The sequence below is a fragment of the Mustela nivalis genome (genome assembly GCF_964662115.1).
Source record: "Mustela nivalis genome assembly, chromosome: 8".
NCBI lineage: Eukaryota > Metazoa > Chordata > Mammalia > Carnivora > Mustelidae > Mustela > Mustela nivalis.
In genome coordinates this window covers 132,999,422-133,067,640 of record NC_139027.1, presented here as the reverse complement: position 1 = coordinate 133,067,640, position 68,219 = coordinate 132,999,422, and the positions used below count along the sequence as shown (strand labels likewise).

Here is a 68,219-nt window from a genome sequence, read left to right as displayed (position 1 = left end):
GCAGATGTTCTTGGCATGTGCCGGGCTCTGACCTGGACACTGGGGCACACAGCAGTCAACAAACAGACAAGGACTTAACCCTGGTGGAGTTGACCTCCCAAGGAGACAATAAACATAAATAAATGCACATGTACATTCAGATGGTGATTTGTGAAGAAAATAAAAAATAATGTATCATATTGGAAAAGCAGGGTGGGGTAGGTTTGGCAGGGTGGTCAGGGAGGGTCTCTCCAAGGAGGGACATTTAACCTGAAACCTGTGGGAGAAGATGGAGCCAGCTGGGGGAAGAGGCCGGCAGACTGGATGGCAAGTGCAAAGGCCCTGAGGCAGAAACAAGTTTGAGGTTTTTAAAAGACAGTGGGCCGGACTGGAGTGAATATTGGGAAAGTGGAAGATAGGGTTGGAAAATTAGGGACTTATTACCTGGAGCCTCAAGGCTGAGGAAGTTGGGAGACACTAGACATTTTAGACAAATGAGTATCTTGTTCATTTATCCACTGAAAAGACGTTATAAGCCACCTCCCATGTGCTAGGCACTGAGATTCAGTAGTGAACATAAAGACATTACAATCAGTATCTGGTCTGGGCTAGTTTCTGCAATACTAGCCAAAAAAGGGGGGGAGACAGAGATGATAAAATACTCTTTAGAGTGATCATAAAGCTTTTTTAAAAAGGTGACCCATAACTTAATTTTCCTTAAGGTTTGCCCACCACTAGACTTGATTTGTTACTGTCCAAGGGGATCACAAAAGGAAGGGGAATCAGAGTTCATAAGTAACAGAAAATAAGTAAAAATAGCTAAAGAAATTTGATTAACTCCTATAACTGAAAAGCTGAGAGGAGGTGGTTGTGTCTTAAGGTTCGGCAAGACTCAGGGGTCATTTGTGAGAATGGGGTGGGCACTGCAGACAAGTGTGCATGAGGGCTGGGCAGGGGAAAATACTATCCACTGAACGCTTATCACACGCCCGACTCCACGGGGCTCCGTGCATTGAACCTGAGAGGTGAACACAATTTGCACAGGTGGACACTGAGACACTGGGGTCATGGAACAGGCCAAGGTCACACAGCTGATAGGTGGCAGGGCTGGGACCAGAGCCTTAATTTGCCCTCGGGCCCTTCTACTTTAACACCGGCCTATAGCCCCAGCGGAGGGATGGAGGTGAGGTGGCAGGTGGCGAGTGAGAAATGTGTGCCTGGCAAGAAAATAGCTACAGGCAGGACGGGAAAAAGCAGCTGACACTGAGGACTGGGATGCCCTGGGGACCTGAGGCCCAGAGAGCAGCTGCTGCTCACATCAGCTGATTAAAGAGGAACCAGAAATCCAGATTTTTTTTAAAAGGCTGGCTCCATTTTTTAAACAGATGGTAGGCAAAATAAAACAGGTGTACGGGCCGACTTCTGCCCTCAGCTTCCCAGCCGGTGCGGAGAGGGCCCGCTTTTCGGTGGATTTGTGCTGCTACCTGGTGGTGGAGTGGGGCAGGTAGCAAGCAGTGCGGTATTTCCAGCTGGGCTGGGAAGGTCATGCAACTCCCCTCTGTGCTGGCTTCTTGCTAAAGAGGGTCTGGGCAGGGCTCCTATCTCCAACTTTAACTCCACCCCCTTGATAAACCTAAAAATCTCAAGCTACCCTCTAAACTTTTTTTAAGGATTTTATTTATTTGAGAGAAAGGGTGAGCAGGTGGAGGGGCAGAGGGAGAGAGAATCTCAAGCAGATTCTGCACTGAGCGCAGAGCCCAACAGTGGGGCTCGATCTCATGACTCTGAAATCATGTCCTGAGCCAAAAAAAAAAAAAAAAAAAGAGTTGGGACGCTAAACCGACTGAGCGGCCCAGGCACCCCAAATATTTTTTAATAGGTAATGCCTGCATAAGATACAGAGTAAGAATCAATACAGAAGGATCTAGAGCAGGGGTCGGCTGATAGCTCCAGGGACCCAGATCTGGTCCACCTGTCATTCTATGGCCCCATAAGCATTTTTTTAAGTGGTTGGAGGGGAAGGGGGGTTTAAAAAAAAAAAAAAAAGAGTATCCCCTAACACATAGTTTAAATTTCAGTGTGTGGTCAAGTTTCCCCGGAATATAGCTTCACCCATTCATTTGCATATTATCTAATACAGAGGCAAAGTTGAGAGACAAATGGCTGTCAAAGCCTAAAATACTATCTGGCCCTTTACAAATCATCATCATCATCATCTAGAGTGAAGAGTAAATTGCTCCCAGTCGAGTTCTCCACACCCTCAGTTTCCCTCCCCAGAGGCCATTATTGCAACAAGACCCTTGAGAGTCCCTGGGACAGGCAGGGAGGCACGCCCCGCCCCTGCTTTCACATGATAGGTAGAATATTACACACACAGTTCCACACTTGCCTTTTTTTTTTTAAGATTTTATTTATTTATTTGACAGAAATCACAAGTAGATGGAGAGGCAGGCAGAGAGAGAGAGGAAGGGAAGCAGGCTCCCTGCTGAGCAGAAAGCCTGATGCGGGACTCGATCCCAGGACCCTGAGATCATGACCTGAGCCAAAGGCAGCAGCTTAACCCACTGAGCCACCCAGGTGCCCCCACACTTGCCTTTTTTTTATACTGTGTTGTGGAGATCGTGTTCTATCGATTGCTTCCTTCCTCTTTTTGACAGCTGTGTAGCATTCCAACTTCAGAATGGACTCTCCTGTTTTAACTCATCTTCTGTTGGACACTGAAGTTGTTTTCAATCTTGGATAATACGAACTGCAGGGGAGAAACTAAGTCTTTGCTGACGAGGGACCGGAGACCTGAGGGGTCAGGTCCTAGGAACCAAACTGTTGGGCCCAGGATGTCTGTGTTCCATTTGGATAGCTCATAGGTTAAACTGCCTTCCAGTTGTCCATCTAAACTCACAACTTTGGAGAGTGCCAGGTTCCCCACACCCTTGCCAGCACAGTGTGTTATCAAGTGTTTTGTCCTTTGCCAATCTGATAGGTGGTTTTAATTTGCATTTCTCTTACTCTATTTCACTGAATCTAAGATATCATTGATTGTAAGATGCATCCTGATTCCAGAGATGTTTGAATGCAAAAATGTGCATCTTAGAATCACTGAAATGCAATGGGTTAAGTAAGATCAAGTATCTTACCTCATGTCCTTACTCTGTACATGTCCTTTTCCTATTTTGCTTGGGAAGCAGGGTAGTAGTGGTTAAGAGCTTAGGGTTCAAACCCCGGCTCTGCCGCTTATAAGATTGTGACCTTGGCCAAGTTACTAAACCTCTCTGTGTCTCTGTTTCCTCATCTATAAGTAGTAATGATGGTACTGAATGCATAGGGTAGTTGTGAAGATTAAATTAATTAATATATGCAAAACCCTATGTTCCTGGAACATAGTATGTGTTTGCTATGATTAACATCTTTTTTTTTTTTAAGATTTTATTTATTTATTTATTTATTTGCCAGAGAGAGATCACAAGTAGGCAGAGAGGCAGGCACAGAGAGAGGGGGAAGCAGGCTCCCTGCCAAGCAGAGAGCCCAATTCAGGACTGGATCCCAGGACCCTGGGATCATGACCTGAGCCAAAGGCAGAGGCTTAACCCACTGAGCCATCCAGGCACCCCAATTAACATCTTTCTTTTGGAGTGTTTATGTTTTTTTCACCATGAGTTGCAAGGGCTCTTGATAATTTAGGGAAACTCAGCCTTTGGTTCCACCCACCCTGCCATCCCAGACCTCTGGTTCTTATTTATTTTTCCCTGATCACAAAAGTAACAGATGATATAAAATTCAGACAGTACAAAATAAAGTGTATAGGAAGAAAGTCAATAGAAACAATTCAGATGTCCATAAAGAGAGGAATAAATGGGTTGCACAATGACCCCCTACCCTACCCACTCCCATCCCTTTTGGGCTGTAGACTTCAGCAACTCCATCAAATGTTAGATAAAACATCTTAATGCTATACTTCAGACACAGTCCAGAGGGACATAATTCCATATGTGTGCCATGAAATGCCATTAGCAAATGTGTCTCCCACATCCCATCAACCACAGACACCCTCCCCAGGCATCTGACTCTCCATCTTCTGGATGCCCATGACCTTTCTTCCTCTGTCAACAATTTGTCCCCTTTACTTTCTGTAGTTTGTATTATAAATGCTATAGCAGGACGTTGGGGGTTTTTCTTACCTATAAATTGGAAATATAAACATAAAATGTATACAATGTTACTGACAAGCTTGCTACTCAAAGTGTGATCTGTGCATTCCCTAGGTACATGTTAGAAATCTCAGCACAAACCTCGCCCCCAAACACACAATCAGAATCTGCATTTTAACAAGATTACTAGTGATCTGTGTGCACAGTCGAGTTTGAGGACTATTGCTCTAAAAAAAATAATACTGTTGGTTTTATAAAAAACGTATTGCATTTTTTTTTACACATTTTGAATGTACTACTTATGTGTTTCACATCACAGAGATTCCCAAACTGCCCAGATGTTTTCCCACCTTGTTGAGAAGAGTCTTTGAATGAACACTGTGGACAGTCTGCGTCTGTGACTCTTCACTGGGCACTGTGCCAGCTATTAGGTATGCTTTTGACTGTAGGTAACAAAAACCCACCTCTAAGAGCAGCTGAAGCAATAAAGACTTATCTCATGTCTTAAGAAACCTGTAAGTTGGGGTGCTTAGCTGGGTCAATAGAAGAGCAATTGACTCTTTTGGTCTCCTGGTTTTGAGTCTGAACCTCATGTTGGGGGGAAGGGGAGGGAAGGGAAGGGAAGGTGGAAGGGAAAAAGGGAAGGGAAGAGACAAAAGAAAAGAAAGGAAGGAAGGAAGACAGAAACTGTAGGGAAACAGCCGCAGGATTCCTTCAGCAGCTCAACCACATCATGGGTGGTCCTACCTCCTGACATCTTTCTGTGGACACCTACAGTCTAAGTATAAGTTTTCTGGCTCAGGACTGCCACAGCTCCAACCATCACAGCCTCCTTCGTAAAGAAGAATGGGGACCAAAAAAGCTTTCTTCTCAGATATTCTCAGGGGAGGGAAACTTTCCAAACACGGCCCCTCTTCAACTCATTGACTAGAAAGAACTAGGTGACAGGCACACCCCTGGACCAATCCCTGGCAAAAAGAAATGGCCGTGCCAGGGACTGGCTCGGATTCACACCTGGAACTGGCCCTTGGGCCTCCTGGACAAAACCAGCTGCCATGCGCACGCGGTCAACAGCGTGCAACTCTCCCCCTCTCCGGACTCCCCGCCTCCAGTCTTGCTGCTGCCCAATCACTCTTCTCCAGGCAGCCGGGCTGCACTTTGTAAAAATGCAAACCCACCCACGCTTTGCTCAAAACCTCCCAGGCTCCACAGAGGAAAGGGCAGGTGTCCCGGGGTTAAGAGAACTGAATTTACTCCTTCCTTGTTATGTAACCCTGAAAAAGCATTCTCACATTCCCGAGCCTCAATTTCCTCATCTGACAAATAGAGATGACAAAAGCTAACTTTGCAGGGGTCACCAAAGATTAAATCATAAGAAATAAATAAGAAGAAAAATAGTAGCTAATACTCAGCGCTCATTCTGTCAAGGCCTTTTGCAAATTCTTTAGTTCCATTAACCATTTCAATCTTCCCAACAATCCAATAAATCAGACTTTTGGCCGCACCAGATGAAGCTACCGGCTCCAGCGCAAGGCGGAGATGGGGCCCAGACACTGGAGGAATCTGGCTCAGGAGACAGGCTGTGACTTCCCAGAGAGGGGTGGAGCCTCTCCGAGGGAGCGTTGGCGCGGAGGACCACAACTCCCGGTAGGCTCCGCGACGCAACCGAACTACAATACCCAGCATGCCCCCGGCCGTCGGGCTTACCGTGTTCCTCCAGCGAGGTCCTCCGCACGGAATTTTCTCTACTGTCAATTTTGCTTGCCAGAAATTCCCTACGAGAACCAAGGAATCTATCGAGTAAACGTTTACGAGCATCGTGGATAAGTGGCTTGCCTTTTCATCCTTACTCCTCCTGTTAGCTCCGAGTCTGTTTACTCATCTCTACAATGGGGATATCCCTAGAATTTGCTGCATCCAGTTGTGAGGATTAAAAACTGGATATGAGGGTTTGGTAAATATCAGCTGTTTCTAGTGTCCTTCCTCCCTCTATGCTAAAGGGTTTTACCAAAGCGTTTTTATCTCTCCAGCAACCCTTTGAGGTGGCTACTATCACTCGTCTTTTCAGGAGGGGGTACAGATGCCAAGAGAGATTCAAATCTCTTGCCTGAAGTCACACAGCAAAAGGAAGGGTGAAAGAGCCCTGGAATCCAGAAAATTTCACTCCAGAGGTGAGTCTTACTTTAGGAGTCCAAATGCTTCCCAGTTGTCACCCTATGCTTTACAACGACCCAAATTCCAGGGCAAATATTTTCTGTGTTTTTCAAAGATAAACTTGAATTGTGTGATTCACACACAGATTACCAATGATTCCCTGGTGCCAGTGCTGGGAAGGAGACACATGTGGCACTTGGAGAGTCAATTATAACTAAATTGGATCTGGAGAAATCAGGGAAAGCTTCCCAGAGGGGGTGATGCTGGATCTGAGAACTGAAGAGTGGGAATAGCAGGCAAAAGCCCTGAGGAGGGAGAGGGCATACTGCAGAGGATTTGAAAAGGGTCAGCAAAGGAGAGGTACAGGCAAGTCCCAGAGGTACAGGCTATGCCAAGGACAGGGGAAGGAGGCACTCAGGGTGCAAATTTTAGGAAAGTATTCACTTGCAGAACTGAGGCACAGAACTGAGACCTAAGAATAAGTTTCCTTAAATGAGGCTTAAGTGAAAGCCCTAGCTATCTTAGCGGCCTCACTGGTCATGGCCCTAGGTCCATAGCCTTTGGTTAGGGTGGCTATCCACCCTAGAGTGGTTTGCCCTGAAGAGTCCCCTTGTTCTGGCAAGATTATACTAGGTCTCCTTTCAATCTGATCATTGTCTTTGTTGGATGTTAATTCTATGGCCATGCAACTTGGAGAGTCTGTATTTTATCGAAAGGAAATGGGGAGCCACTGAAAGATTTGACTCAAGGCTGTTTTGAGCAAATTTTGGCTGCCATAGAGAGAAAGGACCATGGGGGCAAGAATAAAGGCTGCTGGGATCGCCCAAGTAGGAGACAAGAGCAGCCTACCCTAAGTGGGAGAAATAGATCGAGCTGAGAAATGCTTAGGAGGCGCTACTGTCAGAACAAGGTGATGCACTGGGTGTGCTCGATGAGGGCTTCCCATTTCCTTTTTCCTCTGCACTCAAAGTCCCCATCCTTCCTCTGCCTGTGTTCCACTGTGTGACCTGGAGGTAGTCCCTTCACCTCTCTCAGCTTGTTTCTACATCCGAATCAGCTGTATCAGGGCTTCTTAGACCATTTATGATAAAGGAGCAGTCCCTTCTTGGATTTAACATATATTTGCAAATATGTGTCTGTAAGACCTTTGCACATGCTGGTCCCACTACCTCCTAATCGTGCAGTCTCTCTTGAAATGGGACCACTTTAGGAGGCCCTCCCTGACCACCCCGTTGCCCCTTCCCTGGTTTACTCTCTATCTTATCACAGTCATATTCTTTCCTACTTCTTTGTTAACTAGCTCTCTATCTCCAACTATAATGTAAGCCCGTAAGAGCAGACTTCGTCGATGTATATATATCCATCCCCAGGACCTAGCACAGTATGTGGCATACAGTAGGTCTTAGTATTTCTTTGGATGAACAAATGGATTGATGAATGAATGAATGAATGAATGAATGAATGCTTTCCCTGGCATCTTAATGCCCTAGAACAAACCTCTGGCTCGGAAGCATCTGGAGTGGGTTCAAATTCTGACTCAGCCATTTAAAAGCTAAGGTTAGATAAATCGCTGAATCTCGCCCCCCCATCTCAGTTTCATTTTTCACATTAATCCCTACCTGGTAGAGATACTGTGAGGATCCAACTAGATAGGAAAATGGCCGAAACGAAACAGGAGATATTTTTTTAATGTTTCTTTTCTTCTGTGTCTTTCACAACCGCGTCCTCCCAAGTCTGATCACCCCTGCCTTTCTCATCAAGCATCCCAGCCTGGAGGGACGTGAAGATTGCTGGGCCCTTCCGCACGCAAATCATGTTTCCTTCCTCTGAAAAAGCAGGGAAAAAAAAAAACCTTCCCGGCAACGGGTCGCGGGGTCCGCGGAGCGGGCGTCAGCGGCCGCAAGTGCGCACGCGTGCGCGCCTGCGTATAAGGGCCAGGGGACGGGTGGGGGGGTGAAGAAGGGGCCGGCCTTCGAGCGACAGCGACGCAAGATGGCAGCCACCACGGGCTCGGGTGAGCTGGGGAGCCGGGCCGGCTGGCCAAGGGGGCGCGGGCCTGGGCCAGGGACCAAGGACCCTCAAAGGTCCTTGCAGCGGGACCAGGGCTTCTGCGCTGCCTCTGTCTGCTTGGCTCCGCGGTGGCGACCCGGACGGCCTGAGTGGGGAGGAGGAGCAGGCGGTGGCCGGAAGCACGGGCGGGGGCCGGAGGGTCCTGTGGGCGGCGCGGCGGGGCCCACAGGCTCCCCCGGGCGACGTGAGGGCCCGGTTGAGAGGAAGGACTGGGCCCCAAGGCACTACTGAGGGACCGGAGCTAGCGAGAAGCGAGTCTAGAGGCACTCCTGGGGATACCGAGGCTGGCGGCTCGGGGGAGTTCAAGTGGTCTCTTTGGGGGATGAGAAGGGTCCCCAAAACGCATGAGAGTCCTTTACTGGATGCTAGAGGTCCGAGCCAGGGGGGAGCCTCAGGATGTCCGTTTGGCGGGGACTTCAGAGAACCCCTTAGGATGGATGGAGAAGAAAACAGGATCTCAAGGGGTAACCGAGGATCCTCCATTGGTTAAGGGGACGGCTTCAGCGTTAGTTTGGGGGATGGGGTTAGCTGAAGAAATCTCTATGCTGATTGGAAAGGGGGCGTCTTGGGTGGCTGTTTTTGGGGAAGAGGGATTAAGGGCATCTCTGCAGGATAAGTGAGAAGGGAAAAAAACGTTCTCTTAGATTCCAAGAGGAAATGACCTCGTCATTATCAGGCTTTTATTTGAATAAACATGTTGGGTTTTAGGAGGCAAGCTCTGAGTGGAGTAGTAGTGGAAGCTTTCGATATTAGGTGAAGAACAGGTGAGCTAGGAGCCCTGAAGGGGTCTGTCTGGAGCGGGAGGGTCAACTGATAGAAGCTCCCAGGAAGTGAGTGAGAGTGGGAAAAAGTCCTGTTTCAGAGATTTTTCTTTTACAGGAGAAAAATCTCCTCTGTTGGATGAAGGAAGCATAGCCTAAAGTGTCTGTTTTAAGGAGATTGTCAATCCCTAGCATTCCTTTGGATGTTGGTAAAAGATATGTGGGTTCAGCTCAGAAGATCCACCTCGAGTGGATGGGCATGGGGAGAGGAACAAATGAAATGAGAACTCTGGATGACTTTGGGGCAGGAAGGGTGAGCAAACCCCCATCTCCAGGATGCGGAAGAGGGAATAAGGGAGCTATACTTTGGGAGAGGGAAGTTCTTCCAGTCCCTTGGAGGTTAAGGGAAGCAGCATTTTTGTTTGAAACTTGATTCCCTTACTGCACTCCTAAGATGGGCCAGAGGATCAAATCCTGAAGGGTCTGTTTCAAGAGTTAATACTCCACAAATGGGCATCAGGGGATAAACTTAGATGGCCTTCTTGAGGGAGCTGGGGTAAAGATGGGCTGGGGGAGATCCCCTGGAGGGGCCGATAAGGCAAGAGAGATTCTGGAAGTGCAAGTTTTGGGGAAAGACTGAGTGTCCTCCTTAAGGCGAGGAGGCTGAACCCTCAGGTACCTTGCAGTGATGTTGGCCATGGAGGTCCTCACAGATAGGGTGACGATGGGTGACCGCTGATGAAGGAAGCAAACAGGGCCACCAGCCTAGGTGCTGAAATCCTCTGGCTGGTTAAGGCCACAGCATCAGCACTGTTAGGAGAGGCTTGGTGACCTAAAGGGAACAGAGTGAAGGGAGTCCCATCTTTCCAGGATGTTGCTCCCGCCTTATCCCAAGGAGCCAGCCCACGTTGGTGGTATAGTGGTGAGCATAGCTGCCTTCCAAGGAGCCAGCCCTGTCTGTTAGAGTGGCAGTAGAATTGGCTGTAGGGGATCAGACTAAAGTGACCTGTCACAAGCAGTGGGGTCCCCAATGAGGGATAGAGGAGACCACATATCCTTTTCCTAGATTTTGGTTTTAGCCAGAATAGTGCTGAGTCAATTCATGTTTTAAGATACTGACCCAGAGGAGAGAGGCTGAGTCAGGCCAGACTGCTGTGGGAAACTTCTCACCATAATAGCACCCCTGCCAGGTTGCTGTGAAGTGGGGGTACAGTGTGCCTGTGGCAGCCAGCATTATGGTCATATTGCAACTCAGCCCTGTTTGCAGTCACTTGAGATTGGCTGCCTACAATCTGTTGTAACAGCTACTTAATTCTAACTTCTTGAAGCCCTGCCAATGGATGAGTGCTTCATAAATGCTAATGTGGTCAGATAAAACACCATCAGCTGCTGTCTTGTGTCAAGAGCACTTGACGTGGTTTAGATAACATAGAACCGGCTTTAAGGCGCTCTCTAAATAGGGGGCTTCCAGAAAGTCCTTTGTTTATTCAACAGATATTTATTGAGGGCCTGTTTTGTCCCATGGTAAATAGTGGACAAGATGGACATAGCCCCTGTCCTTGAGGAGCTTATATTCAAGTCAGTAAGAAAGCCATTAAAGGACTAAATCATTAAGCCAATTTCAGATAGAAACTAGTGCTATGAAGAAATTTGTGTGATGTGATAAAGAGTGTGTGGAGTGATGATCAGGGAAGGCTTCTCTGAGTAGACGGCATTTGAACTGGTGTCAGTGATGGAAGGAGCCAAACTTGCAGTGTGTATCGTAGGCAGGGGAGGTAGGGACAGTGAGTGCAAAGGCCTTGTGGCAGGACCAAGCTCGGTGTGTTGAAAGAACAGATTAAAGTCCTTACTGTGCACGAGAGGCTTGTTAAGGAGATGAGGTGGGGAGATATGGCTTTGGATTTTATTAAGTGTGAAGGGAAGCCATCAAGTTCGCTGTTATGAAGTAGGCATTCTAAATATTTATTGAATGAATGAGTCTGAAAAATGACAGGGAAATGACAAGGTGCCTGGCTGGCTCAGTTGGTAGAGCCTGCCACACTCAAACTAAGGATTGTGAGTGTGAGCCCTGTGTTGGGCATGAAGCCTACTTTAAAAAAAGAGAGAGAGAAAGAGGGGAGTGAGAGGGTCTGACCTGTGCCCCTGTGTAGTAAAGGAGTGCAGAGTGCCTAGAGTGGCAGCAGAAGGGCCTTAATTGGGTTAAATGGAAATGAATATTCAAGCCTCTGCTTTCTAACCCTGAGAAGTCTTTCAGGTTGGTCAGGGACCCTGAAGTCTTTAGTCAGGTTTAGAACAAACCACTTTCTTAATCTGTGCCCCTAGTTGCCAGGAAATAGCTCTGAAGTCTGAATTCCTGTAAAGGGTTGGCCTTCCTTGTTGTTGGGGGTTTTTGTTGTTGTTGTTGTTTTTAAATGGTCACTACTTTCAACACTTGGGTACGACACCTTGCCACCTCCCTTGGTTCTGCAGTGCATGAACTCTGCATAGATCCCTAGAGAGTGGACTGTGAGAAGCCCACGAGAATCCATCAGGATGCTGGTGCTGTGATGGGTAACTTCCTCCCGCCTTGGCCAGGATTGCAGGACCTCAAGCCCTTGGTTGCCAGGCCCTTCCCCTCTCCCAGCACCCCACAGGCTTCCCTGACAGTTGCCAGAGACCTGAGTGCCAGAAGAAGCAGCCCTGGCTGGGCCTGACTTTAAATTTGCATTCACTGGAGTGGCCTCGTGTCCACATTCGGCAGGTGCGAATTGACCGCAGTGGAGGTTCAGCCGTTTTCCATTCCATTCAAGGGTGTTCCCGAGAGCTAGAGACCGGTGATGAGAACCTATAGTCTGGGAAGTTGGTCTTGTTCCTGTGTGTCTCCCCATGTGAGTGTCTTGTGCTGATTGTAGCCACCTGCCTTGTGTACAACGCAGGAGCTCCGTGCCGGAGAGCTGCCTCCTGCTCAGTGCTCAGCTAGAGCCGCGGGCTCCAGGGACGGAGTCGGACCATACCACCTGTTGCCCTCTTCCGGGGTTCCTGAGGTTCATTTTGATGATTTTGATTTTCCCCTTCGTGGTAGCTTTCAAACCATGCTTTTCACTCCACCGCATTCTCTTTCTCCCACCCTTGTCTCTCACCTGAATTGTAGCCACAGTACTTTGATAAAAGTGGAATACAAAATGTAAAGTCAGGAATGCTCTGTTTGATTCTGAAAGGCCCCAGTGAAGTACAGAGCAGTGTATTTGGTGAAGTAAACACTGAAGTTTCCCGGTAATTTCACTGACCTGTTACGTCATCTCGTCCAACTCCCCACAACCCAGTGAGCTAACCAGAGTCAGTTTTGTCCCCACAGTATTACTGAGGGAGATGGGTGGCTGAGTGGCGGCACTCGGACGAGAGCCCAGGGGGGCTGTCTCCAGCTCCCTCCAGCCTGCTCCAGCGCCTTAGGAAAGAACTGGAAAGGCATGGATTTGGGGGATCGGTTCTTTGTAGGTATTGCAGTGTTTAATCTTGGTGAGAGAAAGGGCTTTAATGAGAGGGGTCTGCCAGCTATCACAGGGACCCTTTTTATAGCAGCCCTGGCCACTGTTTGTCTCATTCTGGGTAACCTGCTGTCCAGTGATAGTGAAGTCCATTTTTAAGGAAGTCAGTACTCGCTAGGCTTGGGGCCCCTCCTGTCATTGACGGAGTAGGGCCTTATCTTCATTTACGTGCAAGCTGCAAGCTCGTCAGACTTTTTTTTTTTTTTAAGAGGGTGGAGAAGGGCAGAGAGAGAAAGAATCCTAAGCAGCCTCCACGCCCAGCACAGAGCCTGATGTGGGCCTCATCTCACATCCCGGAGATCACTATCTGAGCTGAAATCAGGAGTTGGAAACCCACCTGACTGGGCCACCCAGGCACCCCCAGACTTGTTTTTAAAGTGTACTTCTAGGGCCTGCTATGCGCTAGTCAGTGTATTCGACTCAATTCAGCGATCCCGCCCCTCACAGCAGTGCTTGGAGACAGGTACCTGCCGTGAAGGTGAGAAACTGGAGGTAGGGTGCAGCACAGTTCTGCCCCAGGGCATGTGCTCTCGGCCACATCATCATCCTTCCAGCCCCCACTGCCTTCTCTCCAGCCAGGCATCTCACCTTCCTTCAGCCTCTGGCAGGTCCGTCGACATTTCCGACTTGGCCAATTAGTTCTTTCACAGGTGGATAGTCGGCGCTTAGATAGGGTCATTTCCTCATCCTCACATCCATCCATCACAAGTCCGGTAGGTAAAACCCAACAAAAGTTGCTAAATCCTCCTTTGCATCTCCACTAGTTTCATTCCTGAAACTAGACCAGAACCATCTCTCTGAAAGACCGCAGAAGCCAGCTTCCAGTCTTACCCTTTTCCAGTTCGTTCTCTAGAGGAAGCACAATGATGTTTTGCAGACTGAAAACAGAAACTGCCCCCCCCCCCCCCCCCACTGCAGAAAGCCCTCAGAATCAAATCTCCTTGCACTTTGAATCAGATCATTCTCTTCTCTTGGGGCCCTGAAGGCCCTCTGGGGCCCGCTCCCTGACCTCACGTGGTATCTCGCACACCTCTGCTCCTGCTCTAACCCCTTTGGGAATGATCTGCCTGCCGTTCTTCAGGTCTCTGCTCTGCAGAAGGGACATCCCTGACCATTCCATTCAATATAGTCTTCTCAGTCATTATCACATCTCTTTTCTGTTCTCTTCTAAAGCACTCGCCTTATCTGAAGCTTTCTTATTTGCTCTCTTGCGTATTTTCTGTGCTTTTCCACAAGGGCGGGATTTTTTCCTGTTCTCCACTACTGTGTCGTAGCACCCAGCACAGTCCCTGACCTGCTCTGTAAATATGTTGACTTTTGCAATGAGTTAATCCAAGGTCTCACCTTGATGTAGCCAAATATATAAATTTGACATATTTGGAGAAACAATGTATCTGATAAGGCAGAAGCAAGAGTGACTCTTCAGCCTTTCCATAAGGAAAGCTCTTGTCCTGACTAGTTGGTATTTCTAGAGGGACTTTAGCTAGACTTAACTCTGTCCTCTTCTTCCCTAACTGTCCTATACCAGTTCCCACATTTTATTCTTTGCTTCTGCCCCTGTCAGAGAAAATCTGGTCCTTGTCCTTGGTCACCCTAGTATCTGAGAAACCCAACATCTCACATTTTGTCACCAGCTCTTTGTTGTCCCATCGTCTGGGCTGTAGAGACAGATTGCCACTCTTCCCCTAGATCAGCAGCTCCTAAGCTAGTGTCTGAATCTCTAGGATTGCTTGCTCAGTCACTGGGTTTCACCCTTAGGGTTCCAGGGTCTGTAGTTCTGTAGTGTGTTGTGGTGTTCTGGGATGGGGCATGTGAATTTACATTTCTAGTAAGTTCTCAGGGGATGTGTAGGCTGCAAGTGTGGGGACCATACTTGGAGGATGATTGCTGTAGAGGAGAGAACAATTCTGCTTCTCTGGGCAGGCACTAACTATGCAGCCAGACTGCCTTTGGCAGTTGCTCCGGAATAAAAGTTACCTGCCCCTGACTTTATGGCTACTTTTCAGAAACGTTGAAGCTGATGTATCACCTCCAGGCCTCCTTATTTTCCAAAACAGGAGTAGCACCAGACTCCTGGTTCACAGTCTTCCTTAAAAGGGCAACCAGACCAGTTTTAACTGGCAACTTTCTTTTCAGGAGAAAACCTGTGAGGCTCAGCCGGGCCAGGGTTTTCCAGGATGGGGTGCTATGGGAGCTGCTGCTTTGTGGCTGTGACTTTCCCAAAAGGTGTTGTAAAGGGCTTCACATCCATTTTGTACCACAAATACTTTACTGTGTTGCTGTGTCTCCAATGACTGCATTAAATGTTTTACTATGACATGGTGTAAAACCCTATCAAATATTCATGCTTTTTCACCTGGTTGTCACATTTTCTTTGCAATATCCTGCAGCTGCTGACTTTTCAGCTTATACTTAGCCAGGAGAATAACTGGCTGACTCTTTGCTGACACAGATCCAGGAAAAATCTGGAAAGAATTCTGAAGTTACACAGGATGAATATTTTCTTTAAAAAAAATCATGGACTACTGGGATATCTTAGCACCTTGGTGAAGTTATCTTAACATTTCCATCGTTAAATTTTTAATAGTTTACCAAGATTAACAGGAGTTCATTTCTGCATCCTCTGTATTGTCCCTTGAAGCTTCTTCTCTAGCTGCCTTTGGTGTAAGATTCACACACAAATATTGAGGTTGATTCAGTGGATTAAAGTGCCATAGGAACTAAACATACAAGGAGTATTCTTAAGTTTTTCTGACCTACTACGCCTCTGTTCTTTGGCATGTGTGGATTTAATTTTTAAGTATATTTATGGAGATATTTTGTTAAAATTAATGTATCATCATTTTAAGCTTATACTCTCCATTCAGGATGGGATGAAGTCCTAACTTGTAATTGATACGAGGTCTATAGGATTTCTGAACCCCAGTAATACATATTTTTTTAAAGATTTTGTTTTAAGTAATGCTGCACCCTATGTGAGGCTCTTATTTGTCACCCCAAGGTTAAGAGTCACACAGTCCTCCTACTGAGCCAGCGCCAGGCACCCCGGAGCTCCACCAGTATTTGGATTTGTGTCCCTAGATAGCCCCTGAAGTTCTAGCACTAAGGTTGTCAGACCATGTAGAGTTAAATGCACTTGCTTTGTAGAAAATACTGATGTATTAACTTTGTATACAGTTTCTAAACAGTGTAGAATATCCTTTCATATATATTTTATGAAACAAAGGTCATCTTGTAGTGAAGAATCCTTTGGCTTGTGTGATTTGGGTAAAAAAAACAAAAACACAGTTTTCCGTCATTTTAAAAAATGTAGATTTCCCTACAAGTCTCTATCATACTTGACTAAAAAATAAACTTAGTTATTAATTTTTAATGATTTAAAAATAAAAGACATTAGGTTTCTCAGTTACATGGTATCAGTGTTCAGTGTTTTGGCCACAGTAGACCTTGTTAGAGTTTACAATAGGAAAGGAAAAGCTAGTGCTGTGTCTCCTGACAGGAAACATTTATTGAGCACCATTGTATACCAGGTAACACACCAGATTCTGGGGAGGCAGGACTGAATGAGTCACAGCTCTAGCTCAAGAAGCTCTGAGAGTGAGTCAGACAATAAAAATGAAAGAAAATAAAATGTAAAGAAAAAAGAAAAGGTCCAGCACAGACATTGCATGATGGTAAATGGATGTGGGGGAGGAGCGCTCCAAGAAGACCTTTGCCTGGCTTCTAAATTAAGATTTCTGCTTCTTCCCAAGATCATTCAGAATTCAGTGTATAACTTTCCTTCGGCTATTTAATCCATACTTATAATCTTTCTAACATAATGGCTTTCTTTTAATAGTGCTATGAATGTTTCCATGCTGTATTTTCAGAAATAAACCAGAGTTAGAATTCTGTGACATGGAGCGTTATTCATTCCGAAATAAGATCCCTCGCTGACCCCCAGCCACCCCTTCATTCAGTCGGCAAGCACTTGAGCACAGAGGCTGGCAAAGCGCTCCTTGCGGGGCTGAAGGTTTGGCAGTGAACAGAAGAGACGGAGTTTCACTTTCATGGAGCTTATTTATGTTCAGATGAGAGAGACAGTAGACAAGTAATAATTAGAGATGAACGTATTAAAAATGTCAAGTGGTAGCCAGTGCGGTGAAGAAAAGCAAAGCAAGATAAGGGAATGGGAAGTCCAGCCTTAGTGAGGAGTAAGAGAACCACCTCACCGGCCATCCAGAGAATCCCAGGGGAGGCAGAAAGTGAAGTTGCCAGTTCGTGTGGGAACTGAACGAAGGTGGGTATGGCCAAAGGAGGACAAGGAGCAAGGGAGCGGGTGGCAGGAAAGGCTGGAGACACGGGTGGTGCTCCAGTATGTGCTGGGTCGGCCAGTGGAGGGCTGGGTGAGTGACAGGAGCAAACTTACTTTAAAAAGCTCACCGCGGAGACAAGACTGTAGGTATAGGCCAATAGGCTGGGCACCAGTTAGGACGCTGAGGGGGCACGGACTACAGGGACCACAGTGGACATGGCAAAGATGACCAGATTTGGAATATATTTGGAAATGGACTGAGTATGGGGGGTGAGGGAAAGATTTCTCATCTTGACCCCAGGGTACTTGACCAGAGCAATCCGGTACATGTTTGTGCCATATATACTGAGATAGAGGAGTGGGTGGTTTGGGGAGATTTTTTTTTTTTTTTTGGAAGGAATACAAGGTTCTGTTTGGAAGTGTTTTAGGTTGTAGGCATCTAACCTTCCTTCGTGTGGGTGAAATAGCCTGGGGATGGGGGAATGGAAGAGAAAGAGGCCAGGCAGTCAGTATGTGGAGGTTGGAGAGGTGAGCCGAAGGAGTCAGTGAGATAGAGAATCTGAGGCTCAGGGAAGCCCCTGAAATCGCCACTGGAGCGCTAAGAAGTGGGAATTGGGGCTGAAAATCTGCCCCAGGTTTTGCTAGAGGGTCCCCTTGTGCCCCTGACCAGAGCAGTTTTGGCAAGTGACTAGACAGAAAGGATGATTAGGACAGGTGCAGGTAAGGTGCAGAACGGCAGACGAGAAAAAACCCTTGGAGGTTTTTTGCTAAGAAGGAACAAAGAAGTGAGATGGTAGCTGGGGAGAGTCTGGGATTGGGCGAGGGGTTGGGGGTTTGATTTTATGACGGATGATGCAATGGGCTAATGAAAGGGATGCGATAGAAAAGTTACTCTGCCGGGAATTCCACACAGCGCTTTATGGGTTTTATCTCGTCAGTTCTTCTTGCCACCCATAGCGTCAGGGAGCGATGGCATCCCTGCTTCCCTGAGCCTCGAGGTAGCTGCTAGAGTCACACAGCTAGATTGCCAGGAGACTGTGGAGCGGAAACTTGATTCCCAGGTCTTGCTCTTAATCCTTTGTGGAGAGATTATAGAATTTTCTCTAGCATGCACGCTGATTGTTTTGTGTGGGAGATAACTTAGCCGTTGCTCTGACGAGAGTTTAAAAATTGGAGTGATAACAGGGCACCTGGCTGGCTCAGCCAGTACAGCGCGCAGCTCGTGATCTTGGGTTTGCGAGTTCAAGCCTTAACATTGGGTGTAGAGATTATTTAAAAATAGAATCTTTCAAAATATATAATAGAATGCTAGACCAGGTGGGTATCCTCATGATTGTGTGTTTGTGACATGTAAAGATCATTATTCCATACAAGGAAGCATGGGTGACCTTGTGCTGTTTCGGGGGGGGGGGGGGCAGAGTGAGAGAGAGAGAGGGAATCTTAAGCAGGCTCCACGAGAGTCAGACACTTAACTGATGGAGCCACTCAGGCACCTCTGTGCTTATTTTTTTATAAAATGGAGTTTGCATACCTTTTTATCCTCTCCCCCTACCTCCAATTTAGGATTTTTCAACAAATACTCACGGTAAGCCTGCTCTGTACAGGCCAGCAGTTTTTTTTTTCTCACATTGTAAGAATGGGAACCACTGCCACAGTCATGCAAATTGATATGTGCTGCCTTAAGTCTCCTTAACATTCCTTTGGGGGGGGGGTGGACAGAGAGCAGGAATGTGTACAAGCAGAGGGAATCTCAGGCAGAGGGAGAGGGAGAAGCAGGTTCCCCACAGAGCAGGGACCCTGACGTGGGGCTCAATCCCAGGATCCTGGGATCATGACCTGAGCCGAAGGCAGATACTTAACCAACTAAGCCAGGCGCCCCTCTTAATGTTCCTTCAGTTTCCCACCGCCTGGCACCTTGATAAGATGTTCTGCCATAATACTTGCTCTAAGCAGATGCTTCTGGCTGTGCATCCTGAGACGTCCCTGGTTGCATACTCCTAAGCTGGCCTCTCCTCCTTCCCTGCCCACCCTGGGCATTACGCAGGATATTCACCTTATCTCTTGGCCTACTTGGAGCATAGAGACCCTGGCGATAAAGTCTGGTCCCTCTTGGTAGCAAGGCCCCACCTCCAGCTTTCATCAAATTCAGAGGGGTCTTGGACCCTCTCATTGCCTTGTGATAGGCTGTGTTTCTGTCATCCAGTTCTAATACTGTTCTGTTTTATTGAGCTTTGTATGTGTATACCTTTTTGGCATGTGTATTTTGTTTTCATAGTGAGACTTTATACTTTATCGAGCTCTGAGACTTCTGTTTTTATTTCTTTCATAGCCCCTCGAAGGTCTAGCATGGTATTGGATAAGTGTTGGGTATTCTTGCACAGAAAGAAGTTGTAAACGATTATGTTACCGACAAATTTATAGGAAAATTTTGACAAGCAGGTAAAAAGCCTAGCAAACTTTTTTTTTCTTTTAAAGATTTTATTTATTTATTTGAGAGAGAGAGAACAAGCGGAGGGGAGAGGGAGAAGTCATCTCCCTACTGAGCAGGGAGCCTGAATTAGGACTCAGTCCCAGGATCCTGGGATCACAACCTGAGCCAAAGGCAGACGCTTAACTGACTAGCCGCCCAGGTGGTCACCCCTTCTAGCAAACGTTATTTGCAGGCCTGAAACGTGTGGATTTTTTTGCTTAGAAGTGTGGAGTGAGCTCGGTTTTACACACATTAAACATGGTTAACCCCAGAATGGTGCCTTACCAAATAGAGTTCAGTAAACCACTTAACTAGGTGTTCATTAGCCACTCCTGTGTAAATATCAGAAAAAACTGAATGAACTGCTCCATAATTTTATAATCCCTGATTTCTGCTAGCTGTTCTTATTCTTCAAAACTGCTTTTAGTCAGTTTTTGAGTGAAAATAAAAGTTTATGTCTTAGTAAAAATGAATTCAGAGTGACAGTTCCCTTTTAAAGCTGTTGAGTTTGTGGACTTAAATTCTTCAGTATTTAGCTAAATAAAGGTGAACAGAGTACTTAGCCACTCCATGCCAGATTAGCATAGTGTTTATCAATCTTACCCTTCTGACAAAAAAGTTTTTAAGAACTCTCTGAGCTAAATCTAGGATGTTAGGGATCAAAGAGATTCTTGAGAACAATTAGGTGTCCCCACACATAGTGATGGTTCATAAGCAGAACTTGACCCACAAATACTTGGTCAGACCAGAGGAGTGACTGTCGCCTTTATTTATTTATTTATTTATTTATTTAGATTTTGTTTATTTATTTGACACAGAGAGAGAGAGATCACAAGCAGGCAGGGGGGGTGGGGGGAGCAGGCTCCCCACCAAACAGAGAGCCTGATGCGGGGCTCGATCCCAGGACCCCGAGATCATGACCTGAGCCGAAGGCAGAGGCTTAGCCCACTGAGCCACCCAGGCACCCCTGACTGTCCCCTTTGAATAGGACATATATTCTCCAGCTTACCTCGGTTCTTAACACTCCCTATTTTAAGCCAGACATTAAAGAAAATTTGTAAAGCTATCCTACTCTTCTCACTAATTTTCTTTTGTTCTTTGGAAACTAGTTATCTCGTAAGATAGGTTATTTATCTGAACACATGATGATTTGTTGTAGTTAGTTTTATTTTTTTTTAATATTTATTTCTTTTTATTTTTTTAAGATTTTATTTATTTATTTGACACAAAGAGAAAGATCCTAAGTAGGCAGAGAGGCAGACAGAGAGAGAAGGAAACGGGCTCCCTGCTGAGCAGAGAGCCCAATGCAGGGCTCGATCCCAGAACCCTGAGACCATGACCTGAGCTGAAGGCAGAGGCTTAACCCCCTGAGCCACCCAAAACTTGAGAACTGCTGTTCAAATGGAATGAATGCTTATTGTAATTAATCAGTATATTGTTCAATTATTCCAATATTTATATGTATGTTCCAACTCCCACTTGGAATGTTTTTGGACAACCTAATAGATAATTAGCCATTCCAGAGTTTTTTGATTTTTTTCAACTTTTTTTTTCTTTAAGTAGGCTCCATGCCCAGCATGGGGCCCAACACTGGACTTGAACTCATGACCCTGAGATCAGACCTGAGCTGAGATCAAGTTGGATGCTTAACCACCCACGCACCCCTTAAACTTTTTCTGAATCCTCTTTTATAACTTGAATCAAATTTAATGATCCTGTAATGTCAGTACTGCGAGAACTGCATTTCTCTGTCCTGTGTGGTGCTCTGCAGTTGTTCCAGATGCGAACCCAAGATAAGTGGAACCCTTTATTTCATTGGTTCAGTTGTGTACATGGGCTTTAACTGAATGTCTGATCCGGTAGAAATGACTGTTGGAAGTACAGAATTAAATAATAGAATATTTTTTCCCTATTTCACAAGTAGAAATCAAACCTCAGAAGAATATAACTTGAATTTACTATTTGAAACTAATACAATGAGCTTGTGATCTTTGGATTAGGAATCCCTTATCAGATCTGCTTGTTAATGAAGAGGTAATATTTCCAGCCTCAACATTTTACTTAAGTTTACAAGAGAGGTAGTCTTATCAGGAATAGTTAATCCAGCCTGATTTAGATAACTGACACAAGAAGGCACATTTTTCATCTTTCCAAAAAGAGCAGCTTGAAATAGAAGTCACACACATAGCTTCTGTTCCGAGGCTCAGCTGTGGTAACTGTTGCACTTTGCCATTATGCATTTGTCTTGAACAGGCTTTAAAAATATTAAAAAATACGGACTACTTACTTAAAACTAGTCACTTAAAAAACCATTAAGTCAGATTCCTATTCATATGAATGAGGGCCTGAGAAGGTAAGGGAGCTTGATAGGTATCTGGAGGAAGCGTGTTCCAGGCAGAGGGAACAGTCATTGTGAAAGCCCAGACATAGGACCTTGTTTGAGTGTAGTTGGCATATTTCCTAAGTGTTTTGTTTTGCACGTAATGAGATCGTGGTAAAAGAAATCAGAAAATACAGAAAAGGTAGGGGACGGGGATTAAAGAGTACACTTATCATGATGAAAAAAATAAAATGATTTTAAAAAGAAAACACAGGAAAGAGGTTGGAATCACCCATTATCCTTGCACCTAGAGATAACCACTGTTACCTTCTCCGTCTCTAACCTTTTCAGCTTTGTTAAGCTGCTTAAAATGTCACCTAGCATCTGCCTTAGTTTCCTAGGGCTGCCGTAACAGTACCACACACTGGGTGGCTTACACAACAGGAATATGTGCTCATGGCTCTGGAGGCTAGAAGTCCAAGCTCAAGGTGTCAACAGGTTTATTTCTTCTGAGGCCTCTTCCTTCGCTTGCCTCCTCCTGTGTCCTCACACTCTGTCTCCGTGCACTCTTGCTTCCATTGTTTCTTTGAATCTCCTCTTATAAGGACACCAGTCAGATTGGATTAGGGCTCATCCTAATGGACTCATTTTAGTTTTCATTTATGTGTGTGTATTGTTTTGTTTTGTTTTAGAAAGTATACGCATGGGGTTGGGGTTGGGGGGGTTGGTCAGAGGGAGAGAGAATCCCAAACAAGCTCCCTACCCAGGGAGCCCGACATAGGAGGAGCCCGACATAGCGCTGGATCCCAGGACCCCAAGATCATGACCCAAGCCAAAATTAAGAGTCAGACAGTCAACCAACTGAGCCACTCAGGAGCCCCTTTTGTTTATATATTTTTAAGAGATTTTAAAAATACCTATATGTGTGTGTGTGTGTGTTTAAGTAAACTGCGCCTCCTACATGGAGCTCAAAATCACAACCCCAAGATCAAGAGTCACATACTCTACCTTCTGAGCCAACCAGGTGCCCCCAGTGGTCTCATTTTAACTTAATCACATCTTTAAAGGCCTTATTTCCAAATACTGTCACATTCTGAGGTGATAGCAGTTAGGGCTTCAGCATATGAATGGGCAGGGACACAATTCACCTGTTAGACCATCTGACATTTATCAGTCTTCCTCTCCAGATGATGGTGTCCCTTCGGTACTCAGGTACTCATTTTGTTAGCGCAGGCTTATACATTAACCAGTGGTAATAGCCGTAGCTCCACACAGTGATGCCCCTCCCTGCTCCGCTGCCCAGGCAAATTACTTAGAATTAGTAAAGATTCAGAGTTAACTCTCTGGACGAAAGACATTGTATTTTCTGGTGTTTTGCTTATAACATCATAAACATCCTTTAGTTTCGTGTTTGCTGAGGAATGCAAGCCAGTATAGCCGAATCATCCAGTTGACTATTTAGATTAAAAATGCCAGTGCTTTACAGATGAGCCATTCAAGTATGCTTTCCAGTTTATTCTGTTTCCTTTAAAGTACTGTGCGTGTCACTTACTCTTACCTTCAGTCAGCCGACTCGTTTGCTTACATTTATGCTAAAAGGAAATTTTTTATCATACCATCATTGTACATGGGAAGTTAGTATAATATTACTTGGCCTTAAATTATTTTCCCATCCAATTACTAACCAGGCCCAACCCTGCTTAGCTTCCGAGATCAGACAAGATCAGGCGCGTTCAGCGTGGAATGGCCATAGATACCTTAAATTATTCTTAAAAATGAATACAGAGGGGCACGTGGGTGGCTCAGCGGGTTAAAGCCTCTGCCTTCGGCTCAGGTCATGATCCCAGAGTCCTGGGATCAAGCCCCACATGGGGTTCTCTGCTCAGCAGGGAGCCTGCTTCCCTTCCTTTCTGTTCCTGCCTCTCTGCCTACTTGTCTGTGTCTGTCAAATAAATAAATAAAATCTTAAAAAAAAAAAAAAAGGCTCTGCCTTCAGCTCAGGTCATGATCCCAGGGTCTTGGGATCGAGCCCCTCATTGGGCTCCCTGCTCAGCAGGAAACCTACCTCTCTGTCTCCCACTCCCCCTGCTTGTGTTCCCTTTGTCACTTGTCTCTTTTTGTCAAATAATTAAAATCTTTTAAAAAAAAAAAATGAATGCGGAACTGTCAAGTGAAGTGTTCAGTTCTGGCCACCGAGATCCTCTCCTGTAACTACCATTGGCAGCTCCGCCTTCCACTTGCTCGGACACAAGCCGGGAAGCCGGAGTGGTAGACTGCTCGGCTTTCGTGCTTCTCAGGCAGTCTGGCCGCAAGTCTTAGCACTGTGTACCTCCCGAATAGCTGGAATTGCACTACTTCTCACCACCTTCACCAGCCCAAGCCAGTATGTTCTTTTGCCAGGATTTTTACAGGAGGCCGAAGCTCCCTTCGCCTCACTCTGTGCACAGCAGTCAGAGAGATCCTATTTTTAAAAAGCAAGTCAGATCCCACCACTCCTCTGTTCGGAACCCCGCTGTCTTCGCAGATCAGTAATTGGAGTCTTTACCCATCCCCTGCTCCTCCCTCTCACTGTCCCGCTGCTAGCTGAATTGGGCTCTTGCTGTTCTGTGACATTCCAGTCAAGGTCTTACCTGCGGGTCTGAGCGCTTGCTCTTTCTTCATTGGAAGCCTCTCCGCTCAGCTCTCGTAGGTCGTGCACCTTCACGCAGGTTAGGGACAGGACCTCAGGACACCTGGTCGCAGTAAGGCTTTCCTTGATCTCCCCCGTTTAAAGATGGAGCTCCTCCCCCTACTGCTCCCTGCTCCAGAACGCCACCAGCTGTCCTCGTCTCTGATCTGTATTTCTGTTCTGTGATTATCTGTCCCCGCTAGCATGTCAGCTCCACTGGGGACAGGCATTTTTGTTTTTTCACTGCTTAGTCCCCGTTGCCTAGAAAAGTGCCCGACACAGAGCAGGTGCTCCGGTATTTACTCCAGTTGAACGAATAATAGAGGCGCCCCACCTTAGGAAACACTCATAGATCCTGGGAACCACCTCCTAGTCTGCAGTCCCTCCAGTGAGTTTTCCTCCACGGCTCCGTGTTAAGTGCTGCTCACCTCAGGGTGTCTGGCCAGTCGGAGGCTCAGCATTCAAGGCAAAAGAGAGCGTATAATTTGTCTGAATTTGAGTTTTTTTCCCCCAGAGGTTATAGGTCAAATGCCGGGGAGGCAGGTGGAAGAGGGGACAGAGGGGCAGGCAGGCCTGGCTGGGAGAACGTTCCTGGGAGGGTTGCTCGGAGCCCAAGCACAAGAAGAGAGTTGCTCTCCCTGCCCTTCCACAGCCTCGTCCCCTGTTTGTCCCCAGTGCCTCGGTTCTCTTCTGGAAAACACCCAGAAATGGCTCAAGCCTTAATCTGAACTCAGGTATAGTAGCTTAAACCTGTGAGATGTGTTTGTGTGATTTCTTCCACGAGCTACTTGCCAGGCTTTGGAATTTTTGGAAACAAGTAAATCAGAGAACCAGCTGCTCTCTTTGGGCTTTTTCATAAGAGAGAAACTACAGCTTGAAAATTTTACCCTTGGCGCCTTCAGTTGACTCTTAGCTGATCAAGAGAATACTGTTTTTATTTCATGTGGCTGTCGCGGCTGGTTGTTCCTCCTGAGGTAGTTTGAACGTCTTTCCAACAAATGCACATACCCTTAGCCTCAAAAACGTGTAATAAGAACGAAACAAGAGCAGGAGCCTTTTCTCTTCTGAGGCAGTTGCTACTCATGATAACCAGTGTTGGTGGTTTTCATCTGTTCTGGACCCAAATTGATCAACATATTGACACAAACTTTTTTTTTTTTTAAGATTTTATTTATTTATTTGACAGACAGAGAGCACAAGAAGGCAGAGAAGCAGGCAGAGAGAGAGAGAGAGGAGGAAGCAGGCTCCCTGCTGAGCAGAGAGCCTGATGTGGGGCTCGATCCCAGGACCCTGGACTCATGACCTGAGCCGAAGGCAGAGGCTTTAACCCACTGAGCCACCCAGGCGCCCCTTGACACAAACTCTTGATGAAGTTTATCAAAGCTGCGGGACCTGGGGGGGAGGGGGCATGGTCTTTCTAGGCTTGGTTTAGTGGTCACTTCACCTTAAACAAAACCACGACCCTTCCTCATGGGCACGCTGCTCGGTCCCAGAAGCTCTGTAAGCAAGTTTAAGAGACGACAACTCTCAGCCAGTTTTTTTTTTGCATGTCAGCATCTCTATATCCACATAGTAATAACGAGCAGCGAGACCTAGGCTTACAGGTTCCCCTGGAGTTGCTAGTATCTTGAATTTCTTTCCATTTATTTTAGGAGTAAAAGTCCCTCGCAATTTTCGACTGTTGGAAGAACTGGAAGAAGGCCAGAAAGGAGTGGGAGATGGCACAGTTAGCTGGGGTCTAGAAGATGACGAAGACATGACACTTACAAGATGGACAGGGATGATAATTGGGCCTCCAAGAGTAAGCGTCGAGCTACGGCTATAAATGTCAATGTCTTAAATTCACTGTGCCTCCTTTTAAGAAATATTAGCCTTAATCACGGAAAAAACTCGGTATATTTTCTGAAATGTGGCTATTCTGTTTTGACCAGTTTCAGTTTATATATTTGAACCTCCTCTGATGCTGTTTAATCCTTCTACATGGTAAGCAAAAACCTGTTCAGACTCCTAGTGTGAATTTCCATGGCAGTGGAGGCAGGGAGCTGCGAGGTCATTGTACCCTCACGTGCACTTCAGAAGAAATTCGTGGGCTTATCAAATAACAGGTTTCAGATACAGGCAGCGTTCCGAAGACCGTGTCCAAACGAACTTCGGAAAGCCTTCACGGCTATGGATTTCATTCACAGTTTCCCGGTCTGCCACACGCCCATGTCCTAATTCATCAGGCTGTTCAGCAAAGGCTTTTTGCCTGCCTGGTTGGCCCTGGTCTCCTGCAGGCACCGTGAGATCCAGAGGCCTTTGCATGGAAGACAGAGACAACGGGGAGGAGAAAATTGACCTCTCTTTTAGAGCTTCATGATCTGTGAGGGTTCCCAGACTTCATAAGTGCTAGCTAGCTTTTTAGTGTATGTAGTAAAACCCCCAAGAAAAGTCATTGAATTCTCACAAGAACCTATTGTTCGAGAACCTGTTGTTAGTAGCATTAGTATTACTATTGTGTTGTCACATCCCATTTTACAGGTGAGGAAACAGACTCAGAGAAGTCAAGTCACTTGCCCAAAGTCACATACCTGATAATTCCCAAAGGGGTTCAGACTCCCTACCCTGTGCTCTTAACTTTATGCTACATTATCTCTTTTCTGTTTAGATTTTGAGTTTTCGTTTGTTCCCTTATAGAATTACCTAGAATGTTAAGTAGTAATATGAGGTAGGAGTAAGGAAATGGATTCCCATAATATGACACTTGTTTCAGACTATGGGAGATTCTGCCTGAATGTAGCAGGACCTTTCCTGTGTGTGCTTGTGCTTAAAGATGATGGCGGCCATGCACTCTTTTCACTGTGCGCACAGGCCCTGCACCAGCTCCGGGGGCAGTAGACAAGTGGGATGTGGCGCCGTCTGAAACAAGGAGGAAGGTCATGCTCATTAACTGTTAGGAAAATCTATTGTTCATCATGGACCGTCCTAAACACTCACGGTGAATGACTGGCTTTGCTGTTTAATGTTACTTCTTGAATCATCTTTGACCCTGTGGTTTTATTTTCTGGGTTTAAAAAAAAATCCAATTTACTATTTTAATTTATTTTTTTATCTTAAAAAAAAAATCTCTGAAAACCAGGATTTCTGGATCTATTAAATACTGGGGAAAACTCGATCTAGAAAGCGTGTTTCTTCATGGAGATCGTTTCTTGCCATCTCTGAAAGCCCGCTGTTTGCTGATGGCTTCCTTCACTGCCATTCTTCTCTGCCTAAGAGCGGGTTAGGCGGCTTGAGGAGAACCCTCTTCCCTCGACTCCCCCTCGCACCTGGAAATGACACAGCGTGAGTTAGTTGTTCAGGAGATATGTTCATTAGCAGATCGATGCTCAGGCTCTAACAAATTAAGAACGAAGCAGTGTACAACATTGCGAATACTAAATACTACTGAACCATATGCTTAAACAAATGAACCACCAAACTCCATTGAAAATGTTCTGTTCTACCTACAACACCTTGGATTATCCTGAGTTTCATTTTAACTCTTTCCGCAGGGCTCTCCCTTTTAGTGAGTGGCCATGGTATGCAAGGGGCTCTCCATACATTCTGTATATTTACATGTATGTGCATGTATACACACACATACATGTATGTATTGTATTTTATATGTGTGTGTGTGTAGTAGCTTCACCGAGATGGAATTCACATATCGTAGAATTTACTTACTGTAGAATGTACTTACGAAGTTACTGTTCAGTGGATTTTGTTATATTCAGAACTGTGCAACTGTCACTAATTTCAGAACATTTTCACTACCTCAGAGAGAAACCTCCTTCCCCATTGGCAGTCACTCCCAGTCTGTGCCCACCACACTCCCTCACCTTTGACAACCTCATTTACTCTCTGTCCCTATGACTCTGTCTGTTCTAGATATTTCATATAAATGGAATCACACAGCATGTGGTCTTTTGTGGTAGTTTTTACTGTTTTCAGGGTTCATAGAAGTCCTAGCACTTACCAGTTGTTCATTCCTTTCTACGGCTGAATAGTATTCCATTGAGTAGATGGACTGTATTTTCTTCATCCATGAACTAGCTGATAGATATTTGGGTTTGTGGTTTTGCTTTTTGTTTGTTTTGTTTTGCCTATTATGAATAATGCTGCTATGAATATGTGTATACAGGATTTTGTGTGGACATAAAAGGTTTCATTTCTCTTGGGTGTATACCTAGGAGTGGAACCGTCTGGATCTTATGGTAACTTTATGCTTAACATTTTAAATACCTGCCAGGCTGTTTTCCCAAGCGCCTGTACCATGTACATTTCCACCAGCAGTCCATGAGGGGGTCTGCTTCTCCACACCCTCACCAGTGCTTGCCACTGACTGGTTTTTCACCCTTTTAGTTACACTTGCTCTGGTTCCCCAAGGTTAAAAACAAGGTCGTAAAAAGAACTGTCTGCTTCTAGGTGCTTCCTGTGACCAGTCTGCTTAACGACTAGCCTACAAGGCATATGCTGGGCCTCTGGAATAGCAACATAATTATTAAAATATCTAAATAGAACACTTAGCAACTCATCTGCCTACTGGATTTTTGTATAACTGTATAACTCAAAAGAAAATCCTCCATCAAAAGTGACCCAGCAATTCTCGGAATTTACTCAGCTTTTTTTAATGTGTTGCCCAAATGCCTGTTTGTGCATTCGGAGTTCCGGAAGCCACGTCAGTGTCTTTCACGAGACCATCGTGTATACGGTTTAGCTGCTGAAAAGAGACAGCTTAATGTGTGCTGAAATGGAATGATTTCCATGATATTTAAGTGAAAAAAGGTACAAAGCAGTATAGGAAATGCTGCCCCCGGAGTTTGGGCGGGGAGGGGCAGGGGGAAGAGGGTCATACATACACTCGTGCTTCTTTGTGTTTACAGTACTTTTGGGGGAACAGGAAAGAAGTTGGGGGCGACGGTTGCCTTCTTCAGAAGGGATCTAGCTGGTTGGGACGAGGGTGGAAAGGAAACTCATTTCTTACCATATGTGTGTTCGTTTTTGAATTTCTATGTGTGCTCGTTTTTGAATTTTTTTTTTTTTTTAAGAAGGCAAGTTCTCCAAACCTAAAAGTAAGTTTCTCATCCAAGTGCCCTTTGCAAAATGCAGGCAAATCCAGCTGTCTGCAGCATTTAACGTGGATTATTTCTGCTCTGGCCACAGAGGTGCTAAGAAGAGCCAGGTTACAGAGCAGTTTCTTGGCTTCGGCACCACTGACATCTTGAGCTGGATCATTCTTTGTTGTGGGGCCATCCTGTGCATTGTTGGATTAGCGAGACCCCTGGTCCCTGCTCACCAGATGCCAGTAGCACCTCCCTCCCCGAGCTGTGACAGTCATTAATGTCTCCAGATGTTTCCTAATTCCCACACCCCTCAAGGGAGAAACCAAGTCAGAAATTGCCTTGGTTGAGAAACACTGTTTGTGTCTCTGGGTTGTCCAAGATAATGTTTTTAGGTGTGAGTTAGAGCCTGGGTGTGTTTTTACTTATCTAAAAATACTGTAGGGGCACCTGGGTGGCTCAGTGGGTTAAGCCGCTGCCTTCGGCTCAGGTCATGATCTCAGAGTCCTGGGATCGAGTCCCGCATCGGGCTCTCTGCTCAGCAGAGAGCCTGCTTCCCTCTCTCTCTCTGCCTGCCTCTCCATCTATTTGTGATTTCTCTCTGTCAAATAAATAAATAAAATCTTAAAAAAAATAAAATAAATAAAAATAAAAATACAGTACGCATGCTTAAGAACAAAACATAATTACAGGAATGTGTGAGGTAGAAGGAAAGTGACCCTTCCCCCATTTCATTATACTCCCCACAGAATGAGTGTGTTTCTACTGGCTTTTGCTTTGGGCACATAAACATAAGCACATAGCCTTTGCAATAAAAATGAGACCTTGCTGTACACAATGTTTTGCACCTTTATTTTTTTCACTTCACAGATGGTGGATGTCTTTCCATGTCAGTGCATCTTGATCTGTCTTTTTAAACAGCTTTATGTGGCAGGTCTGGTACATGAATATATCCTCATAAAAAGTCTCAAACAATACAGAGTATGTAAAGTAAGAAGTTCCCTTTGTTCCCCTTAACTCTTTGTGTTAGTCAGGAAAAGAGAAACGATGCTAGGTATTTCAACAGAGAGAATTTAATATAGGAAGTTGATCAAATTAGTGTTGGACCAGAAAAGCAGGCAGTCACATGTGGGACCACAGAGACAACACTGCAGGGAATAATAACTGCCCTGGCGCTGCGAGGACATGGGGGGCACAGCCATCAGAGCCGAGCAGGGGGAGGAGCTGTCCCAGGAGGCAGTGACAATGTTGGGGACCCTCTTGCCACAGCAGGATACCCTGACTGTGGCAAGAGGGAGAGGCTCGGTGCAGAGGAAGATTTTTGTGTCTTGTCACTGGAGGGGTTTGCAGAAGCCCACTTAAGCTCCACACCCAACTTCCTCAGCTCTGCTGCTGGATGCTAGGGCTGGGGCTCTGTGAACTACATTTTTCCTTTGCCAGCTGGTGCCCTATTAGGTTCCTCCAGTCAGGGACACAGCAGAGTGCCTGAGCGGCAGGGAGAAGGGACTTGCTTCTGCTTGTTTGCTTGTTCTTTCTCCACCACTCTGGCAATGGTCCTTCACCCTGGCATCAGCAGCGGGTGTTTTCAGCCCAGTGACACCTGTTTAACCAATTCCCTATGTTAAATTCGCTGTTAAAATGCCTAGTGCTATGTCTCGTGTCCTGGCTTATCCCTGCCAGCCATATGCCTGCTCTCCAGGTGGACCGTGAGCCGCGTCGGGTCCACCTCCTGGACGGCTCTTCTCGTGCATTTTCTTCCGTCTTCATCCAGAGCTATAGAGACTTTCTCCCTTTTTGAAGGGCCCACTCCTCCTCCTCACACAGCACGTGCCGACCTTGGACAGCACACCTAAGTTATGCACACCTGTGGAAGCTGTTGCTTGAGGAGCGGTCATCTGGTTGACCTGAGTCACCTTTTCATATACTGAGATTTTGTGATTTTCTCATTTTTGCAACCAGTACCTTTTTCCCTTTGCTCATATCCTACGTTTTAAAACTACACTTATTTCATAGTACTTTTAGATTTCTAGAAAAGGTGGAAAAGTCTGGAAAGTTCCATGTGTACCTCTCCCCCAGTTTCCCATGTTGTTAGCATCTTCTGTTGGGATAGTACCTTTGTCACCAGTGGCCCCATATTAGTGCCTTACTATTAACCAATGTCCGTGTCTGATTTAGATGTTCTCAATTTTTACCTTGTGTCTATTTTCTGTTCCAGAATCCTATCCAGGATACTACGTTATAGTTTGTTGTCGTATCCTGGGCTCTTTGTGGCTGTGACAATTTCAGGTTTTTCTTGCCTTTGACAGTTTGAAGCACGCTGGTCAGGTATTTTGTAGAGTGTCTGTATTGGAATTTATCTGACGTTTTTCATCATGATTCAGCTGGGATTCTCTCATGTATATATTTTAGGCCCAGGAAGTGTTTGCCATCGTTAGGGTCCGGGCCTGTAGTGTGCAGTGGATGAAACATCGCGTGTGCACGTTCACATAGCCTCAGATAGAGGGGGGTGTCTCTCTGCTCTTATAGGTTGTACATATTCTGCAACTGGCTGGTTGTACCAAGACCCATGTCTTGTCCGTCTTTGTCGGTCTTTCCATGTGTGTATCTGGGCCTCAGCCTTTGAAAAGGCTACGAAGTATCCAGTTTTATGAATGTGCCATGTTTGCTCAGTCAGTCCCTTGCAGGTGGACATTTAAATTGTTCATAGTTATTTTTGCTATTGCAAACAATGCTTTTTTTTTTTTTTAATGCTTCATATTTTTATGCAGAAGTACAGGTCTGCTGTAGGAAGTTCCTCGAATTTCTGATTTAAGCATGCCCGTTTCACATTTGATAGGCACTGCCAAACTGCCCCATGAAGCTCTAGCAGTGTCAACAAAGTAGACGGTGTTTCATGATCAAGTAACGAATCTTGAGCAGTGTTCCTCATCCACAGAATGTTCTAGCCCGTTCTTCTCCAGGCACAGTTCCTTTCTTCAGTGAAACCTTTTTAGCAGGTCTCTGGAGCACTAGTAAACCAAACCAAACAGAAAACCAGAACCATTTTCCCATTTTCTACAAAAGTCTTGCTTTGTCCTTTTTAATGATCCTTAAGGTATCTTTATGTTTGCTTGACTTGAGGCATTTTTTACTATGTTGCTGTGAATTTGTCAGTTGAACATCAATGATCAGAAATTTAGTATTTCCTTTCTGCTTTCTAAGAACTTCGTCATAGAGGCACATTTTAAAATTAGTCTTCATAGTGTCAAAAGTAATAAGATCTATTATATGTAATAATCAGAATCCTGTCACCGAGCTGCTCACCTTAGTGCTTAACCATTTTGATGCTTTTGTAACTTAGAATGATGAGTGAAATTTTTTCGAGACTGATAAGCCACACCCGGCAGGTGAATTCATTGGTGCATCAGAACCTCCAAAATGTGACATTGAATATTTTTAAGAAGACTTACTGATTTTGATATTTACCACAAGCGCATACCCCCAGGGACTATTTTATATAAGAAGTTCTGTCTGAATTATGTGACAAAACCATTGAGCATGAATGTAAGGCAGATGTCCAGGGATGAACTTGGGATCCACGCAGTCAGCAGATACGGCCAAGTGCAGAGTTGCTGATGGAGACTGTGCTAGGTGCTGAGGATAGACCTTTTATCCTATTTTCCACAAATCCCTGTCGCTTCCTTCTTGTATTAACTGAGTGAATTTTGATCTTCTGAGGGAGCACCTTAGTTGCAACAGACTGTTCATTTTATAAACTTGTGAAGAGCCATATGTGAGTCAAGGAGCATTTGAGAAATCAATTCTGTTGAGGCCTCTGCCCTCCTTGTTCTCAGTTTGTCGGGGGAGGTCTGACAGGAGACCTCTGGTGGGTGATCAGAAGTACATCTGAGAGGAAGGTGTTCTGGAGCCAGAGAGCTGCAGGGTGGACACAGAACGGCAGCTGGTGTCGGGGCCCCACGGTAGAGAGAAGTTGGGGGCTAGATGGGGGAGAGGAAGGCAGGGCTGCGCACGGTCTGATCCCAGGGCGTGGGCTTCCTTCTCGGGTCCCTAGCCACCATCGGAGGGGTTCAGTTCTTGGTGTTGAGAGATCGGTCAGGCTGCTGTAGTGGAGACCAGATGTAAGGGGGCAGCGAGAGCAGCGACCTGGGGTGACTGAGGGGAGGGGGTGGTGGAGGGACGTGGGTGGGTGTGGGATCGCTCTTGGAGGTGGAAGCTGAGACCCTCTTTTGATTAGAAGGGGGGGTAAGAGAAAAGGGGGTTGTGGTCGGCTCCTGTGTTTTGCTTTAACTAACTGCTCGGTGGTGGTGCCATTTTTAAAGGAAGGAGAGAAGACGAGCAGGTTGAGGGTGGCTGAAAATCCAAAACTGAGTTTAGATTTGTCACAGTTTGGAGTCCCTGTTAAGTGGATGTGAAGGATGAATGCCTTCTGAATATTAAAATAAGTTCCTGTCTTTTTCTCAGGCGTAGACCACCGTTTAGACGTAATGTTTTCAAGGATTTTGGTCACATCTTCTGTAATTTATTCCCCCAAAGACAGCTAGATGGCGCTGTTTGCGTGGGAGCCGTTGCTTGTGCAGGAGGCGCTGAGGAAGGTGGGAGTACTGGTGCCCGAGAACGGGACCCATGGGAGGGTGGGTGGCCTCTGCCTTCGAGGGGCCCAAACTAATCAGACACCTCACCTTTCAGGGTGGTCTTTAGACATGTAACTGATGATAACATCGCCGCTTCAAATAGGACAGAAAGCGGTGGACTCACCTGTCCCGTAGGATGGCTGAGCACGTGTGAGCACGTGATGTTTGAACTGGGTCTTAAGGATGTGTGGTAGTTGAGGTGGGGGCAGGGTGCTCGAGGCAGACGGAACAACCTGCTAGTGACAGCGCGTTTTGCTGCTCATCAGGTGGAAGTTACAGGGAGAAAGTTCATTGCTGTGGGGGATTGGACTTCCCAGTGTTTTTCGACAGAGCCACGGTTGGCATGTGAAGGACGGTCTTTTCCTCTGCGGGCCTGGCATCCGTGGCTCCCCACCTCACCCACGACATGCCTGTAGCCGCGCAGGTGGATGTAAAGCCTGCAGGGGGAGATGGTGCGGCGCACGGCCCCAGAGTGAGGAGGAGGTGGGAACGCGGCTCCCGCATGTGCACCCGCACCCCTGCTTGTGTTTCACATTGAAGTTCTTCTAAAGAGCCGCCTGGCCTGTGCTTTGCACTTGGCGCTAGTTAATGCATTGCTGGATGACCCTAGCGTGAATTAGCATTTGGTGTGGCTTCCCAGAGTAAGGAGGGCCCCTTACACACCATTACCCAGAGCACAGGACAGGCCTGCAAAGTAGAGAAGCTAAAGCAAAAACAAGTCCACCTGATTGGACTTAAACTTGAAACTTCAGTGATACAGTTTTAAATCGTCTTTGTATCCCCCAAGAGTTCATAGACACTAGTGTGGGAACTCATTCCTGCTAACTTCACAGGTAACGGGTAGACTCTGTATAAAGGAAGCAGATGCACCAGTTCCAAGGCAGGGAGGAATGGGGTTTCAAAAGATCTGCCTTTTTGAATTCATGGTTTGTAATTGCCTGATGTCTCTGTACCTTTTTTTTCCAGACAATTTATGAAAACCGAATATACAGCCTTAAAATAGAATGTGGACCTAAATACCCAGAAGCACCCCCCTTTGTAAGATTTGTAACAAAAATTAATATGAATGGAGTTAATAGTTCTAATGGAGTGGTAAGTTGTTTTTCCTGCCCACGCTTGTTCCTTTTGGTTGAGAAGTGCTTTGTGCTTAAACATCAGGGGCGCTGTGGCCCTGAGTCCGTATATTTCATGGTGGTTTGATGCTGAAAGGTACTGCAGTATGAACAGGGGCAGACTCTGGGTGAGGGCCTGTCCCCAAACTATATTTAAATCATCATTTTATGCCACACTCACTCCCGGCCAACCCCCTGCTGCTCACGTGAGATAGAAGCTCATTCTGTCTTCATGATGGGCCCTCCTGAGGTGGGGAGGAGGGGCCTGAGGGACAGAGGTGCGGAATCCTGCCCAGGGTCATACTTGGACTTCCTTTTTTATGGTACAGGCTGGTTTTTCCCCTTTAATGGCCTTGCTTTTTAAATGTATTTTGACTACCATAAATGGAAAAGCAGTCTCCGTTGTCCCAAGAAGGCAGTAATGGCAGCAGTAAATACTACAAAATCAGAGTGATGTTAGTAAATTCTTCCTCCCAGGTTTCTTGCCAAAGGCTTTGAGCCTTTGAGACTTGCTCTCTTATTTAAAGGGGGGGATCAGCAAGCGTTGAAAGGTTTTACTCATTAGCATCATGTGAGCGAAGTCTTTGTTGTGAGATATTGAGAAGACTTGAAAGAACAAAAGAGATGAGCCTTTTTGCTGTGTGTTCACTGTTTCTTGCATCTGAGTTCCACCGAAAGTCCTGAACCCAGAACTCGACCCATGCTTTGGGAGACTTCTTTTGGGAATTGCTGCACTAACTTGAGAGAGTGTGACTCGGAGACAGATCCTTGTCACGAGAGTGTGGATCTGGGCCACCGCTTGCCTTTGCTCCTTACTGCCCCGTGCAGCGGTAGTATCTACCACCTGGGTCTGGAGTCGAGAAGGGGCCAGCCCTGAGCAGTGGCAGCAGCCAGTCCAGGAGAGCAGGTCACTGTTGAGAACCAGTTGGACTCTTGCCGAGTGTCAGGGCCCTGAGGGTGGCTTTACTTACCCATTGTTTCCTTCTCCCAGACAGTGAGGGTTTGGGACACAAACTGACCTGGGGGGAGGGCATCGCACAGGTCATTCTGCCCGTCAGATACCATTATGTGATGGACGTGTTCAACTTGAAAAATGCCTTGAATCCTATCTGCCGCCTTACTCCAGCCTGTAGTGATTCGTTTGTTTGAGAGCCTGACAGTTTTTTGTTTGCCTTTTTGTAGGTGGACCCAAGAGCCATATCAGTGCTAGCAAAATGGCAGAATTCATATAGCATCAAAGTTGTCCTGCAAGAGCTCCGGCGCCTAATGATGTCTAAAGAAAACATGAAACTCCCTCAGCCGCCTGAAGGACAGTGTTACAGCAATTGATCCAAAAGAGAAACCACAGGCCCTCCCCCTCCCCCATTCGATTTAAGCAGTCATTTTCCACAGTAGTACATTTTCTAGATACGTCTTGTAGACCTCAAAGTACTGGAAAGGAAGCTCCCATTCAAAGGCAATTTATCTTAAGATACTGTAAACGATACTAATTTTTTGTCCATTTGAAATATATAAGTTGTGCTATAACAAATCATCCTGTCAAGTGTAACCACTGTCCACATAGTTGAACTTCTGGGATCAAGAAAGTATATTTAAATTGATTCCCATCCTAACCGGTGGGGCACATCTAACTCAACTGTGAAAAGACACATCACACAATCACCTTGCTGCTGATTCATGGCCTGGGGTCTCTGCCTTCTCCCCTTCTCCTCCCCCTGCCTCCCTCCCTCCGTCCCTGCAACAGCCCCTCCAGCCTGGGGTGGCTTGCTAGAGTAGGCGTGAAGGTTTCAGGTCGCAGCCTGTGGGACTACTGCTAGGTGTGCGGGGGTGCTCCGGCTGCACCCCTGGTTTCTTTTTTTAAGTCTTAAATGATGCCCTCCCCCCCTCCAAGCCATCATCCTTTCTCCACTTCCCGTGACCACCCTTGGCCGAAGCATAGATTGTAACCCCCTCTGCTCCCCTCTGAAATTGGCCTTTGGTGAGGAATTCAGGGCTTTCCCCATATCTTCTCCCCCACCTTAATCGAGGGGTGCTGCTTTTTTCCTTCCTCCTCCTCAAGACCCTTTTTGCACCATCACCACCCAACACTTGACACCCTTCCTTGCTTTGGCCAGAAGCCATCAGGTAAGGTTGGAAAAGAGTCTCTGACTTCCCTCGTTTAGTTTTGGAACCATATGTACTCACTCTCCACCAGCCTGGGAATGAATACTGGGTCCTCAGCCCTGCCACCCTCTGCTGCCGCCGTCGTCAGCTGATGTGGTTTTTTAGCTCAGGTTTTGATAAAGTGAAAAGAACAGTCACCAGGGGTACTCAGACCTGCCAGCTCTCAAAGTGCTTGGTGGTTAAACTTGGAGAAAGGCCACAGAAGACACTTGTAAGCACACACGATCCCTCTGAATGAATTGTTTTTCTTTTCCTGTAATTGCTTTTGCTTTTAAAAATTGAAGAAGTTTTAAACAGGGTTCTCATGTGGTCATCTTACAATCCACTGGGGTCTGGTTTGGAATCTGACAACTGGAACAAAAAAGAACCTTGAATTCGGTGCATACTTTGGTTTTGGTGCTGCTGCTTCTCACGGTCCTCAGCAGGGATTAAGAAAGAACTCGGTGTGCACAGCAGATCCCCGAAATTGGCGGGCTTGACTTCCTGGCAAATTGCTGCATTTTTCCACTTTTCTGTTCAGGACCACTAAATGCTGAGATGTGGATGCATACCGAAATAAAAGCGATTCATTGTGTTCTAAAGGTTTTTTTTTTTTTTTTTAACTTAGTGTTTATATAAAACCACCTTTTGAAGCAGCAACTATCAAGTCTGAAAAGCAATCGATGTTTCCATTAATCTTTTTCTGGGGGATACCTTAGTTCTAAGGATTTAACATCCTATAAGCAAAGTTGAACATAACAGTATTCCATAAGCAGCCTTTTTATTGTCAGACCATTGCCTGATTTTAATATAATAAAAAAAAAGTGTGCGTTAATATTTAAGAAGCTGTGCCCTTCTTCCTCTTGGCATATAATTTAGGAACAGAATTTTATGTCTTAAATGCTTTGGGGTTCAAATGGATGTCCTAAACCAGGGGTCAGTGGTTTGCTGACCTTCTTCCTCCAAGGTCCTAAGTCAGTAAGTACTTGGGCTTTGTGGGCCAAGAGGCAAAACTGAAGGTACTGTGTAAATATTTATATAGTGAGAAAATGGATTTCCACAAAATTGTTTATTGATGGAATTCAAAAATCTAGTAACTGAGTATAGTTCTTTCCTAACGTTAGAGCTCAACTGATGAGAAGAACGGAATTCTTTCTTTAGAGGATAACATTTTCTTACTGGAATTCAAAGTTAGTATTCCTGGTTTATCAAATCTGTAAATGTTCATCTGTAAAAATAGTTCTTTACCAAGGGGCTGTGCACAACAGTCAGTGGGCCAGCTTTGGCCCATGCACCACAGTTCACCAACCCCCAACCGGCGAGGTGATGGCGCAGGGGGCGGCGGGGCGGGCTAGGGGTAGTGTCTCTGCTTTAAGTAGCTTTGTAGACTCCAGCTACTAAGTCCCCTCTAGTACCTACTTAGAGCCGGATTTAGGAGTCTATTGGAAGGGACTTTCACATGGATTTTTGGTGTTTGAGATCAAATTTTTGCCTGACAGTGGACAGTTTATCTACTGCCTACTGTGTACGGAGTGGACATGTGTCTGTGGCCGTTTTTATCCAGGATTTGAACTTCTGCTGTGGTCCCAACCGCCAGCAGGCACGACCTTGGTGTCCTGTGGCAGGAGCCAGGCCATTCTTTTGTGGCTGTTGGGGCCAGCTCAGATGTCAGAACCTGGTGCCCGGGTACAGCCAGATTATTTCTGCCAGGCCACTCAGAGAAGGCACTGCCCGAAATTCTGCCAGGTGGGTCCCTAGGAGGCCTCCGGAGTGAATTCCTGCCTTCCAGCTGTGGCTTCTCCGCACTCAGTCCTACCTTCCCTGAGGGAGGGAAAGGACAGGGGAGGTTCTAGAATTATTTCAAAATGCTGCTGGAAAACCCCCAAGGCCAATTCAGGGCTGAATCGAAAGGTGGCAGCGCTCTTGTGCATGTGACCTCCAGAGAGACGAACGAGCCATCTGAAATGCTGGAGTGTGCACTTCTCAGCTTCTTGGTGTGCGACAGAGAACTGACCTCCGAGCTTGTGGAAATTTGCCCAGAACCGTCTTGTGATAACAGAATCTGATCTGTGGTTATGCTCCCCCAGACATGTGATTTGCCCCTCACTGTTGCTGGTGGGTTTACAGGTGGTCTGCACTTTGGGCCTGAGTTTAGGGCAGAGAAGCAGCACTTATCCGGGGGGCTGAGCACGCTGCTTCGCCGGGTGGCCTCCGCTCACATCTCCAGGCCCTAGCGCCTGCAAGGTCTTTGCTCTTGAGGGAAGACCCTTGTGTTCTTCACCGTGTAGACCTGCAGGGTGTCGGGGTACATGGAGGTCTTCAGAGTGATCTGAGAGGAAGCACCCCCTGATAACACCAGCAGCAGACTGTGGTGGGTCTCCACTACCTGTGACCTTGGACTTCGATCGTAGGATGAGGGCAGGGCTCTTGAGCTTCCGCTCCACCAGGCTGGGAAAGTTCCTGGAGCCTTCTGGTTGGGGGCAGCGCTGGGGTCCTGGTGCCTTCAGTTGTGATGGTGTCGAGTAAATGGCACAGACTCCATGCGCTGCTGCTCCGCCCACCCTGGCCATCCGGGCTCCCTGCTTGGCCTCTGGCCCTTTGTGCTCCCTCCCGGTCCCCAGGGAGCTAGTGGACACTCAGCCACGTTCCCCTCCCCATGTTGTGCCTGCTCTGTGTTACTGCATCATCAGAAGCCCTTGGGACAGAGCATTAGGGATTGCCCCTTCCTTACTCAGCAGAGGAGGAAATCGAAGGAAAGTAGGTCTTCTTTCCAGCCTGCGAGTCCTCCTGTGCCGGGTGGGGGCTCTGCAGACTGTGCAGTTCCGAGCTGTGCACACGATCACTGGATGTACATTGAAGGCTTTCTTGGGATGACATGAGGTGACCCTCTTATGCTTGTAGTCCAAGCCGCCCCATATTGGCTGGAGGTGACCTTGGAGGAGGGAGGTCTTAGTGCTAGAGCCAACCTCACTGCAGCCACCAGATGTCTCCCTGTGAACAAGAAGGCACAGGCCACACGGTGGAGCTGAGGTATGTGCCTGATGGCTCGCGGGCAGGTGGGGACAGGTACACATGCCAGGGATGTGGGCTCCGTGAATGGCAGCTCCTTGATTGGCAAGACAAATTATGAATGCAGACTTTTATGCGGAATCTCCCAACACTAGTGTGTTGTCTGACCTTTTTATTCCGTGTGTAGTACAAAGTCCCGAGACAGCTGGCAGGCCATGGGGGAGTTCTGCGTACCCACGGCTCTGTCACCAGCTCCACCTTGGCCCTCCTAAGATCCTGGTGGCCTTTGCCCCTCCCCGCCGACATACCATGGGTCCTTGGAGCAGGGGCAGCACCACCTGTGGTACAGGTGAAAGGTTCTAAGAAATCAGAGTTGCTGCAGGACCCACAGGAAACAGACCCAGGTTTCACTGAGATGTACCATTATTTTATGTCCCACCAAGAAAAAGTGCTGTGTAAGTGTATAAGTATAAGACCCTACTGATTGGGGTGCCTGGGTGGCATAGTTGTTAAGTGTCTGCCTCTGGCTCAGGTCATGGTCCCAGGGTCCTGAGATCGAGTCCCGCATCCAGCTCCCTGCTCAGTGGGGCGCCTGCTTCCCCCTCTCTTCTGCTCATCCTCCTTGTGCACGCGCACGCGCGCTCTTTCTATCGCTCTCTCTGTCAAATAATTAGTTAATTTTTTTTTTTTTTTTAAGACCCTACTGCTTCTAAGGAATGTCCCAATCCGGAAGTGTTAAGGTGTGAAAGCGTTCGGTTGGTGCAAAGCGGTGTACTGTCCGCTGTGATAAGGACGGAGGAGGCGGCCGTGCTGGCGGCAAAGGACAGACAGCACATGGCATCCCCTGTGAAGGACACTCCGCACACCTGAGCTGGAGGCTCCCACTTCCATCTCAATGAAGGAGAGTACCTGGGCCTAGAATGAACTTCAAACAGGGGCTAGAAAGGAAGTGAGGTTCTCTCCCGCGTCTGACCCCATCCTCTCCAGGCCAGCACCTGGGCTGTGCGTCCCTCTGAGGTCCAGTTCGCGGGTGCAGACCCGTGCTCCCTCGTCCTCCCCGTAGCTCCTCCCCACCATTGTGCTTCGCGTAACTGGGAAGGTGGCCTCCACTGTTCTCTCCCCCTGGATGTTTCCTTCCAAACGGGGCCTCTCAAGACCCCCACGGGGCGGCAGCAGGGGAAACAGCCGTGTAGTTCTGAATACTCAGGCCACGGCGTGCCCTCACCCAGGTGACATGGCCCTGGTGGACACAAAGGTGTCTCTGATGTTTTCAGTGCATGCATGGGTGTGTGTGTGTGTGTGTGTGTGTGTGTGTGTGTGTGTGTGCACGTGTGTGTGCGTGCATATGCGTGTGCAGGTGCCCATCTGTGGAGCCCAGTCCTGGAAGTGGGCTTCTCCATCCACGGACAGGGGCACTTTCTGTCATTTTCAAGCTGTCTCCCAAAGATGTATCAACTCACCCCGCATCAACATTCCATCAACAAGGTGGGACAGGTGTCCCCCTCCCGGCCTCTCTGATCATACCTTGAGGTCCCCGGCTGCTGCCTGGCACGGGCCAGTTCTCACCTGCCTCCCGTCTCGGAACCAAGCAGCTGTCCCGTAGTTTCATGTGCATGTTCGCATGTGTGAGGCTGTGTCTTCTCAAGTTGGAAAGTCCTGTTTTTTCCTCCCCCGCCCCCGTGTCCTCTCTGTTCCTTTTTCCGACTGATTTCTGAGAGTGTCTTACATAAAGGAGTCCTCACTGTCCAACACGGCCATCTGAAGCACAAGCCAGCGGGTCTGGCGGACTTGGCAGGTTGGCTGATGGGTGGACCCTTCACCAGCCATCAAGGGCCCTGTGGTATGAGGAGGTCAAATTGGAAACCCTTCCCTTGTGGTCAGCTGGGGACCTTTCGGTCCCTGCTCAAGGCCTGTCCACCCATCCTGTAAGTGAATAAGGATGAAGACAGGCACATGGCCAGTGGCCCAGCTTCCTGACCCCACCCAGGGCTGGCTGCGTGGGCCTGGGGGTGGGGGGGCTGTGGGGGTTCTGATGTGCCCTGTCCTGGCGGTGCTCGGAGAAGCACAGACCCCATGCCAGAGAGTGGGTGCACTAAGTAACTTCCTTCCAGAAGCCAGTTCTCACATGCACCACTACCTTCCCAGCCCAAGCCACTGCCAGCGTCCTGGGCTCTCAGCTGTGCCCCCGTCTCCACACAGAAACCCAGCCTAGAGTGCCCTCCCCTCTTCTCCGTGTGGCTGGCTCCCCAGCCCGGGCCAGCAGCTCCTGTGTGTCCTCTCCAGAGAGGCCTTCCCAGCCCCTACCCCTCTCTGTCCACATCACCTGACTGTGTTTTGTTCTTGGCAGTCACTAATCTCTAACCATCTGATTTGATGGTTATTCCTCTTTCCCTCACTGAAGTTAGAGCACATTAAGTCAGCATGTGAATGACTCCCCAGAGCTGGGCCTTCCTCTCCAGGCCACTGACAATGAGTCGGGGAAGGGGGGGGGGGGTTGTGTGTCTCGTGTCCTGTGATGCCTCCAGCCATCTCTGCCATGAACTCACTAAATGACATTTGGGCAGCAGGGCGGGTAGCTGAGTGGGTGGAGGGCTTGGCTGAGTTTGGTAGCTTCAGATGAAGCTTGTAAATGGTGAACAGGTGGAAATGAGGGGGTAGAGGTGAGATCTTCATGTTATCTACTTCACTGGACCCCAGTGCAGGGCCCTGGCCAGGAGTCAGGTGGGCCAGCCCCAGCTCATCTGTCTGCCCGCTGTGTGGTCCTCGACTGGCTCCTTAACCTCTCTGTATCCGCCCCACAGGCTTACCAGAAGTTTTATGTGTAGTGGGATTCTCACAGTCCTCAGCACACAGCAAGCCCCCAGGAAACCTGAGTTAGCTACTGAACACTGAGCAGAGCAGAAATTTCCCAGGTCTCCAGGCCCTTGGTGCCCCATTCTGGTTGAGACCTGTACTCCTGATGTGGCCAGCAGAGGGCGCCCGTGCGCCGCGGACCGCTGCCCCGAGCTCTGCGGGCCACACCTCGGGTCCCCGCCCAGCCCCAGGGACAGATGTGGCAGGGAGGAACCACTTCTGAGCTGGGCTCTGCGCATTTAGCAGAAGGGGCTTTGCGGGAAACCCGGGGAGAGGATGTGCAACCTCCTCCCCTGTACCTAGAGGAGCTCTACCCCTAGTGCACGCTAGCTACACTCCTGTAGCCTCTGGCTGCAGGGGTCACAAACCCAAAAGCCTCAAGGGCTGGTCAGGGGCTGCTGTGAGCTGGAAATCTGACCTATTCGCCCCTGGAGTGTGGGCTCAGGATGGCCACATCTTTTGATTTTTCAAGAGAGAACCCAGACATCCAGATTTAGTAAAATATCTCAATTTCTGTGATGGCAATGGATTAAAGGCTTTATTTCCCCCCTTTTTACTTTTTTTTTTTTAAAATAAAGATTTCTTTCTTTCTTTATTTATTTGACAGACAGAGATCACAAGTAGGCAGAGACACAGGCAGGGAGAGAGAGAGAGAGGAGGAAGCTGTGGAGCAGTGAGCCCGATGTGGGGCTTGATCCCTGGACCCTGGGACCATGACCTGAGCCAAAGGCAGAGGCTTTAACCCACTGAGCCACCCAGGTGCCCCCCAAATTTGTACTTTTAATCACCAGTTGCCACCTCTGAGCTAACTTTTAATGCTGCCTTGGAGGAAGGCATTTTAAGATAAGACCATGTCCCTCTGTTTCCACACCTGCCCCCCAGGCTCCCACCAGGCCCCAGTTTGCAGGTCACCCCAGTCCTCTGGGTTAGGAACCACCCCCATCCCTGAGCTTTTCCAGAAGAGCTTTCATTCATTCGTTCATCCAATAAGCATTTACTAAGTGCTTTGTCTGTGCTGACCACTCTGCTGGGGACACAGCAGGGAGCAAAACAAAGATCCCCCGCCTTCGTGGAGCTGATGTTTGACTGTGGGAGACGGACAACAGACAATGTCATTTTCGAAGCATTAAGTACATACCCAAGTAAATGGAGGGGACAGAAGGGCAGCAGCACTGGGCAGAAAGGGCCTCTCTGAGGAAATGACTCCCAAGTATGTGAAGGGCCTGGCATGCCCAGAACCTGGAAGGGCAGACAGTTCCAGGTGAAAGAAACAGCAAGAGCAAAGGCCCTGGGGTAGGAAGATATATGTCACATCATCACCTTTAAAGTCCACAGTGCCTGAACGGATGGAGAAGTAGACATGGATGTGCCGTGGCAGGCCCTGTGCTGGGCATAGGGAGGCGATGCCCGATGAAGAATGAAGGAATGAATGAACAGAGCCAGTTCAGCGGCTCCTGCTCTGGTTTCATCAGCTCGATCCCAGGCCTCTCCCACACATGCCCTGGCCCAGCTGGGAATGATATTCCAGTTCTCCCTCTGGCTGTCAGGCTCCCTCCACAGCCCCAGACATCCTCCCATCAATAGCCTGAGCCCCCTTTTCTATGCTCTACAGACTGACTCAGAGTCCACGTGGACTTGTCAAGGGGCACGGGGTAGGGAGGAGCAGCTGAGCTGACACCGGACTTCCCTAGGCCAGAGTGGGCAGGAGGCTCCAGGAACATCAGCCCTGTCCTCAGAGAAGGGCGGTGATTTGGGGGCCACAGAAGCACTCCCCACCCATCCTCATTGGAATCCAGCCTGGGTGAAATGGAGCCTTTCCTAAAAAAAAGGTAGGTTCATTGGCGCACCCGGTCATGAGTGACGCACAGAGAGCAGCCCCGTCTGTCCACTTGTTCGTTCCGCGCACGCCGGCAGTGCTGCTTCTCCACCAGACACCGGCTGTGCAGAAGAGGAGAGGCCAGAAAAGTCCTTTGCCCTCACACTGCTGTCATTCTGGAAATGGGAGACACAGAGTAAGGAAATAATGAATAAATAAGATAATTTAACAACTGAATTGGGGCAATAAAAATAGTCCAGTGAGCTCATGTGGTAGGAGGAAGGACAGGGAACTGCTTTAGATGCGCGGTCAGAGAAGACCGCTAAGGAGGTGACACCTGAGCTGAGTGCTGATTAGAGAAAGAACTGGCAGAGGGAGCAGCAGCCGGTGCAAAGATCCTGCGGCTGGCATGAGTCTGATGGGACGACAGAACAGCAAGGAGGCCAGAGTGGCTGGAAGAGAGTGTGTGAGGATCTGGGCGGTAGGAATGAGATGGAGGCAGACCCCACAGGTCCTTAGGGACCTTCGGTGGCAACGGGGTGACTTCCTCATGAGGTGATCAGAAGGTAAAATGAGACAGTACAGGACAGTGTCTGGAGCACAGTACAAGCTCTTATCATTACTAGTATTACCAACTTCAGGCATTCTCCCTGGGTCCAGGCCGAGGAAGCACCATCAGGTTTTTCAGGCCCTATTGGTGGCTTGTAAGGGCAGTAGCCCCCTCTATGGGCCCGGTTGCTCCCATCAGGGTCGGGGGGATGGGAGTGGACACTGCCTGGTGTGGAGTGGCAGCTTAGCCTGCTGCAGGGTCGCCCCGCTGCACCCCAGCCCACAGCAGCTGGGCTCCCCTCCCCCTGGCTGCCATGTCCCAGTCATTCACAATCTGGGGTCACCTCCCCTGGCCTAGTCCAAATCCTAGCCATCTGGGGTCACCCTGACCTGACTCTTTGACCTCTCCGAGCCTCAGGCAGGGCCACCACCTACCCAGGCCAGCCCTACCCCTCGCCTCCTCACCCCACCCCCACAAGTGGCTCCGGCGCCCAAGCCATGGGTTCCTTGGAATGTGATTATTTTTCTTCCCAGATAATTCAGGCCAGAAGACTGGGCCGGCCACTTCCTGCCACGCTGAACCCACTGCCTTCCTGATCTTTCTCTCCACAAACTTGACACTGTGGTCAGAGGCCTAAAGCCAGACCCAGGAGTCCCCTTGTCTCCCTTCCTTGCCTTGGCCCCTGATCGGGGCCCATCTCTGGGAATCTGACTGTAAACACCAGGACCCTGAGCTGCCCCCTTCCCACAAACCCCAGCTGAGAACATGCTGACCCAGCCGTAGTGTCTGGGGAATATTACCCTCCGCAGTTTTCAGGGGGATTCCCAATCGCAGATCTCCCTAAAGCTTCCCAGATAACCCAGGGACGTGTCCTCCAAATTCATTCATTCAACAAGTATTTAAGGAAAACCTACAATGTGGCAGGCTCTGCCCCGGCCCAGGGAACGTAGCAGAGAACAAAACAGGCTGGAAACGCTTGTCTTCGTGAAACTGACATTCTGGGGGTGGGGACCATGGACCCGGGTAGGAAGAAACAAGTAAAAATTCAATTTTTACTGGAGAATAAATTCAATTTTAATGGAGAATACTGGTTGGTGATAAGTGATGTGGAAGAACATTAAGCAGGGTAGGTGGATGGGGGCGATTGGCTGGGGCAGGAAAGACCTGCTCTTTGAGAAGGTGGCATTTGGACAAAGATCTGAAGAAGATGTGAGAGCGCGTCATGTGGACACCTTGGGGAAGAAAATGCTGGGAAGAGGAGGCAGCCAGTGCAAGGGCCCTGAGGCAGGAGCATGCCTGATTTGTTAGAGAAACAGCCAGGAGGCTGGTGTGGCTGGAGCAGAGGTGGAGGGGGGTGGTCAGGGAGAGGATGAGGTCTGGTGACAAGGGACACGTCATGCAGGACCTTGTCAAGATTTGCCTTTTTCTCTGAAGGAGCCAGAAACTGCAAAGGAGGAACAGGATGTGACCCGGGTTTTCACGGAGTCCCTCTAGCTGCGTGCGGAGGGCGGACCGTGGAGGGTGAGCTTGGAAAGCGGGGGACAGGGAGGTGACGGAGATGGACCAGGGTGAGGAGGGTGGCAGAGAGCATGGGGCTGCCACAGGCAGTCCCAGGGGACTGGGTGAGGAGTGCTTGGATGCTGGACGCCACACGTCCCGGACTCCAGGGCGCACATCTTTTCACACTGTTCGTCTCTCCAGTCTTTTTCCATGGCCTTTTAGACTCAAGGAAAGCCGAGTGATCAGACAGTGAGCCTACGGTGTGGGTGCGGCGGGGAGGGGAAAGGAGCAGAGACCCCCAGTCCTGGGCCCAGCCCAGGAAGCCGGAGTTGCCTTTTCCTGTCCCGGGGGGGCGGCGCTCGGAGGAGTCAGTCTGGGGACGCAGGGGGAGGCCACACGTGGCCTGCGCTACATGGCCTGCGACTCCAGACCGAGGGAGCAAGGAGGCTGGTGTGTCTAAAGCTGAGTGAAGACCTGGGGTAGAGACAGATGCTGGGGCAGGGGACAGAGGCCACAGTGGACAGCACAGAAATGGAGTCTAAGGCCCAAGTGTGAGCTTCCCAGGAGCAGCTTGGACGGAAAGTTGCTCATGCTTTCAAACTAGGCTCAGGTCCCCTTCCTGCAGGCATAAGCCTTCCAGGGCTTATGGAGGCCCAGAGCCATTGGCATCCCGCACCTCTCCTTATGGGTACAGCCCAGCACCAGGCACGGCATAGCTGGGACAAGACCAGGCCCCACTCGGCCCTCTGCTGCATGGCCCTGGGGTCCTCTATGTTAACAGGATGAAACCAAGGCCCCGAGAGGCTGAGTGACTAGCCCAACATCACACAGCTCTGAGCCACAAAGTGAGAGTCACTCTGACCAGGTTGGCCTCCAACCCGTCCCAGGGCCTTACCTGCCTACCCCCACCACCCCACCAGGATGCTTGTCACCGCTCGGCCAGGCTGGCCAGGTCCGTTGATTCAGCACGGACTAAATACATCCCACCCCCAACCCTCAGCATCCCTTTTCTTTTCCACTGTGCTGTGATGCTGTTGGTGTCCCCATTTTACAGACGAGGACCTTGAGACAGAGAAGTGAAGTTGCTAGTATGGGGCGGCCCCCCAGACCTGGGATCTGAACCCAAACTGGCTTCATCCAGAGCTTTTCCCTCTGGGCGCCTGAGGGAACAGAGTCCAGGGTGGTGCTCAAGTGACCCAGGGACTAAGGATAACAGTCAGATCCTGACAAGCATCTTCTGCGTGCTGGGCACAGCACAAAACTCTCTTCCCCCAGCCCTAAGGCAGGGACTGTTTACCAAACCCATTGTATGGAAGGAGAAATCGAGACCTTCATGATTGTTAGAGGAAGTCCGCTGGCTCCTGCCGCTCCCGGTGCCCCTTGGACCCCAGCCTCCCCCCGGGGCCCCGAGGTGCTGAGAGAGGCCAGCATGCTGGGTGACCTTAAGCAGTTTGCTCGTCCCTGGCCGCAGACTGTGACTGGGAGCTCTGAGTGGCCCCCGTCACCTCCCGGAGTTCAGCCCTAGGAGAGAAACGCCAAGCCCCTGGTCACCCCCAGCCCGGGACCAGATCCACTGGGCTGAGGCCCCTGACACTCCGGCTGACAAAAGAGAGAGTCCGACCCCAGCCTCCAGCGGGGGACAAATCTTGTGGGCTGTCGTGGGGGGAGGGGTCTCTGCACCCCCCGCCAAAGCTCTGCTCAGATAAATCACAGAGCGGGCACTGCCGACTGGGCACTTGGTTCCATGCGGCACCTGCTGGCCCAAGTTCCTGAAAACCCCACAGTGGGAGGTAGGGTCAGGGAGAAGAGCACCCCCCTGCCAGGTGTGGTCACAGTGGCCCCTGAGAGAGGTCCCAGTGAGAGGCTGCAAACGCCCCCACAACCCCGCCCCCCACCATCCCTCCACCCCAGAATCCACTCGGCTCTTGGCCGCACCTCGCAGGGGATATAAGAGCATGTGGGTTGAAAGCCGTGATTTTGAACAGCAAGAGGCCCACGACCCAGGCCAGCAAATGGGCACCCCCCCCCACCCTGCTCATGCTCCTGGGTACCAGAGTCACCCCAACCTTCACGCACCATCCCACTCTCCATCTTAATCCCCCCAACAAGAAGATGGATTTGCCAAAGCCAAACGCATGCATGATTGTCATCCAGCTGTATTTTTATGGGAAAATGTAGGACTTGGCTGAAAGCTCATCTACTTTGAGTGTGTCTGAGGGCGTGCGTGTGTGTGTGCGTGAAGACAGGGAGGAAACACTCCGACATTTAACACCCTTACTCCTGGCCTGCTGCCAGCCAGGGGCTGCCCCCTCCCTGGCACCCGTGGCCGCAGTCACAGCTCCTGGGAGCTGCCGGCCTCCGGTGGGCAGAACCCAGGGGCCGCTGCTGAAGACCCCTCGTGGGGCAGCCCCACAACAGGGGATGACCCAGCTCGGAATGTCCAGAGTGCAAGGTGGAGAGGCCCTGCCCCAGCCCGTGGGAACATGAGGGGCTTTTCTCTGCTTCCGTTAGCTCCCCAGATTTCCTGACGGGAAGTGACCTGCAGTGCCGCCAGAGGACAGAGTTCGAGGCCGCAGCCCGGAGCCCCACCTGCTGCGCGCCCCGGGCAAGAGTCCTTCCTCTCTGGTCCCCAGCAGCGGCCAGGGGGTGCACACGATGCCTCCGCCCACCCCTGCGACCCTGGGAGGGTTCGGTGGGATGATGCCTGCCGAAGGCCCAGCGTGTAGGAGGCCCTCGGTTCAGGAGAAGCAAGCTGATGTTTGTGTCATGACTGTGACAGTGTCCGTGCCCAAGCGCCAAGCATACCCAGGGCTGGGCCAGCAGGTCACACAGAATCAGTAAGGTCCCCCCCCCACCACCACCACAGCCTTTTGAGAGAGGCATGATGATCATCTCCCATTTGGCAGGTGAGGAAATTGAGGCCCAGAAAGATTAGGCAAATTGCCTGATGTCACACAGCAAGTAAGTGGCAGGGGACGGATGAAGATCCTTGCTTCCCAGCCCAACCGCTGGCTCCCACCCTGCCTCCAACACCAGAATAGGGTCAATTTCCAGCTGAGTTTTCCCCATTGTCTTCTCTAAAACTTGGTACGATAAGTCTTTGCTGGAATTCAGATGATTGCTTGCTAAAATGACAGATGCCCCCTTAGACTTGGCCACCATTTTCCTGCCAGGGGTCCCTCTTTACCCCAGTTCCCAGAGAGGGCCCAAGACCGCTGGGGGCTCCTCAGCCCCTCCTGCCCTGAACCAACTTCAAAACCCTCCGTGTCTGCAGCCCTGCTTTGATTTCAGGCATTTTATGGGCATGAAAGCCAAGCCTTGGTCCTCCTAAAGATATTGAGCTCCTTGGGAGTGGAGTGGCTTTGTGGGGCCACTGGACAGGCCACAGGCCAGGGACTGGGGCTCTGAAGGGGTCCGAGGCCGGGAAGGGCTAACTCCCTTTAGGATTTAGGGCTGGGTTCTGGGAGAGCAGGACGCCGGGCCCACTGTCTTAGTCAGCACCTACGGGCCGGGTGCCCCGCCAGCCCAGGACCAGCTTTGTCTCTGCACAAGTCATCTCACGTCCAGAGGCACAGCAGAAGGACCAAGGGTGAGCAGGTGGAGAAATTCCCTCCTGACAGCCTGGCTCTGGGCTCCTCCTGCAGTTGAGGAGAGTGACTTGGGTGCACATTCTGAAGAGCGTCCGCATTTGAGAATAAGCACCTGCTGTAGCAAATCTGAAAGGCATCAGGAGGGGTGAGGCGCTCAGAAGTTGGGGGTCCACACGGGGTGTGTACGTGGGCTTCTGGGGACGGTGGGGGGAGAGGTGATGTCTACACGACCGGATTTCCTTGTCACCTCCGCAGCTCCCCATGCTCACGCTTCTCTCGCTGGGCCGCCTCCAGCTCCCCAGCCCCACAGCCTGAGCAGGCACCCCAGGAAGTCACCGGGGACGAGGACAGTCACCTCACCACACACAGCTGGCCGGGAGCAACCACCCAAGCTGCTTTTGGAGCGTTCCTTCACTCACCTGTTCGTCTGTGTGAGCAAACTTCATAAGTGTCCGGAGGCAGCCGTAACCAGGTCCCCCAAACTTGGTGCCTTAAAACAAGAGAAACCCAGGTCAGCAGAGCCGCGCCTGCTCAGGGGCTCCAGGACAGAAGCCTTGCCTGTCCCAGTTCCTGGGGGCTCCCGCGATCCCTTGGTTCATAGACACATCCCTCTGGTCTCTGCCTTCATCTCTACATCACCTTCTGTGTGTCTGTGTGTCCTCCCCTGTCCTCGTTAGGACCTCAGTCACTGAGGTAGGGCCCACTCCCGATCCAGTAGGATCTCGTCTCAAGGTCCTTAAACTTACGACACCTGCAAAGACTGATTTCCAAAAAACCACATTCTGAGCTTCTGGAAGGACGTGTGTTTTGGTGCCTGCTGTGAGCTCTGGGCCCTAGGGACAAACAGGTGGGTGAGACAGAGTGGGCTCTGCCCTCACAGAGTCCCAGTGCAGGAGTGCCCCGGAGGGACAGAAACCCAATCGCAGGAACGAGGCTGTGATGAGCTCCACCAAGAAACACTAGACTCAGGGACACACAGCAAGGGGCCGGACCATCAGCACCCCAGCTGCCTGGCTGCCTCCCCGAGTTCTGGGCAGCAGCCTCCCACAGGCTTCTTCCTGCCCACACCTCCTGGGGCCTCTGCTACAACTCATTTCCTTGTGGAGGACTCTCCCTGGCTCCCCAGGCAGCCCCTGCGGGCTCCAAGGCCTCTTGAATTTCCTCCCAGCATCAGTAGGTGGTAGGGTTGTCTTTTTTTTTTACTTGAGATTTCTTTATTTATTTAGAAAAAGATTGCTTTCTGTTAAAAAAGAAAATTTAACTAGAAGCAGCCATAGAAAAGTGCACTGGCTTTCTCCCTCCCTAAATCCGCGGTCCAGTATTTCTCTCTCCCGCAGGAAGGTACATTCGGTATAGTCACTGGTACACAGTAGGTGCTCCATAAATGTCATAGTGCTAGGCCCTGAGGACAGGGAGATAGTTAAGTCACCACCCCTGGCCTCCAGGAAATCACTGAGATACAATCCCCATGCTGCCTAGTCCAAGTGGGGCATACAGTTGGTGCTCCATTAATGTTGGAGTCCCCTCTGTCTTTCCTGCTGTCCCTGGTGAGAGAAGCTTTGGTGTAATGAGGGCAGGACCTGGGTGAGGTGGGCCTGGAGGACCAAGGGCACAGCTGCTGGAAGGGACTCAGGTGGGCTGCCAGGTGGAAGAAACACTAGCCTTGGCCTTGAGGGCCTGCACGTCCCTCTGAGCCTCCACCCCAGTGGCCAACTTTCAACATCCGTATCCTCTGTCCCCAGCTGCTGCCCAGACATCAGGACTTTGCAGGGTCCGCTGTCCTATCCATGAGCCTCTGCTGAGCCCCCCGGGGTGCCCGGGGGCCACTCTGCATCAGACCAGTCCTCCCACTCCTTCCCTCCTGGAGCTGGTCTTCTGGGTGGGGAGCCTGGCCGACAAGTCCATAAGACATCACGGCCTAGTGCCAGGGAGAAAGAAGGTGGAAAGGATCAGGGAGGGGCAGATATTAAATAGGGAGGTCAGGGAGGCCTCCCAGAGGAAGTGACACTTGACAGAGACGGGGCGGGGAGCATGGAGGTTCCGCGGGAGGAGCTTGTCCCGGAGCCCAGAGATGGAGGGCAGGGATGCGATGGGGCACGAGCTGCAGGCCTCGTGGCCGCTGGGAGGACTCGGTTGTCCTCTGTACGAGGTGGGAGCCGTGGAAGATCTGCGCACGGGACAGACGGCACGGGACTCGGGATTCTTGGCCTGGCACTGTTGCCATTGGAGTTGGATGCTTGTCTGTCCCGGGGCCAGCCTGGGCACTGGAGTTAGTGGTGGCCTCCCCCACCAGATGCCGGTAGCATGCGCCTCTGCCTGGGTGACAAACCACAATGTCCCCAACCTTGCCATATGTCCCCCGGCGAAGGGATGCAAAACCTCCCTATTAGCCCGTAAGGGACAGAGGGGGAACCAGGCTGGAAGCGGGAGAAGGGGCTCGGGGAGGGGAGGGGACTGTGAGAGTCCCACCAGAGAGGCCGGTGGTGGGTGGCGGGGAGGGCCGGAGCCCTATTTTCTAGCTGTGATTTTTCTGTACTTCCTGAAGTTTCTGCAAAGGACATGCTTCTCTTGTGCAATCAGGAAGAAACAAAACCAAGAGAGGGGTGTTTTGGTGTGTTTTTTGGGAGAGACTCACAGGAAGCTATTTCTGCCTGCCCTTAAGAAGAGCTGACTCTCTGTGCCTCAGTTTCCTTGTGTGGGGCTGCACTGCTGGTGAGACCATAGAGGACCATGGCAGCGAGGACCAGTCAGCCATAGCTCTCAGAACACTGAATGCATTTACCCTCTAGCTGTCCTCCCAAGAGTTGAGCTTCCAGAACACACTCCCAAGCCCCCAAACACAGGTGCAAGGTTGGGGGGGATTCACCACGGCATGGTCCCTGGGAATGACCGCAAGCCCAATCCCAGTGGAATACTACACGGCTGGGAAAAGGCCCGAGGCTGTGGGAAGCCTTGGACAGGCTGTTAAGTGCAAGCACCAGGCACCCGGCAGTGCCTATTGGAAAACTACTAGGAAAACGAAAATGAAATCAGAACGGGAATGTGCATGGATCTGTTTGTGGGCTCTTGGGCAAGCACTAGAAGGTATCAGAAGACAGCTACAAGTAAAGGTCTTTGTTTGTCCGATGTGTTCTCCATTTATTGTTATTTGTTAATGCAAAGTAGTTCCGGCTACCAAAGAAAGCATGAAGAATGACAGCCCCACTCCCACCCCAAGAAAGGAAATACGACGGGGGAGAACAGAGCCATCCTCGTGACTCACCCCCCGCTAAGGGAACCACCATCCCACTCTGTAGTTTAGCCTTCCCACGAGTGCCTTCCCCTTGGCTGCTCCCTGGGCGCCCCTCAAGTTTTCCTGAGTTTTGCACTTTTTTCCTCTGTGTGGGTTACCTCTCCCCTTAGGGATGCAGAAAAATGCATGGAAAAGAATCCCTCTGGATTCTTCCCGGAGCTTTGGTTTCCTGGGAAAGGGGGCTGCACCCTTGGCCTGGGCTCCCACCGGGTCCAAGGACAGCAGATTGGCCGGGTGGTGGCACGGACAGAGACCCCCGGCACAAAAGCCCGCATGCGGCTGGCCTGGCTTCTGCAGGCCTGGGGCTCTGAGCCAGCAGGCTGGAGACAGGCGGCCTCCCGGGCCTCCTCACAGCCGCTTTTGATAAAGCCCCTCTGTGCATGGGGTGGGGGGGCCCGGCCGGCTGGAGCCAGCCCACATCTGGAGGCCAGCACAGGCCCGGGGCAGCCGGCGCGGCTGACAGCGACGCCACCCTGAGCCGCACGCCCGGCCCTGGGTAAACACGCCCGCGCCCACCCAGCGGCTCACCTTTCGCCCACAAGGCTGCCTTTCTTCTCGGACCCGGGCCGAGGCCACCACGAACATTCCTCCCTGTTCAGGGCAGAACAGGCTGCTGACCTCGAGGCTGGGCTGAAATCTGAATCCAGGCGCTAGGCGATGGGGCGGGAGGGGGAGGAGAGGCCAGGAAAAGCACCTACTACCTGCCAGGGGCCCAGCTCGCAGCAGGCCCCCTTCTGCCCTGGGAGTGGGGACTTGTGGTTAAGAGAGTGTGCTCTGGAGCTGGAAGGCCTGGGTTCGAAGGACAGCTCAGCTGTGTGATCCTGAGCAAGGCTCTCTACCTCTCTGAGCCTCATTTCCACATCTGTAAAATGGGCGGAACAGGAGGTCCTCCTGCAGTGGCTTATGTGAGTTCTAAAGTTACCGGAAGTTCACTGTTCCCAAGAGTGCCGGGCCCGTAAAGTATGGCTGCTTGGTCACTCGCTCAACCAAGCCGCACAGAGAATGTCCTGGGCCGAGCATAGGTTAAGAGTGTGAGAGACGGGCGCTCAGTGGTTGGGATCTGGAGGTGTGATCACCAGGGGGTCATCCCCCGAGCTTGTTCTGCAGCCTGCTCCCCTGGGACGAGGCTACTGCCCAGCCAGGGCTCCAGGCTGGTGTGGGGACACGGGGTCAGGCCAGGGCTCCTCTTCTCTGGGGGATCTCAACCCAGAACCAACCAAGGCAACAGCCAGCCTGGGTCCTCACCTCCTGTCCACGATGTGGGCTCTCGGGTCAGTGGGCAGGGCCGGGAGGAGCAGCCGGGTCTCCTGACTTGGGATGGGCGCCCTGTGACCCAGAGAAACAGCTCTAGCGCACACCTACCTCTCCTCTTCCCGGCAGTGAGGCCCTTGCCGTGTCCCACTGCCTCCGTGATGCCCTGTGTCCTCACTGACAGGGTCAGAAGGTGGAGACTGCATAGGGAGCTCCTGACCCTCCAGCCCCTTGTCTGCGGAGGGGTCAGAGCAGGGCTCCCTGCGGGGAGATTCCATGAGAGCGGCCGTGGGAAGGGCACAGTGCTTGGCACAAAGGGAGATGTCTGAGGGGAAGTCCAGGCAGCTTCCTGGAGGAGGCCACTGTGCTCTCAGAAGCAGGAATCAAAGGCCTATCAGGGAGAGGGGGAGGGGGACTGAGCAACATCTGCAGCCCGCACAAAGCCTGGCGGTTCGCAGGAGCCACGTCCCTGACCCTTCCAACAATCTGCTGAAGTCTGAACTCCAGCCATCCCCATTCTACAGATGAAGAAACTAAGGCCCAGAGAACAAAAATAGTTTATTTGCTCAGGGAGTAATACTCAGAGCCAGAATTTGAACGTAGGAAGCAACATACCTCCTCATCTCCTTCCCTCCCTCCTTGGGTCTTTACCATGCCCCCACGGTATGCGGTATGCCGGTCTGCTGGATTCACAGAGACAAAGCAAACCCAGCGTCAACCTCAGGAGCCCCTCCCTCTGTCTACCGCCAACCTTGAACCATCCCTTGACCCTTCTGGACTTCAGTTTCTCTCCTCTGAGCAATGGGTTCAAGCTCTGCAGCCCCTTCCCGCCCTGCGTCCCTGACTCAGAGCAGCATGGATGGCGGCTGCCGAGGCCGGCTGCTTGGAGCCTCCCCGCCCCACCAAGACGGGGTGGGGGTCCTCCACCTGCTGCCACCACCCCCCACCCCCGCCCAGTCCCCCGTGAACCTGCTCGCCAGGCTGGAGCCAGCCACCATCTGGAGCAACGGGCTGTTTATGGAGCCAGGCGGCGGCGGCCCTGGCCCTGACCCGGCCAATCTGGAAGTGATTAGCAGCCCGGGCTGGGGAGCATTTGGAGTTCTCATCAGTCGGTCGGGACCCCCCCAGCCCCCACACCCCGCGCCACCCGGAGCCGAGGCTGCTCTGGGGGTCTCCAAGGAGCCCCTTTTCTTGCAGGGCACTCCAGCTCGGACCTGCTCCAAGGCCTAGAGCTCTGAAAACCAGCAGCGTCGAGACTGGGCCACACACAGGCCAGGATGCGGGGGCGGGCTGGGGAGGGTGGGGGTGGGGGGATCTGGGGCCTTCCCGAAGGAAACCTCTTGCAGAATTGCTTTCTGGTGTTTGGTTTTGAATATACATCCAAGCACACAGGGGAAACGCACACACACACACACACACACACACACACACACACACACACCCCAGCACAGAGGGTAGAAAGGTGTGGAGTGAAAAGTCCGGGTCCCTAACCCCCTCCTCCCAGGTCTCTACTCCCTCTAACCAGAGAATTCAATGTGGCCAGTGTCTTGGGTCTCCTGCAATGGTGCAAATGTTTGCACACACACCATCTACTTACTCTTCTTGCCTTTTTGTACAAGTAGCAGCCCACTTCACGTTCTGTCCTGCCCCTTCCTTTTCTCTCCCTTGGATTTATCCATATTTCTAACATGACTGCCGCTAATCATCATGTTAATAATAATGGCACCAAAGGTTTCTGTACCTCTGACCTCCTATACCCGGGCACAATTCCAAATGCTTCACGTGGATTAATTAATCAGCCATAAGGCTGAAATGATCTTATTAAGAGGCTCTGTTCTTCTCATGGTCCCTATTTTGTAAATGGGGAAATGGAGGCTCAGAGCAGCAAGGCACCTGCCTCGTACCACAGCAGTGATGGAAGAGCTAGGATTTAGGCCCAGGCTGTCAGGCTCCCAGGTCTATGCTCCAAACCTCTGTACCATGTTGCCTTTCCCAAGGCTCCAGAATATTCTGTCTGGATGGATCCTGGCGAATTTGATGAGGCCTTGGGTGATGCATCCTTGGGTTGTTTCCATCTTGGGCTGGTGGGATGTCATGCTTATGGGGTTGGGGGTTGGGGTCCTTTCCCCAAAAGGCCTGGCCAGTCACGGGGGTTAGCATCGGAGGCCCAAGGGCTATTATCCAACCATCCTTGTGGTAGAGGTGTGCTGACGCCTGATCCGGTCCCCTGGGAGGACAGGGGAAGCCTCATCAGCAGCCTGTTTCCAGGCCTGTTTCCAGGGAAACTCGGATCCGGGCCAGCACATCTGAGCCTGCCTGCCTCCTCTCCTCTGATGGGTGGACAGAACTCCGGCCTCCCTCTCATCTTCCCACCTCCAGCCTCCGCTCTCCAGGCCAGGCCCCATGCTGCAGCCAGAGCAAAACTTGCGAAGCCTTCATCCAGCCAGGCCTCTCCCAGATCACCACCCACCTGTCAGGATAAGGTCCCACCCCCGCCCCCCTCCCCTCCATCCAGGCCAAGCCACAAACAGGTCCCCAAATCGCCAGGCCCCCCTCACCCTCTGCACAGTCCATCCATCGGGAACAGCCTCTGTACCCTTCATCTGGCTAACTTCTCACCTTTCTGGTCTGAGCTCACCACCTTCCCCACACCTCCAGACCGGGTTAAGCAGGAGCCTCCCCCTGGTTCTCCCTGCCCAGCCCCAGCGAATCTTAGCTTGGGTCACGCTCTTGTCCAATGGCTATGTCCCCTGAAAGAATGTCACCTCTAGGAAGATGAAGATTTTTGCCTGTTTGATTCATTTCTGAATCCCCAGATCCTAAAGCAGAGTCTGGAGCACAACAGGTGCACACACACACACACACACACACACACAATTGTTGTATGCATGCATGCCGAAATGAATGCATGAATGACCAAGTTAGGGGAAAGCCTGGATCAGCTGGCATCATGGCTGCCCCAAGGGCAGTGGGCTCCAGCACTAGCCCCAGGGGGAGGAGGAGGAGAGGGGGTACAGTAGGGAAAGGAGGAAATAAAGAGTTTACAAAGCACCTACTGTGCATCAGGCACTTTCTCGTGCCAATGAGAAGACCCATTCTACAGATGAGGAAACTGAGTCCCCTTCATTCACTCCACAAACCAATCCTGGGAGTCTCCAGACTTTGGGTTGGGAGCTGGGGTGACAGAAGAGAACAAGGCAGGCTTGCACCCGGGGTTTTCCAGGCGGATGGGGGAGGCGGACCCCACAGGGAGTGGAGCAGAATGAACCAGAATGAGAGCCTCCGCACCCCACACCACCAGCGCAGCCAGCGGCGGGCACCCCCACAAGAGAGCTTGTTTAAAGGGTACATTCTTGTCTGCATCCCCCCGTCCTGGGTGTTCCGCCACAAGAATGAGTTCCGATGTGCCAGGCTCTCATCTGATCACTTGACACGGAGGAGCGGGTTGGATTGTTACGGGCCCTCTGAGGGCGGCGTGTGGTTGCTCCCATCACAGGGAGGAGCAACCCCAGGCCCAGAGAGGATAAGTGCCTTGCCCAGGGACACGCCGAGCAAACCCAGGAAAGTAACATGATGAAATCACACACAAGGTCAGGCACGCCAAATTCGGGATGAAGTCAGCTCTGGAAGGGGGGCAGGGCACGCACAGGGTCTTCCGTGGTTTCTGCCACGTTTTCTTTCTCGGAGCGGGAACGCAACACTCAGGTATGTTGACAATGGTCCATGCAGCCGCATTACGCAGAGTGACTAACAGTGGACATCCGGCGGGCTTTGCCCCGGCTCTGCGTGACTGGGGCCTGAAGCTGGCTCAGCGTGGGGGCCCCGCCCACCTAGTCCCCGCCCTCGCCTCCCCCCACCTAGTCCCCGCCCCCCCCCCCCACCAGCCCTCCCGGCTCTCAGTGACGCAGCTGTGGTGGCATTTGGCAACCCTGGCTGCCCACAGTTACGACAGCCCCGCATCTGCCAGCTGGGGGCGGGGAACCGGGGACCTGCCCCTGCCTCTGCCGCTTGCCGCCTCCTCCCAGAAGCCCCCTCCCAGGAGCCCAGACACCCCGTCTGCAGCCCTTCCCGCTCTCCCTTTCCCCATAGCGCTTTCCACCACCAACATCACCACTGTTTGCAGCCACCAGAAAGTCAGGGTCCCCAGGGCAGGAATTGTGTCTGTGTTGGTCATGCTCTGTCCCCAAACCAGCCTGCAATCAGAGCCCGGTAAGCATTTGCTGAATAAACGAATGAAAAGCTGGATAAGTAAACTGCAACCCCTCCCTATCTTCTTTCTTCCTTCTCTTCCTTCTTTCCGCAGAGAGTGATAAACCCCTGCTGTGGGCCAGGTCCTGTGCGGGGTGTAGGCGCACACTGCGCGGGGCACGGGCAGAGCTCCCCCGTCCTTGGGAAGCTCGTGTTCTAGAGAAGACGATGCTCGTCAGCAATGCAGTCACCGCTCAAACGAAATGCAGAAGTGCAGCTGTGGACGAGGAGGAGACAGGTTCCCGGCAAGGTGCACCTGCAGCGGCGGGGGAGGGGCGTCTGGGGCGGGGGAGTGTCTCCCTGACGCGGGGCCCCTGCAGGGGCTGGTTCACGTGTGGATGGCGCACCTACTCGTTGCCAGGTAAAGCCGGGAGAGCATGGGAGTGGGCAGGGAAGGGTTATAGGAGAGGAAAGCCTTGGGCCCCTGAGCAAGAGTGTCAGGGCCTGACCTCGACCTCCCAGCCTGGAAGGGTCCCTGAGGAAGTGGCGCCTGAGCAGCCTCCGCCAGTGGCTGAGGAAGAACATTCCCTCGGGGCACCAGCTGGTGCAGAGGCAGGAAGGCTGCCCCACCCCGGGGAGGCTGGCTGGCTGGCTGGCGGTTCTGCCTGGGAAGGCCTCTCTCTGGCCTCACTTTCTCCTTTGTGCAAAGGGACTGGGGCCCCCCACCCCTTCAGGAATGCTGGAAGGTTCTCTGGGAGACTTTTAGGAGCAGGGCAAAACCATTGATTTAAATCCTGCAGGGTGGGTTGCTTTTTCTGTCCTCCGTCCTCCCCACTGGGCCCAGCACAGCCCGCGCACAGTAGGAGCACAGGCAGTGTCCGGGGATTTAATGAGCCGGCAGGTCTCAGTTTCTCCATCTGTGTGATGGGGATGACACTGGTGTGACCATGGGTTGGGACCGAACTGCTCTCCACACATTAGTGTTGACTCCTCACCCCACCTTCCCTTGCTCGGACAGGCCTCTGGGGAAAACCCCGAGTCCTGGAGAACGACCCTCTCTGCGGCCGGGGCAGAAGGACGAGGACGGAGGACCAAACAGTCCTCTAGCTCCAGACTTTGAGGCTGGACCCTGAGGTGCCCACCAGGAAGTGACAAGCGGCCTCCTGTACAATGGAAGGAAACTGAGGTACGAGAACACAATGGTGCAGTCACCTCTGACGCTTACCCAGCTCGCACTCGGAGCCAGGCGCCGTGCGAAGGCCTCAGCCCTGCATCGTGCCCTTTGGTCCTCTCAACGCCGTCATGGCAGGAAGTGAATACCATCGCCGCCACCTGACATGTGGGGGGCAAGTCGGACCCCACCACCGGGGAACAGGGCACCTGGGACGAGAAGGCAGGTCTGGCTCCAGAAGCCAGACTCATAAGCTTGGCACTTCCTGCAGGGAAATGGGGGTGGCGGTGGGAGGGAAGGGGTGAGGGACGCTGGTTGAGACAAAGATAAGCCCTTATCTGGGGGACAGAGAGCTGTGGAATAAATACTTGTGAGAATGAGGGGTACCTGGGTTGCCTGGCTGGCTCGGTCGGTAGAGCACGCGACTCTTGACCCTGGAGTTGTAGGTTCCAGCCCCACGTTGGGCAAAAAGATTACTTAAATAAATAAATAAAATCTTAAAAAAAAAAAAAAAAGGAATGTAGGGTCTCCCAAGTCAGTTCTTCCTACCTTAGACTGCCCAGGGCAGCTTGGAGAAGTCCCCGTCTCCAGCCTGACCCAGCAATCACAGGATTCGGCTTCATTCATTCAGTCTGTCAGTCTGTCGGTCTGTCAGTCAGCCAGTCAACAGGAAACAGAAGAGAGGAAGAAAGGAGACCAAACATATCCACATAAATAAAAAACGGGTTGAGTGGCTCTATTAGAAAACATAGACTGTTACATTGGATCAGAAATTAAAATTCATTCATTTATTTATGGAACAAAAATATCTGTTAAATGTCTAAAGTATTTTAGGTCCTATTTTAGATTCTAATGATAGAACTTAAAAATAAAATCTCTGTTAAAGAAGGGGAAATAGAGGCGCCTGGGTGGCTCAGAGAGGTAGGCCTCTGCCTTCGGCTCAGGTCGTGGTCTCAGGGTCTTGGGATTGAGCTCTGCATTGGGCTCTCTGCTCGACAGGGAGCCTGTTTCTCCCTCTCTCTCCGCCTGCTTGTGATCTCTCTCTCTCTCTCTCTCTCTGTGTCAAATGAATAAATAAAATCTTTAAAAAAAAAAAAAAAAGAAGGGGAAATATGGGGGCGCCTGGGTGGCTCAGTGGGTTAAAGCCTCTGCCTTCGGCTCGGGTCATGATCTTGGGGTACTGGGATAGAGCTCCGTGTCATCGGGCTCTCTGCTCAGCAGGGAGCCTGCTTCCCTTCCTCTCTCTCTGCCTGCCTCTCTGCCTACTTGTGATCTCTGTCAGTAAGATGAATAAATTAAAAAATCTTAAAAATAAAAAATAAAAATAAAAGGGAAATGTGGGGAAAAGAGAATTCAGGGAGAGAGACCTGTAGGTGCAAAGGCCCTGAGGCTGGAGTGAGCTGGGAGAACAGAGGAGCAAAAGGGGCCAGGTTGGAGAACAGCGCTAGTGAGCTAGCGTGGTTGGGGTGTGGCAGGAAAGGCCAGCAGGGCCAAGTACCCGAAAGCATAAGAAAGGGCAGTGGCTGCGGTCAGCTCACCAGCACCAGGGAGGGGGAGAGGCAGAAGGGCTGGATCCTGTTTACATAGAGCAGAAGGTCAGTGACCAGCCACACTAGCCGGACTCCTGACCCTCTCCAGCCATGGAGCCAAGAAGGCCCAGCACAGCCTCTCCTCTGGGAAGACCTAGCACGAACTGAAGGTCTACTGGGTGCCAGGCCCTGTCATTAGGAGTTTACATGCTGAATTAGCTCAAAAGTCCTGCCGCCAGGTTAGTTTTCTCCCATTTTGCAGAAGAGAAAACTGAGCCTCAGAGAGGAAGGGTAACCTGCCTGAGGCCACACAGTGAGTGATGGGGCCAGGATTTGAACTCAGGGTGTCCGACACTATCACATGCCTTCCTGACATTGCACAGCCACTTCTTAGGAAATGGCAGGGGGGAGCCCTCCGCTGGCTGTGTCCTTGTATGGGTCCCCTGACCTCTACTGCCTCAGCTCCCCATCTGGGAAACCGAATCAGGTCAGTGTCAGGACCTTGATGACTCCCTCTCTCGGGGAAGTGGCGTTCCCAAAGCGCTGAGCTGGCATTCCCCATTCTACCCTTGCAATGACTCCACTTGACAGAAGAGGCAACTGAGGCTCAGAAGGGGGAAGTGATTCTCCAAGGTCATGACCTTGTGCTCTCTGAGAGCCCGGACTTTGGCCGAGTCTACTCATTGGATGGTAAGAAAGAGACACTCAGGGTGTCTGGGTGGCTCAGTTGGTTGAGTGTCTGCCTTCAGCTCAGGTCATGATCCCAGGGTCCTGGGATCAAGTCCCACATCAGGCTCCTTGCTCAGTGGGGAGTCTGCATAAAATCTTAAAAAAGAAGAAGAAGGAGACTCCCAAGGATGCAGGTACTTTGGGGCGGGGTAGGGGGACAGGGGCAAGGACAGACAATGAGGGAGAAAGACCTGGAAGCCAGGACATTAGCCTCCAGCCTCTGCCCCCCAACTGCATGCTGGCGGAAGGTGGGGGCTTGGCCCCTCAGTCCGGGTTATTGCCTGAGAGCGAGGAGGGGCCATGGGAAGTCTCCCCACAGCTTCTCACTCAGGTCTTGCCCAAGTCCTGCCCAAACCAATACGAAATGCCAGGCGGTGCCCCCACCCCCACCCCACTGGGGCCATGGGAAGGCTCTTCAGCACCAGACCAGCCTCGGTGGGAATCTAGGCCCTATAGGGGCCTGCATGGCCTTGGACAAGACCCTCCCCCTCTGGAGTCAGAGTCTCTGCCATCTCCTGACCATGTGACCTCAGGGAGGTAGCTGAAGCCCAGCTCCCTCTCCTGTAAAATGGGGGGACAGTGCACACTGTGCCTGCTCCCTCAACAGAAGCATTATTACCCTAGGCAGGGGCATGACGGGGAAGGCTGGCCTTCAGAGAGATCCCCGGGCGGCACTCTGGGAAGGAGTCCTGGCTTCCTTGGACGCAGGACCAGTCCAGGTACCTCTCTGCACCTCGCTCTCCCACTCTCTAAGAGCTGGGACACTGGGACCTGGACATTGCAGGGATAGAATGACAGAAAGGATCACGGGGTAAGCAGCCGTGGAAGAAGGGCGAGTAAGGAAGATTCAGGACAGGTACGGCAAAGACTCGGGGTCTGCAGAATGTGGTCTCCTTGTGCTTCACGTTTCTTTCCTAGTGATGAAGGGCAGGCCAGAAGAGGTCAGCTGGGACCAGTGGACAGGACTGGGCCCCATCTCTTGAGGGCTTGCAGAGCACTAACAGGGAACAGGGAGAAACAGGCCTAGGGCAGGGGTGAAGGTGAGTGTCATCTCTCCCTGGTCCTTGCAGGCAGAGAGCAGGTGCTTTCAGGTGCCAAGCCTACAAGTAATCCTCACTCCTCCCCAGAGCCTGGCTCCAGACCCCAGCCCAGAGCCTTCTCAGCAAGCTGAGACTCCATGGATTTACTAGAGACTGGTAGCTCCGAGAGGCACAGCAGCTTGCCTGAGGTCACACAGCACAGTTGCCACTACTTTTTCAGCCTCCCCCCACTTCCCTGCCGGGAGACCATGGGAGACCCAAGTATGAATTGGGAAAGAAGCCACCTGCCCATTCTATGCTGGGGTCGGGAGAGCCCCGGACCCTATAGAGACTTGGGGGAACTAAAGTACCAGGGAGGTTCCTCTGGCTTTGAGGCATCACGTGTGCAATGGGCCTCTCTGTTTGGACCTGCTCGCCTCCCAGTGCAGACAGGTCCTGGAACAGAGCCTGGAAATGAGCTCAAGCTCCCTCATGCCATCTTACCACAGACACTAAATTGCTTCTCAGAGTGCGGTTTCTTCGTTGGAAAGTATAATAGAAGACGTGGTAAAGTTGAGAGATGCTGAATGTAAAGCCAGGGTCCAGAACACAGCCCAGCAAACCAGGCTTGTTGTTTGGAATAGATTAGTTATTTAATCCCTCTCAGCCTCAGTTTCCTCATCTGTGAAATGGGTGTACCGGCCCCCTCCTCTACGGACAATCCCACTGAGGATTCTGAGAGTAGCCCCTAGAAAGCACTTCCTATGTGCCTGGCTTTTTTCTTCCACTTCTATTCCAACACCCATTACAGTGCCTGGCACATAGTAGGTGCTCAATGCGCCTTAGCTGCCAATACTGCTGTTACCCGGCCCTGTCTTTCCCACTCCCCAGCTGTCTGAGATCTTGGGCAACTCACCAATTTACTGCCTTGCTGGATTTCACTTTCCTCCTTCGTATATTGACATAACAATAGAGCGTACTTCCCGGAGCTGAGTGAACACTCATTCAAGCATTCCACAAATACTTATTAAGCACCTACTGTTTTAGGAACCCCCAAGGGTGGGTGGGGTGCAGCTAGGAACAAAACAGAAAAAAAACAAAAAAACAAAAAAAAAACCAATAACAGCCCAGCCCTTAGGAAGCTGTTAATTGTGGGGGAGACAGACAGGGTCCGTCTGTATTTTATACAGCGCATGTTAAGACCCGAGAAAAGCAGTCCTAGTCCTGTCCGTGGGAGGAGGAGTATAGAGAACTTTTATGCGGTGTGGCCCCTGCTGAGAGTGTGATGGGGAGGGCTGCGCTGGGCAGAGGGAGGCCGTATTGGCCATCTGGTCCTGGAGCCCCCCCACTCCAGGGCCCTGAGGCCTGGGAAGGGCTGCTTCCCCCCAGGGCCTTGGACTTCAGGCTTTGGGCCGGACCAACCTCCACCTGGCCTGGAAATCCTCACCTCCAGGGCATCTCCTTGCCCAGACCTGTGCAGAAGAGCCGCCGAGGTACTTGGACTGGGACTTTCTGCTCGCTGGACCTCTGTCAGTCCTGCTGCCTGCGGATACCGAATTATCATTAGATAAGCAATCAACTCTAATTACAAATTATAAATTAGGTAATATAACTCCACAGCAGAAAACGTCATGAGCCCCATTTGAGGGCCGAGGACAGTCTGGTGGGATGGGGTGGGGGTCACTGTTTGAGGTCACCCAGTGGCGGCACTGGGATTGGAACTCCCAGACCTGCGGTTCCAGAAGCTAAACTCTTGTCAAAGCTGGAGGATGAAAGGACCTGTCCAGAGGTTCCACTAAGCCCCCTTGTGAGGTAGGTGGGGAAAAGGGGGCTTGGGCAGGCTCAGGGAGCTGCCACCAGCCCCACAGAGACCCCAGAGCGAGTCCGAGAGGCCCCTTCCCACGAGCTGGGGGCTCTGGGCCCTGCAGGAAGTGGCCAGGGCTCAGATAGGCAGCTTTGATCTGCTTTACGAGCCGTGGCTGTTTATGGAGGCCCAGGCCCCCGGCCCCTGCCACCCGGGACTGGGTCTCGTCACCGGCACTCGCGATATTAGCCGTCCAGGGAGAGTCTGCTGCCCCAGGGGCTTGGCCCCATTTCCTCCAGCCTGGCCCTTGCCCTGCCCCCTGGCCTCAGCCCCTGGGAACAGGGCAGGAGGGTCCCCCCAGGCCAGATGCCCTCACGGAGGGGCCTCCTTGCAGCTCCTCTGTAAATGCAGAGCCAGCTCGGCCCCAGGGGAAGGAGGAAGGAGGTCTGCCTGGCGGTGGCAGCTGCTGGGAGCCCACTCCCCAACTCTTCCCTGATGTTGCGGCCCCGCCTCCAGGTCGCTCTGTGTCACCTCCGCAAAGATGTCTCCCTGACCTCCTGCCCTTGTCCCCCTCTAGCACCTTTGTTTAATTCTTCATCGCCTGTACCACTGTCTGGAATTTTCGGGCTCACTCTTTTTCCCATGGGTTGTCTGCCTTCTTCCTGCAACAGGAGCCTTGCTGGTCCCCAGGGCCTGGCATGATTCTAGCACATAGTAGGTGCCCAGTAAATGTTTCTTGAGAGAAACAATGAAATGGAAGAATGATATAATCTTTGTCCGGGGGGATCTGTTAGTAGCTGAGCCCCCAAAACATTTCTCAGAGAACCCCCGCCAAGCCCCAAGCCTCACATGTGCCTGGAAAATTCACAGAAGGGAGTTGCAGCCCCAATTTGTGGATAAGGAAACAGGTTCAGAGAAATGAAGTGATTGCCCAGTGTCCCCAGCCTGAAGGGGTAGGACTGGAATTCCACCCCAGGAGGGTCCCTCCACCCCCCTCACCCAGGGCCCGGCTCAGGCCTGTGATGGGTCCTGACAAGCAGCAGCCGGGGACAGGTGTCTGACCAGCCAGGCCGGTTCCAGGGCATGTTTGGGGGGTACTCCCTGCCCTACCCCTCCCTCCTGCCGGGTAATGCTGTGGGATGACAGTGGACACCTGCTCCCACACCTGCCCCTGCCTCCTCACCCTCATTCAGGCCCTGAGGGGCCCCCACCACCCACAAGGCCACAATAGACAGTTTGTCCTCGGAGACCCCCAGGATGCCTACTCCCCACCCCCTCGGCTCCCTGCCTGTGCTCTATGACCTGGGGCAGGTGCACCCTGCTTGGGCTTGGCGGGGGAGGGGGGCAGCAGCAGGCCGGGGTCTTCATCCTTCCTCATAGACACCATTGGCTGTGGCCTCCCCACTCACCCCAGGCAGCTGGGGAACCTCCGGCCCGGGGGCTGGGGGAGGGGAGCATGGGGGCACCTGCTGGGGGTGGACTGGTTCCAGTTTTTACAGAATTTACTAGGCTTCCCAGCAACCCTGGAGGCTGTTGCTGTGGTCATCCCCTAATGTAGCTGAAGTGATAGAGACCTGGGGACAGAGAGGGCAAGGCACTTGCCTAGGTCACACAGCAGGCAGAACCAGTACCTGAGTGTTTTTTCCTATTCTTTCAACTTATCCCTCTTTGGGCCATCAATGTCACTATAGACTTTGCTGAAAACCTACTGTGTGCCAGGCATTTAATCAGGCCCGAATTCACTGAAAACACATATTTAGCAGGTAGGGATTTACTGAGCAGATCACTTCATTGTCAAAACGACTCACGAGGTCATTTCTCAGAGTGTGCCCCTTGCACAGATGAGGAAACTGGCTCAGAGAGAAGTGACTTGTCTGAGGACTCTGAGATAGGTCAGGACATTTGTAATTTACTCAGTGAAGATTTACTGAGCACCTACTATGTGCCAGGCAGAAGCAGATGAGCAGGAATCAAACAGACACACTCAGCTTTTATGACCTTCATAGCCCCGGGTAGAGACAGACACAGAAACATTCAAGAAGTGATATGCACCAAGCTTTGCAGACAGGTCTGAATCTGGGTTGTCACTTGCTAGCTGTGTGACCTCCGGCAAATCACTTAACCTCTCTGTGCCTATTTCCTCATCTATAAAATGGGAGGTAAAAACGACACTACCTCACAGGGTTCTTAGCATAGGGAAATTGTTCTCTAAAGGTATTCTTTTCTGTTCTTTCATTGTACAAAAACTTATCAAGTGCCTGCTATGTACCAGACTCTAACCTGGGAGCTATGGACACAGAGAGACCAAGATGATATAGTCATTGCTCTTGTGGGGGGTCTGGGTGGAGCTCAAACCTCCTGCCTCCCAGGCCAACAGCCACAGAACGGCTTCTAGCCCCACCCTCTCCTCCAGGAAGCCTTCCGTAATGACCCTGCCCTTTGGGAACTCTGGGCCTCTGTAGGCTGACTGGACTGACACTGACTCCCTCCATCCGGGCGCCCAGAGCCACTCCCCTGAGCTGGCGCCCATCTCTGGATGGAGGCGGAAACTTAGGCACTGGCAGGATGTT

At 50.6% G+C, this 68,219-nt stretch overlaps 1 protein-coding gene and 2 long non-coding RNA genes across 3 annotated transcripts; all 3 read left to right on the top strand.

Moving 5' to 3' along the window:
* The first annotated feature begins 8,168 nt into the window (after positions 1 to 8,168).
* Positions 8,169 to 37,950, top strand: UBE2V1 (ubiquitin conjugating enzyme E2 V1). The gene is made up of 4 exons (XM_082744898.1): positions 8,169 to 8,292; positions 26,038 to 26,186; positions 35,061 to 35,186; positions 36,389 to 37,950. The coding sequence occupies exons 1-4, from the start codon at positions 8,271 to 8,273 to the stop codon at positions 36,533 to 36,535; spliced, it is 444 nt and encodes a 147-aa protein (XP_082601024.1). The 5' UTR covers positions 8,169 to 8,270; the 3' UTR covers positions 36,536 to 37,950.
* Positions 37,951 to 46,537: 8,587 nt separating this feature from the next.
* On the top strand, positions 46,538 to 51,457 carry LOC309871658. Its single transcript, XR_014315409.1, has 3 exons — positions 46,538 to 46,702; positions 47,011 to 47,097; positions 50,922 to 51,457. It is a non-coding gene; the product is annotated as an uncharacterized lncRNA (long non-coding RNA).
* Positions 51,458 to 59,128: 7,671 nt separating this feature from the next.
* On the top strand, positions 59,129 to 61,083 carry LOC309871650. The gene is made up of 3 exons (XR_014315402.1): positions 59,129 to 59,418; positions 59,513 to 59,818; positions 60,416 to 61,083. It is a non-coding gene; the product is annotated as an uncharacterized lncRNA (long non-coding RNA).
* Positions 61,084 to 68,219: the final 7,136 nt, after the last annotated feature.

Coding starts and splice junctions, on each gene's coding strand:
- UBE2V1 (XM_082744898.1), top strand. CDS start 8,271: ATGGCAGCCACCACGGGCTCGG. Junction 26,187..35,060: donor TGATAATTGGGCCTCCAAGA/GTAAGCGTCGAG, acceptor TTTTTTTTCCAG/ACAATTTATGAAAACCGAAT. Junction 35,187..36,388: donor TTAATAGTTCTAATGGAGTG/GTAAGTTGTTTT, acceptor GCCTTTTTGTAG/GTGGACCCAAGAGCCATATC.